Consider the following 52,935-nt stretch of genomic DNA (forward strand, 5'->3'; position numbering starts at 1 on the left):
CAAGCCGTTTGTAAACGTACCGAAACATCTTTAAAAGTCATGAAAATGCAGATTACTATTCATATTTACAATGCCTATATGGATCTAATTGGATATCTTGGAAATTATTTTAAGTTTAATTTTTAGAATATTTTCTATTTTTTCCAAAAAATTAAAAATATTCTAAAAATTAAACTTAATATAATTTCCAAGATATCCAATTAGATCCATATAGGTATTGCAAATATCAAAAGGAATATGGATTTTCAGGACTTTTGAAGTAGTTTCAATACGACTACAAACGATTTTTTTAAAAATCCAAGATGGCGGCCTTGTGGTCCCGTGACCTGGTTTCCATGGTAACATATATGCGGTAATTGCTTGCCTTGAAGAATTACTACTACGAGCCAAATTTGGGAAAGATTCATTGTAAACTGTCAAAGATATGAATAAATAACTGATTTTCCATCACTTCCTCAAAAGAGCCATGCCTTAATGGTGCTGAGTTCGTTCAACTTTTAATTTTTACTACTGTATTCATTGCTGTTCTTGTTTTCTGTTTGTTTTTTTAGTGGTATTTTCTTCCGTTCTAGAAAAGTTCAATTGCAACTGCTGAAATCGTGATGCAGCATAAAGTAGCATAAGTTGTGCAATCTCTTCTGTCTACGGCCATACCACCGAGAAAAAACTGGTTCTCGTTCGATCACCGAAGTGACAAAGGGAAATGGAGAGCCTTAGGTCGCAGTCTAACCATTGATAGGGTGAGTATTAATGAGTATGAGGATTATATCTACATTTACATTTTCATTTAACAAATTACAAGCACGGCCTCTCTTCGAGTCTTAAGTGATCGGGTACAAATATTATACAAATATTATTAAAATACAAATACAGTTAAAAGGACGTTATCTAAATTCCGCGGGATTTTAAAACATTCAGTGGTGTTTTTAAAAAAACTGATACCGTTTTTCATTCAATCGTTTTCCATATGATATCATGTGTACGAACATTTGTTGGGGACGTACTAGTATAGGAATGAGTTGAAAGCAAATCCAAACCGAAAAGTGATTGATGTAATATACCTTTATTCGTGGTGTGACAATGTTTTCCCAATTCAGCGTGACGAACCTCCGGGGGATTAATTTTCTTTTGTTTTTACTCTTCGAAAGATTCATGAGTATCCCAAAGGATACGAAAGGAATAACGATGATATCCCGACGAGTTTCAAAACAATAGCTCTTCATTTCCCTAGAGGTTTGCCACACTGAATTGGGAAAACATTGTCACACCACGAATAAGGTCTATTACGTATTCGTGCACGATATCCATAACTGACCGTGCACGATGTCCAAGCTGATCGTTTACCGCATTACGAATGAAACTCATCTAATCGTGTTGGGTGCGAGATCGTACACGATTTCCCGAGATAGAAACATTGATTCAATGTGTTGTATCATAGCCTGCGAAGAAAATTCCGAAGAAAATTCCGAAGAAAATTCCGGATGTGACGCAGTCTAGTTGTATCACACTCAGAACTTTAAAAATTTAGCGGGAAATTTAGCAAGAATTTATTTTGTTTAAATGATTTACTTTCCCATGAAAATAAAATAAAAGTGTCTTATAATCGTAGTAGTGCGTTTGGGGAAAGATATTTTTGAGTTGTTTGTGGGAAATATTTTATTTTTGCTTCGAAAAATGTTACAAAGTCACTCTGAACCATGAATGAATCCCCTCCCCTCCCCCGTGGCGTTGGTTTGTGTTGACATGTAAACGAGGTAGTCACGTGGTATCAGAGGAGCAGTCGACGAGAAAAGTTGTTGTGTGGATATTTTCTGACTAAAAATCCTTCTTTTTATCCTCAAATATGGATCTTTACGGGCTCATACAGCATCCTAAAGGTAAATTACCTATTATATTAGAAATTTATTATTTAATTAACTTATTTAGAGCGATATTTTAGAGTTGAATTGAGCGTAAAGAGTTCGGTTGCTTGTCGCCATGTTTTGGCGGGATTCATTCTCAACAATTTAGCTTGAATTTGAACGATTTATTGCTTGAAAAAACTTAAATAACCCAAATAAATGATGCTTTAATGCTCCTTTAGGAATTTAGCAATGTTTTGTGGTAAATTATCTATATTTTGTGCGATTTTGTTGGATTTTACGGCCTCATCAAACAGACTATTGAAGTCAGTTTTCGTTCGGCGTGTGATTTTTGTTTGCGCTTGGAATGTTGAATGAACTTCGAGTCAGACTAAAATACGAAATAAATACAAGTCATTATGAGAATAAGAGATATCAGATTTCTCCAGATCTAAAGATTACTGCAAGTCCCTTGCGATCGTAGGGTGAGAACTCGCCTAAAGTTCGTCTTGGAAGAATAGATAAACTTTTGTCGATCAAAGTTAGAAAGAGCTGCTGCCCATGACTCTTCAGCTTCACCTTCAGAGTCTTGGGAGTGAAGGGTTAAATAAATCATTTTTGGAGATAAAAATCCATTTTTTTGCTGAGGATTTGGGCAAGCAAGCAATGAATCTTTACAAAATCCTGGTATTTTTGGTTTCATTGAGGAGATAGTTTCGAGGAGATTTAAGACACTCTAAAAGGGTATATCCTCATAATAAGTAACAAGTTTTCTTGATTTAAGTTCCTCAGGTAAGGACAGTGTTGTTTCTTAAAATAAGGAACCTTCATACTTAATATAAGGTCATTCATAACTCTTCTTAAAACAAGCAATACTCTTGTTTTAAGTGAAAGGGTAAGTTCCTCATAATAAGTGACAGGTTTTCCTATTCTAAAATCCCCAGGTAATGATAGTTGTTACTTAAAATAAGAAACTATTTTAATTACTTTAAATAAAAGGAGGCCTTTTATTTGGTAAATGTGGAAAGTTATGTCCATGCTTAGAGTAAAAGGTAAAATATAACACCTAGCTTTATCAAACAAAATTTATTCAAATATTTTTTAAATGAAACTTGGTAAATAAATCACAGATAAATCAATAATATGTGAGCAAATGCTGTTTATATTAACAGGAATTTTTTTACAAAACTCAACATTTTAAACTTATAGCTGAAGAATGTTAGTCAAAACAATCATTGAAGGCTTCAGATTTACACCATAAAAGCTATGATAAAACCAGTTTAATCCTTGGAAGAATGAAAAATTTTGTTCTCCATTCTTTTTAAAGACATGGTCACCTTTTTTGGTTCAATTCCAAGGACATGTTTTTCCAAAAATTTGAAGAATGTATTGGCTTCCTTGTGGTAAGCTAAATTGAAACTGTAGAATACTGATATTAGCACTAATCACTACTTGTAAGAGTGATTTTAATTTCTTTGTCTATCACAATGAAAAGTTGGGATTCTTCATTTTCTTCGCAGTAGAAAGCTGCCAAAGTAGGTGAGCTACTGATGTTTGCACTTGTAACAAATTCATCTGGATCCTGCACATCTTCCTTCAAATCAAAGAATATTATAATAATATTAATATTAATACGTCAGTAGAGTCGGATAATTCAGAAAAGTTTTTGATTGTTTGTTGAAGGGCAATCTTATGATGTGTGACATTGCAAAATAATGTAGATGAGAAAGCATATTAGGGAATAATCTTAAGTTGGTTATATGATATCCCCTTTTTCCACTTCACAACACACACCACCAAACAAACACACAATAATTTAACAGCATCAACAATGATTTTATGAAGGCTAAAAATTAATATGCTATGATACACATCCAAGACATCAATATTCAGGACAAGCATCCTATGAGCAGTAGATTATGTAGGATTCATTAGGGGTCTATATGCATCTGAGGCAATATCCTGATCAGAAATTTCATCAAAAGCCAGGATACATGAAAATATTTAAAAATATTCAGACACTAACGTACAGACATTAATTCTACTTACTGGAATAAATAACAAGAATGGCTGCTTCAAGTTGAACACAGACTGCATAGTCTCCAACGTTTGCCCAGGATCATCATCATCTTCAAAAAAGGTAACCCAGTTTTAATGTTTTATAATTCTTTTTGTGTGCAAATCAAAAGACAATATGTGGGCACCTAGAACTAGTTAAGGAATGTTTCTTAACCAATCAGAAGCTTTATTCATTTGGTAATCTTTCTGTTAGAAAGTAATTTTTGATTGGCTCAGCGAACAATAGAACATTCCTGAAATATTTCTAGCTGTCCACGGTCGTTTGATTCACACTTTATAATACTACCATGTAAATAAGATAATGACTCGTAGTGTCACAGAGAATTACCTTCATTTTCCTCATCACTGAAGTACGGTGCAATGAGTTTGAAGTTTTGCATAAAATCATTGACTGTTTGTTTTTTCTTTGTAATGTGCTTAACATGTAGCTCCAGTTCATTCAGTAGCTAAGAAAGCGAAAAAAAAAAAAATACACAATTTAAAAAAAATAATGATGACAAGGTACCACCACATAGCATGCACTTGCAAACTTGATCGCACCATTGACAATTTATGTAGGTGTGGTATTTATAGTAAACATGTAATTACCATTTGTCGATCTTTTAGAAATGGAAACTTCTCGAAAACAGTTTTAACAACACTTCGTCCATCTAAAGTGGAGATAAAATCTCTTCTCTGTTTGAAGGAGAGACTCTGGAGCTCTTGAATTGCTTTAAAGTTAGGTTCTTTTTTCTTCAGCTCTTTTATTATTTCTTTAAGGTGCTGTTCATCATCTTTTTCATTATCAGAATGAGGTGAATGTAATTCCTCATCTGTATCATCTTTAACTTTTTTCTTTGATTGGCTAGAAGTATACTTAATGTTGTGGTACCTCTTCCTCAACATAAACATAACTGAGGACTGAAAAAAGCAAAATGATCATGATTAATATTTAATCAATAATAATCCACATGGCCCAGGAGTTGACTCCATGGGTTAAGTATTGGGTAATACTAATGATACATTCAAGATTTATACTAAGAGAAGTCCCTCTATTTCCCTTGGTCACTGTCTGTCTTTTAATTCTTTGTATCCAGGGAAGGGAACTTGGCAAGAAAAATAGAGACTGCCAGCTTAACACTAATGCGTGATCATTTGCTATTTTTCTAGTATTAATTTTAAAACCTGCATTAATTTCTTTAGTATAAATTTAATTAAAACTTTCTTTGTTATAATACTTACCCAATATGGGAAGGGAATACTTTTTTCCCATGATGGAGGCTTTTTGTCTTTCAATGGGGGAACAGCTGTACATATCTTTTGAGAGGCAAGCTGAAATTCCTGTGTTGTTATTTTCCCATCTTTATCATTTGTTGCTACTTGTAAACAAGTTAAACAATCTCTAATAAATTTTTTCCTGACTGTTTCATCAAGTTCTGTTTTAGTCTTCACACAACGCTTTACCTCTGGTCCTAATGGGAAGTCAAATTTGTCAAGGAATTCCTCAGACTTTGCCTCACTGCTGCTGCTTTTATTCCCCATGTTGATAGCATGTGTCCTTTGGAGTTTGGGGACTGTAGGGCCTGTTATTTTTTCTTGTGATTGTTTGGAAGACAAAGAACATGCTGTTATTGTAGAGGTATAGCTACTTGGGGACTTTCTCTTCCGGTTATTACTTTGGCCTGAAAGCTTGCCATGAGAGGATTCATAAGTTGACTCGCTGTTTGATGGTGGTGAGTAGGTAAGGCTAAGGTTTTCATTATCTGTGTCTAGAATGCTTCCTGGCCATTTATGTGGAGGAGTTTCACTTACAGTCGCCTAAAAATCAAATCATTTCAAATCCCTTATGATTAGAAAAACTAATCAGAAAACGAAAGAAAGATGTACATTACCTTATCTTGTGATGAACATTCTTCTCCCTGATGACGCTGAAAAAAGTTTTGAAAATAATAAATGATCTACACTCCTTTTATGATAGAATTAGCATCAAAAAAATGAAATCCAAAACATTTTCAAGGGTAACTTGTCATGAGTATTTTAAAAACAAAATATACATATCACAATCATATTGTATTTAACTGTATCCTCACCAAATCCTCTATAAAGTCCCATACTTGTTTCCTTGTTAAAAATGAATCAGGAAAAATGTCAATTAGATCTGCTCTGGTAAATTTTATGAAGGTATCACCATCAACATTGTTGGCTGTTGATATCAAACAAAATCTTCCATAAATTAACAGTTAGCAGCAAGAAATTTAAACTCTATTTTGCTACAAAATTTGCAGTCATTTGGCTTATATCATGTTTTTAACATGTTAATCCACTAAAGCTTCACAGGGAACCACTACTGAATGTATTGCATGCTGAAAGATACTAAAATTTGCCTTATCAGCCATTTTCCTTGAGACGTGAACAAATCCACTTCACTCATTTCAATCATTTCACAGTATTTCAACCATTCATAATGTATTCTTGGGGTTTCAATGTACTTTTTTCCTCAATCTTGGTTAAATTTTCTTAGGGAGTGCACTTATATTTTATTTTATTTTTTTGAAGCCCCCACCCCTGATTTTCTAGAAAAAATTATTGGTCCCCTCAAGGGCTGTCAATTAACCAAAGTGAAATATCAGAACCCCCTGTAATAGGCCGTATCATTTACTACCACTACCAGAATCCCTAGCCCCCTAATACCTATCAACGTTAAGCCCAAGGGGGGGGGGGGGGGGGGACCCCGATGAGGTGGGACCAGATTGCTCCCGAGGTAGGGCAACTTTGATAGACAAAATCAACTTGAAATCAAAGTCCCCACCTCGTCCTGGGGACCCCCCATTGGGTTTAAGATTGAAAGGTGCAATTGTATGAGGGGAATATAATGGTCCCCTTCTAGCTAAATCATGAAACCTCCCTAACGACATTTTTTATTTCGAATGTCAACAAAGCGTATAATATAATTTTAACGGTATTTCAATTAGGTTTCATCTATACCCTGCGAGCAGAGGTTAGAACATTTTTACCCGTAGCAGGGTGGAAAAGAACCACCTTTCATCATAAAGAAATCAAAATTCAAATACAATAATAAGGGCCCTTAGGGATCTAGGAATTGAAAAGAAAGTCGGGAAATACCACAAAATCGTATAAAAATGGCGGGAATGTTCTTTTGACTTTACCTTGGAGCATGTTCACAACTTGTGTGGAAAAACCGCGTTGCAGCAGCCAGTCACCAAGCTCATTCGGGGAATCAGGGAGGTTAAACATTATAACTTCAACAATGACAGAAACAAAAGCTTTAACACCTACTCAGACACGTTCTCGAACGACTCGAATTCAACGACTTTCAAGAAAGGCGAGGCCTAGGAGCAAGTACGTGCAAGTATGGACAAGTCTGGTATCACGTGATTCTCGGCCTCGTTATCGTTTTCGAGTAATACATTAAAAACATTAAAAAACGCGGGAAACTTACGTCGTGACCTTTTAAAAACAATGTCTTGGAAGTGCTTTCTTTGTGCTGGCTTTTCTGCTTTGTATCTAACGTTGTTGTTGACACATTTAAATTCTGTTCACCATGAGGAAGATGTAGACGTACGATGTGCAATTGGTGGCTCGTGCTTCAAGACTTTTACCAAAGTCAACACACTTACCAAGCATGTACGGACATCTCACTTTCAATATTTATACAGCACTGACGGGGACGGATGTCTTACTGATTTAGGTACGGTGATAACTAAAAGATTCCAAAAAACCCTCAAACGTATATCTTTCAAGAAAAATTAATTCAAATGTCTTTTGTTCAATGTCAGAAATTAGCGGGGGGGGGGGGGGGGGGGGGGGGAGGATAGAAACACGGGAAGGATCTTTATATTAAAATTTTTTTTGAGACCTGAAAAGGGAGGGAAGAAAAACATGGGTTTTAAAATGGGGGGGAAAGGGGGTCATGGAAAATTATACCAGTGGTCATGATATTACCGGTATTGTCCAAGCACAAGGGGAGGGTTAGGAAATTTCACTCCCATTGCTCTGGTAGGTCAGTCCTTATTTCCAACCCCCAATTCAAAATTTCCAACCCCTGCTAAAGTCCCTAAATTAAATATAATTTAATGTTATGTTTTCTTAATTATCCACTTCTAATTTAAGGTAATGCTACTGGACAGGATGATTACTCAATTCCCCAAGAACCTTCAGACTTCGAATTATCATCTGGTTCTTGTGAAGACTCGAGAAATGGAATTGAAGATGAAAATTTGGGACATCAGACAATGAACCTACAAGATTTAACAGCAAAGTACTTGATAAAAATCAAGGAAGGCAACAAACTAACCAATAAAGCTATGCAAAATATTGTTACATCAACATCTAAATTGTTTCATGTTGCTTTCAATCAACTGAAAAGAAAAATAGAGTGTTCCATAGAGGAGGCAGGTTTGGAAGTGGAGGATATTCCAGGAATATCTGATGCTTTTGATGAAGTATGTGATCCTTTTGATCAGCTTCTTACTACCTGGATGCAGTCAAAATATGTTCAAAGCCATTCACAATATGTGGTATGTACAGACTTGCCTATAAATAATTCATATTCTAACTTGTAACATTGTGAGTTATCTTAGCACACTTTATTTTGCTGCATTCAGATTGAAGCAACAGTAAAATAAATTGTTACCTTTACTTATGATGGCAGTATCATGACCAGTGTTGTCTCAATCAGCATGTAGCAGTGAAAACACAGTGCAGGTAATGTGACCAGGCATAATGTCAATAACTAGTACTGATGCAAAAGAGATAGTACCCTGTTTTTACATTTATTTTATATTTTGTTTTTGTCATCAAGGGCCCTGAAAAGAAAATACTTGGCAAGACAAGAAAGATTGTAAAAAGAAACAATAAAAAACAAATACTTGAAATTGAAGATACCTTCTACTATATCCCTATACTGGACACACTTCAAGTTCAAATTCGCTCTCCTTCGTATCTTGAATTTATTCTAAGAGGCCCAGAAAAATCAAATGTCCCTGAAGAACTCAGAGATTTTTGTAATGGAACATTTATATCTGAACATCCAATGTTTGGTTCTGATGATCAAGCTCTGCAAATACTGATGTATTATGATGATGTCAACGTGGTAAATCCTATGAATAATAGAATTCATCAGCTTGGTTTCTTGTACTACCAACTAGCCAATCTACCTCCACAGTATCGTTCCAAATTAAAATCAATTCACCTTTTTTCAATTTGTAAAAAAGAGCACATTAAAAAGTATGGCTTGAATATAATCCTTCAGCCATTTGTAGAAGATCTACGTTCCTTGGGCATTGATGAAGGTTATCCATTTGAAGTTGATGGTGGAGTTATACATCTTAGAGGAGGCTTACTTGCAACACTGGCTGATACACCAGCTAGTCAGGCTGCAGGTGGTTTTAAAGAAAGTGTTGGTGGGGCACGAAGAAAATGCCGTCATTGTATGGCAACATTTGAACAAATACAAGAATTTTTTCTTGAAGAAAATTTTGATCTGCTCTGCAAGGATGAGCATGAGAGACAAGTTAAAAGAATGGAAAATGCACCTTCAAAATATCTTGCTTCCTATTACAGCAAATACTATGGAATCAATACCAAAGCAAAATTAATGGAAGCCCCATACTTCGATGTCTGCCAACAATTACTACAAGACTTAATGCATATTTTTTTAGAAGGGATTTTAGCTTACCATATGAAGCATATGTTAAAGTACTTCATATCTGATTCAGAAACTGATAAAATAACACTTGATCTGCTAAACAAGGAAATAAAACTTTTTCCTTTAGGATATTCACATAAACAAGATAGACCAGTCCATGTGAAAGATTCTGACATTGATATTAAAGCAAGCACAAACTTAGGTCAGAGTGCTAGCCAAATGTATCTCTTGGCATTTATACTTCCATTCATTATGGCAAAGCATATTGACATTCAAGATTCTGTTCACTGGGATTGCTACATGTCTTTGATAGAGATTGTGGTGATATGTTTTTCATCATCAATAACTACTCAGAGTGTGGTATACTTGAAGTCTGCCATCAAAAAATATCTTCAAACCTTTAAGGATCTATATGATGCAAGAATAACTCCTAAAATGCATTATCTAGTTCATCTTCCTTCTATGATATTGAAGTTTGGTCCTCTAATAAGGTCGTGGTGCATGCGATTTGAGGCAAAACACTCATATTTCAAAGATATTGCAAGAATCACAAAAAATTTCAGGAATCTCCCACATTCATTATCAACAAGACATCAATGCATGGAACTGGCTGACAGCTTAACACTGGATGATGAAACTGATCCTTGCCCACTTTTCAGCAATGACTGTGATATGGGAACAATAAAACATCAAATATCATGATTCTACTGCTTATGCTTGGCAATGCATACAAAACTTTTATGATATCCATGGGCAGTGCAATATTCGGATTGCTGAAATATTTTTGGTTGATTCTGTGAGAGTTTATGGCACTCTTTATAAGCCTGGAGCAAACACCTTTTTACTGATAAGCAAAGACTTTCAGAATCCAGAATTTGGAAGGCTTATTAAACTTTGGTATGTGGAGAACCTTGGAGTCTTTTTCGTGCTGCAGAAGGTGGATATGATTTCTTATTCTCGATACATAAATGGTTTTGAAATCGAAGAGCCCAACTTACCCCAAGGCTACATTATAATAGCAGCAAATGATCTACCCAGCCCACGAGTACATCATGCATACAAGTTCAATGATAAGTCCTATATTATTAAAAGAGATGAGTTTTAATTATCTGAACTATTCATAAGGTGACTGGCTACTTTTGAATGTTCCATTTAAGCAGTCTGTCATGATGTTGAGTGTGTGCAGTATCAAAAATAAACTTCAAGAGGGTAAAACCCTTAAATTGTGCAAGGGATTCTATTAATCTATACTTTATTATGCTTTGATAATGTCTAAAACACTACATTATATCAATTTAAAAAAAAGAAAGTTTAATGCTAAAACATTTGAAAATTAAACATTTGTGGCATTTTTTGGAGACTTTTTGAGGTCACCACAAGGCTGAAATTAAAAAAAAAAAAATCAAAAACAGTATTTCTTCAAGTTCCATTTTTTCTTTTCCAATTTGGAATAGAGTTAAATTTTGACACAGAAAAAATAAGTTTTAAAAATAAAGTTTTTTTAAAAAAAAAGTAGCCAGTTTTACCTTGCATTTCTAATTAATCTACATGCTATTTATATATATATACATATGTATATATATATTTTTTGGAAAGCCCTAGTCAAAGGGAACTCAAAAAAATATCAGAGTTGATATCCCATAATTTATGTATCTTTTTGAATACTGAAATGTAAGCTTAAGATTAAAGGGTGTTTCAGAGGTTTTCTTTTTTTCTCATTTATAATATATTGCTTTTTGTTTTGTTGTATATTAGATATTGTTATCTTTAATATATCTTTATTTGAGTTTAAGAAAATGTTTAATATCTTGAACCTTAATTGTCTGCAAGCTAAAAGGGATCACATTTCAAAACATGATTAATTCAGATATCCCATTGAAATTCTGTTTGCACCACACATGCATTCAGCCAACTACAAAGCTACTGTAACAACTAATTTGCTGCATGATTAAAGTCTTTTCACAACAAGCAATAGAATAAAAGCTGTCTATAATTTGAAAATGATCACTGTGTATTATTCTAATGTGTTTTCATATGATTTAAATAAACATCTATTATATTATACTATATATAATATATATATTGTAATGATAAACTATAACTTGTCTCAAGAGCTATGGAGGATAAGATCAAACTCCTGTCGATTACCCCATGCCTTTAATTCTGCTTAATCCCTGGGATAATAATATTGCTAGATTTAGCATTATTAATTAAATATAACCCAGTTCTGACAATATATAATTTAAAGAGATCACTAAATTCTTTAGAAATTAATCTTTCTTATTTTAAGTAAAACAGTTTACTTTACAGATAAGAAAGCAAGGTAAACTTTATCAAAAATAAGAGTATTGCATTCTTATTTTAAGAATCGTATTCTTAAATTAAGAATTATCATTCTTATTATGAGGAAATTGAAAATTTACCCTTTTAGAGTGAGAATCTTGTTGTCACACAACAGTTTTCTTTGCTTCTAAAGCTTTTGACTCATTCGCAATGTTTCTCTTACTAATCTTGTAATCTTACATTTGATCTTACATTTAATTTATCTTACTTCATTTGCTATGAGATTAAAATTTCCTTGAAGGTAAAAAATATGTTTTGTTGAAAAACATGTATATTTTTCGATGCGACTAAACGTCCGGCAGCCGGACACGGTATTCAAATAACTAAACGTCCGGCAGTCCGAAATTTTCACATATTTCTCTTTAAATTCGGCTAATCTTTTTTTTGAAACCGTTTATCTTTATTTGGATTCGCTAAGCGCTTCCAAAAAACCAAAAAATCCGAATTTTCCCTTTTTGTGGTTATGATTTTTATGATAGTTTTCTCTAGGTGCGTGCGAGTCGAGATGCTGTAGCAGCTGCAGTGTACCTTTGCATTATTAGCCAGCCAATCTATCTGGCTATTGACATCTGCGAATTCTTGAAGTTTTGCGTTGTCATCTTCAGTGAAGTGGGAGGACTGATGAAGGCGTTCTAGCAGGGTGTTTGCAATCGCGGCTTGGTTTCTGAACCTTCTCTCCAACTCCAACCAAAGACCTTCTAGTAAACTCGTGGGGTTGTGATGTTGTCGCTTACAAAAATTGTTTACTACTCGTTGGATTTCTGCGCTCGTGAATTTTCGTAAATATTTGATTTCTTGCTCTGGAGCTATCTCCGCCTTGCCCATCATTGCCTTGAAGGCCCTTTACCATGGTTGGAAAAGTGTTGAAAAAGTGCAGAGGTACACTGCAGCTGCTACAGCATCTTGACTCGTGTGCACCTAGAGAAAAATATTATAAAAATAATAACTACAAAAGAGAAAGCTCAGATTTTTTGTTTTTTTGGAAGCGCTAGGGTACTCTAAATAAAGATAAACGGTTTAAAAAAAACCAGCCGATTTCAAAGTGGGTGTTGATATTATAAAGGGACCTATAGTCCTATTGTATTATCACCTGCTCTTGGGCGAATCATGAAATAAATAAATGATATAAATAAATATGGGAAGTTTTTGGACTGTCGGACGTTTAGTTATTTGAAGACCTTGTCCGGCTGCTGGGCGTTTAGTCACTTCGTATTTTATTTGGATACCAACAGACTTCAGTACTTGATAAGTGAAAACACCTAGTGTGTTAAAGTGCATGTCAGGGTTTGCTGGTTTCATTTCTAGAATTAAGATTATGTTTAAGTAAAAGCATTTAAAAGCATCACGTTTATGCTAATCCCATTATTCTGATTTTAGATTTTTTTTATCTGGCCTATCTTGACTGGATACTCAATGCCTTGCATATTAATTTCATCCTCATACCTCGGGTACTGGTGGGTACGGGGTGTAGGATGATCTTTCCTGGCAATGGGGTGTGTAGCTGCTAGGACTGACCAGAGAAAGCACTTTTCATCATGATTCTTTATATTCAGGACCGCCTTCTTATCCTTAATCTTCTTGGGTAGTGGGAGATAAGTGGCCCCTTTCAAAGGGTTGTACTGAACTATTCCCAAGTTTAGGTGCAGTACCTATGCAAAATAATCAAAAGTTATTATTTGTAAACTCATACCCTGGTGCAAATCCAGCTCAGGATCCTGGTAGGATCCTAATAGGATCCTAACAGGATCCTGAGCAGGATCTTGTACAGGATCCTGTGCAAGATCCTGTTTCAAGATTCTATAGGACTTGTACAGAACCCTTTACAAGATCCTATAGGATGCTGGTAGTATCCTGTTTAATATATTGTAGGATCTTGTTCAAGATCCTGCAGGATCCTATAACATCCTACTTAATGTCCTACAGGATACTGTTCAAGATCCTACAGGATCCTATAACATCCTACAGGATCCTATAGCATTCTATTCAAGATCCTATAGCATCCCATTCAAGATCCTATTCAAGATCCTATAGGATCCTATTCAAGATCATATAGGATCCTAATTGAGGTTTTGATAGGACCCTGTACAGGATTTTGTTATTTTCTTGAGAGTACAGTTTTCAGAATAACACTAGTTATGACTTTTTTTTGCAAAGTTTATTATGTTATAACTAAATTCATATAAAAAGTTTAATATTACAACAATCTGCTAAGCTAAAAAAGTTGCTGCTTGTTATAACAACTAAGTTAAGATGAACAATGTTACTTTTATTGTTAATTTTCACAAATCCTGCTTTAAATTTTTACTAAACTTCATTTTTGCTGGAAACTAAATTCACTGAATCTTTGATACGTTATTGTTTAAAAATGTAAGAGCATACACCTTTCTCATAGCTGTAGCGGTCAAACTCGGTTAGTACTAGGAAAAATTGCATGGAAGCGGGGTCAGAAAGGCCTTATTAGTAAGCAAAAAAAGTACACTTACTAGTATGATATTTTTGGCCAAAGCCATTCGCCCTTACTTCAAAAGACAGTTAAGAAAACTCGAATTGGCGAGATGAGTTGTCCCTAGTACCAACCCAAACATCATATTAGATAAGCATTTGACATGGGCTACATAGGGTTTATCTCCCATATTACCCTGCTCATTATGTATTCAAGGGTTTTATCTAGTGCTTAAGTTGGTGTTTACAAAGATATGCAACTATCTTCACAAAATTTTTGCACGACTTTATGCTTTATGTCACCAGCCAGTAGATTTCAGGTTGGCCCATGAATATAAATGAAGGATTGCATCACATCAACTAGCACTGTACCTCCTCATATTAGCCAATCTATTAGACTTAGACTTTGGCACTAGTTTGTGTTTGAAAACCCATTAGCATCAAAATGTGATCTAGTAAATTAGCTAGTTATATCTTAAAATGTGATCTAGTAAATTAGTCAAAGTGCTTATCACCCTTTAATCGATGTCTACTATGAGAATTTGTAATGATAACCTTTCTAGCCCTGAGAAGGAAATGAGGTTTTTTTTAATACCCCAGAACAATTTAATAATGCCTCCTATGACATCATATTCATAGCATATTGGAAGGAAAAAATGGCAAGTGTGATTGAGAATGGTTGTAATAAACCATTCCTGTTAAACTTGACTTTCATCTAATATCGGGTGATCATCAACAGCTTCATACTTCTCCAACTTTCGAAATGCCTTGAGTTTATCAAGGCATTTCTGATTTAAACTGGTCCTGATGTCAGACCAGCTTGTTTCAACCATTTTCTCTCCATACTTCACCTTGATACACTCTACATATTGGAAAAGGAGAAAAATGGCCTCTTTAGAATTTTCAACTATACATATTATAGGTATAATAAACAAATGTCTCTTCACACAAATAAAATAATTTGATTGAGAGGTTTGAGGTGTCTGCCTAATTTTGGACGCTTGATTTGAGCCTATGATGTATGTATGCTCAAGAACCGCTGAAAAATCTACGAGAATAATCTACAACAAGAATTTATTGAAGAACCATACGCTTTTTGAGCTTCAGCAGGGCAAAACGCTCAAAATTTGCACGGGACTATTTTTTAATAGCTCATTGGGAAAAAGCTCCTCAAAATCCAGGTAATATCACTGGGAGCCCGGCTATATATTTTTTGCTTATTTTAGAAAATTAACTTTGCTCTTTGTGGGTTTCCTGTTTTGTGATCATTTTCCTTTTACATAAGCTGTAATCAGATCTGCACTGTAAACTGATAGCCGATTAAATTCGAATCATTAACCGTTGGTAACGCACTCTCTAGTAAACACTCAAAGGAGGAGAAGGGCTGCAAGCAAGCAAGTTTTATCGTATGATCATCACCTCCAGTTGCTCGGACCAGCTATTTTGTACAACCAGCAGGAAGTCTTGATGACTTTCATGTTTTGATTGCGTCATGTTGTTCGAAAATATTAAAGATGTAAAACCCTGTTAACAAGGGAATTCAAATTTTGTGTTTTGGTGAGTATTAGTTATTTCCAATTTTTTTAGAATAATAATATCAGATATGCGGCACACGCTTAGAATTCGCGGGAAATATTGAACGATACCGGAAATGTCCAGAAATTATATGGAAATTTAGATGTCTCTGTGTCAACAAGCTGTCAAATTCTTTTGTTTCAAATCGGACGTACATTAGATACATCCTGTTTCATAAGCTAAGCGGTCCGAGCAACTGGAGGTGAACATATGACTAAAACTTAGCTTTTAAATATCACTTTCTAGGATCGTTACTTTTACGAGTTCGACAAAATAAAACATCCCGACCCAAAGTTTGTTCATTGAGCAAACATTACATGGGTTTTTTATTAATAAATTACCTCCATGAATAATTTGAACAGGGATTTTTAAAATCGGACTCTTGCTTTGTTGCAGCCCTTTTCCTCCTTGAGTGTTTACTAGAAAGTGCTTTACACACCACAGGCAACCCATAAGAAACAAAACACCAACGGTTATTGAATCTGCTATCAGTTTACAGCGCCGATCTAACTTTTACAGCGCGCAGATCTGATTACAGCTTATGTAAAAGGAAACTGATCACAACACGTAAAATCCCACAAAGAGCAAAGTTATTTTTTCTAAAAGAAGCAAAAAAATATATATAGCCGGGTTCCCTGTGGTAATATCAACATTTTAGAAAAAGTTTATAACGCCCAATATTCCTTTCCAGATTTGGAATCAGCATTAAATTTCAGTTTGGAAAATCTATGTTTTTTTAAAAAAATTTAAATTGTTTTCCAAAAGTAGACAGTCTCCTTAAGGTAACTCCCTTGAAAGAAATTTTACCAATAACCTTGTCCTTCATATTTTGATATATAATGACGAGCATCGCATTTATCACAAATCATAAGCTATGTACCACTATTAGAGTGTATGGTTGGTAACACATATTAGCTCATGTCCTTGAAGTTGATCAAGGTGAGAATCTGAATATTAATCAATGTAACTTACTTTTGATGAGATCTATTTTATCCTGGTCAAGGGCCGGTTTTTTCACTCCTCCATCTTTTGGTTCCACACTGCCACTTCTCATCTCTTCATCTGTGAAGAGAAGTGACAGTAGGGCTGTTGCATAAAGCTTTTCCTTTGTCGCCTTTGAGCCGACATGAGTCAACAAGTTAGACCCATTAAAAATCTATAGGAAAACGAAAAAGTATAATTAGTTTAGTATCCGATTTTCGAAATAAACAAATTGTTTAAGGTTAATTAAACACAAATTCTTCATTGTTAACATCTTTTTGTATTGAAGAATTGTAGTTAGAATTAGTTGGACTAAGCAATGTTGATGATTAAACAAATGTTGATGATTAAACAAATCGTTAATTAGGAAAAAAGGAGTAAATATCAAGTCATAACTTGCAATATCATGATTCAGTAAACCAATTGGTCAATCAAAGATATTGTAGTTTATTATGCAAAGCTCTGACTATGTTTGAACTTTGGACTTAATTTTGAATAATTTACCAACTTAAATTAGTAATGTTGACTTCTTTGTTTTAAATTTGTAAGAGAAGTTTGTAAGGGAAATCTTTTTCATTGAAAAATTAAAAGGAAGTCTTTCTTGATGCTCAACTCAAAGGCTTCTTCATATTATATTATCCAATATTCTCAAAACATACCTCATGTATCAAGATATGATTAGCTCTTGGGCTACTCATTTGCTTATTGAATGCAGGAACCGGCATTTTTGCTGCTGTAGTAGCTGTTGATTGCTGCCAAAGTAGTGGAACATAAGAAGTATACAAAATAGCATATGGCATTAATAAATTATAAATTACTTCATCCAACCTGAGCCTACTCTCTAGTATTCCAGAAAGGAAGACTTTATTTTTTCCGTTGTTGTACTGTTTATCAAGTTCTGAAAGGTGGGTGGTGGTTTGGTAGACACTCCTGAAATGTGGACTCCTGTTCCTCTTTATCTGGGCTTGCTTTTACCATGTGAATTTGTGAAGAAAGGTACCATTTTGCATCCCAATGTATTTTCAACTGTTTTTCGAACTCTTGGACCATTTTTCTGGGATGTTATTTAATTATAAATATGATAGAACAAGGTTAGTCTCTTACAAAATAATTAGTCGTTTTCCGCCTGCTAACGTTATTAGAGTAATACTATTTAAAAGAGTACAAGTTACCTCATATTCAATGATTTCCTTGTCACTAAGTTTCTGCTTTTTCGAGGAGCATAGAGAGTTTTCTTCATCCTCCAACCTCCTCTTTGAAGCGCCACCATTACAATTAGTCTTGTGTCTTTCCAAGCTATATGTTCATTATTAGATATAAGATTACATAGAGGTGATAATTATACACTTATTTTATATGAGACTTATGTTCAGGACTATTAAGTGCAAGCAATTATTGTTAATCAAGATCAATGTGAATGAGATTGTTCAAACAAATGAAACTGGAAAATGAATATAATTTATAAATTTTCTGATCGTGTCTGTTAGATTCAAGTAGATAGTGGAACATACCTTTCGGCCTTTGGGGCTCTTCATCCAAATCATCTGATGGTTTTGCTACTGAACAAGAGGGAATAACACACCGATGGCATTCTCCTTGAAAACGGCCTTATTGAAACCCTCTCCTCCATAAAACACTTAATATTTGCTCTATCCATATGTGCACTAATGAAAACTGGTTATTTCAAGTTAAGAATCCTCACAATTTCTTGTTGCATCTTGGTGCTGGCAGTTGCATTAACTGCAACAATCATTGCATCTGTAAATACTGCCCTTAGCTGCTCTATATCTTTGTATTTTGGTCGGAAATGTTAAGACCACTACTGAAGAATGACTCTCATCAACAAAAATGAGTTTTGGACCCAAAATGTATTCATACTTTTCCGACTCTGACATAATGTTATAATTGGTACTTATTTCACTTTGTGAATCATCACTGTCATATAATTGTTTTTCATAAAAACAATCATTAACAATTAAAAATTCTCAACAAATATAAATTAATAATTCATGTTCCTTAAGAAACTTTGCGATTAATGTCATGGACTAATTATATTGGTCCTTATGATTATGTAGGCAAGCACAGCAAGCGCAATATTTACATTATAATGTGTACAAGTACAAATCGAAACTCGAACAGGCAGTTTTCAGAAATGAAAAGAAGTGATCTTTAGCCATTTCTGAAAGTTTGGAAATGAATGAATAATTGAACTTGAATTTTGTCATTTGCTGAATCTGGTGACATGTATGCACTGTGGATCTGATAAGCCTTGTAGTTACCTACAATTAATAACAACTACTTTATACATACACAGCTACTGTATTCACTTACTCCAAGACTCTTCGTGATCCACTCTAAGCAGATGGGCAATAACAAATGCTGTAGCCAACTTGAACGACATTTCATTCACCCCAAAGTCTTCTGAAGCTTGTATAAACCTATAAAGCCCCATCAGGTGTAAAGGAATGAAAATTAGTATAATTGCGAAGTTAAAACTCTTGACGATGAAAACATAAAAATTTCAAAATTTTATATTTCCTTAATAAAAAAATATTTTTCAGATTTGGAATCAGCATTGAATTTCAATTCGAAAAGTCGAAGTTTTGAAAAAAGTTTAAAATTTTTTCCCTGAAAAATAGGCAGTCACCTTACTAGATTCTATACCGATTACCGTAAATTTTATTCACAAACCATGGGAGATGCTCTATACATCCAATTTTTGAGGTGCACCAGAAAAAAAATTGTTGACTGTTGACTGACTAAATCGCCTCTTTGGTGTCTAATGACTTCCGATGTACTAAAGCTTCAAATTACAGTCAAACCAGATCGTGTTCCTATCGTGAGTCGGAAAATCCAGTTAATGATTCTGAATTTGAATTCGAGTTTGAGTGTCGAGTTTGCTTTGAAACGTTGTTTAAAGAGGCGAAAAACTTATTACATCGAGATTTCATCACTTGTTTTCTTAATATTTTGCCTATCAAACCATGAGAAGATAATGACGTCATCTCGAAAAATGCCTCAAGAACAACTGTAATGAACGTGAGCTCATACTCTTTAAACATGAATGCTTGGTTTGGAATTGATTTTTCATCGAACTTATGACTCACCTCCCTCGAGAAGCACCAGTAGTTTTGTGTCTGAAAACCAATTAGTTCAACTGGCTGAAATTCCCTTATAGGCTCTTCACAATAATACTTATCCTTGAAATAAGAGTGGTAGCTGTCAAGGTCGCTTGATGAAACGTCGTTTAAATTAAAATTGCCACCACCAAAGGTGCTCCTAGTCTTCTCAAGCAACTTTGTTTTGGAGTCGAAAGCAGAAACTGGAATAACAATCTTCCTAGAGGTTCAAAAATAAGTTTAGGCGTATGAGTGCATGTCAGAAACGTAGGGCGGCACGCCTGAGCTCACTGCAAGGATTTTCGATTTTCCTGCCTGGTTTTGTGTGTTCGGTTAGTGCCGTACATAAACTGTCTTATAGGACACCATTGGCATAGCAGTTTACTAAATAGAAATAATTACTGATCTTATAGAAATCCATAGTTTTCAGTCTGCATTATCCCAAAGAATGCATAGAGGAAAATCAGACATTATTTATTTCATTCATTATTGGCTTTGTTTCTATGATAAACAAGCTAGAAAGAAAACAATTGGATTTTGAGAAGAACAATAATTATACTAGATAACGGGGCCACAATAGCGGGGGTTTTAACAGTGAATGTGCCTCCGACTACCGGGGAAAATGTCAATAACATGAGGAATGGGGATTTTTTAACCAGAACCTAGAAAAAACAAATGTCTATAATGTAAGTATAATTATAAAATCTAAGTATAAATTGAATGGATGTAAAAGATAAAAAATAAATAAAATTGACCAAATGGGCTTTCCAGGCCACCTTAAGGGGCAACCAAATTTGTTCAAAAGTATCGAACAAATTCAATCTTGCTGGGACAACAAAAAAAGGGTTTGCATGATTCAAAGTACCTTTGGCCCATCTTAATATTTGGGTACTTTTGTTTAAAAGCCTTATTGTTCCCAGGACGCTAACCATAATTATTCAGTCCATTTCAAAACATAAATAGACTGATGAAATGTTGAAGTATTGGTTAAATGTTTCGAGGTGTTAATGTTATTGATAATATGATGTCCAAAAAAAGCTTGCATAATTGAGTTCATTAAAAAAATGAATTTCCCGCCATTACAGGTCGCCTTTGAATTAATTACTTCATCAAAAATCTATATAAAAGTCAATAAATACTATATGAGAAGATATAGAGATAAGAATATGTGGACTGCATAGCACTTAAGAAATACATGAAAATATAGAAATATAGATAAGTTATAGTACTTGGGAACAAGGTTATTCCGGGCGAAAGCCCTTGGAATTAAATTCAGAAACGTTAATTTCGGACCTCGCTGGGAAACGAACCAGCGAGGTCGGAAATTAATTTTTCCGAATTTAATTCCAAGGGCTTTCGCCCGGAATAACCTCGTTCCCAAGCCCTATAACTTATCTATATTTCTATATCTTCACATAAGAAGATATAGACAAGTTTTTGAAATTATCTAATAATCTATATATATCTATATACATCCAGAAATCTAACAGAATGCCCAAATTAAATGGCCAAGTGGTAATCTCGAAAGCAGTGCTCATTGCTTAAAGGAACGACACACTGTTGATATTTTGACTGTGATTCAACAGGATATCCCTTAAGGGTTTTACGGCCAGCTTTCTTGCACTGTACACACTGCTTCTTTCGGCCATCACAGTATTTGATTTTTCCTTTTGTACTATTATCATTATGAATATTAACATCTGTAACATTTTTCATATAATAAACACAACATTAAATGTTTATTTTTATGACTAGAGGATAAAATTCGTATTTACGCGCTGATATTCAGTACCTATATTCTATGCATATTTTCCATGTGGCTGAAAGCTTGAAATGTAGTAAATATCTCAGACCTTATGTCGGCCTGAAACGTTACCACTCGAAAACGGACTTGTCTTATCAGGTTGTGAGACCTCAAGGCAATTCGTAATACACCTCTTGGTAATGCTGATGAGTGTGGAGATGGCAGCACACAGACAATTCTGCTGAATGGCTGTCGTTGGGCACGGGGTGCTTGATCTTCTACTCGGTCTGCTTCTTGTCCTTCTTGGCCCGCTGCCTGACCTGCTGCCTTGTCTGCTGCTGGTGCGGTGGCCAACCACCTTACCATATTTTGGAATTCTCGAAACAAGTCTTCGTTTTGCGTTGCCTCTTTGCATCTTCGCTGTTTCATTTCTTTTTAAGGGAGTTACTCAGAGAGCTCGATAAGCAACCCATGTTTCTTCTCTTCCTGATAGATAGCAGTCTGTCCACCACATTCTTCTTTCCAGAGTGGAGTCTTCCTTTTGAACTTCTCGAACGTCATGATGGACCTTTGGAGGGACAGGATTCCCATAATCGTAAATTTTCCACCAGCAGTTCTGGGTATTCATAATACGGTCAGCATTTATACCATTAGCTAGATCTTTAATATTTACCGAACACCCATGGGACTCCTTGCTATTCAACCTCGTCAAGCCAACTGGAACTTGATGATTGAGCTCTACTTCCCTGGCTAAGCTACCGTAGACTCTTTGTTTGCAGTCAAGAGCCTTTGGTACAACGGTTCACACTCCCTTTCCAGATATCACTGATAATGTTTCCGAGCATAGATTTTGTGAGGGTCAACTCAAACCAAGGCAAACTATCTTTTATGGTTAGAGAGTGCTGCTGGATATCTTCAGCTTTTGTAGTAGAGCCTGGATGGTATCGATAGTTGGAGAAAACCGTATAAAAGCCAACGGTAGTAAGAACATGGGTAATACATGATTCACTTATAAATTGAGTAAAATAATGTTCAGCTGTTTAACTTACCTTGTTAGATCAGTCATTTTAAAAGGCCAGCACCAATGAGAACTGTTCTGCTATTTCCTCTTGGTACTGCGCTGACATCTCGATCCAGCAAAGCTACACTAAAGATGTAGTACTGCTTTCTTTTAGAGGGAAAAGAGTTCTGCACCCTGCCCCTCCCTTTTCTCCTAGTTTGAGAGGCTCCTGTTGTTGGAATCGCAAGTTCCAAGCGCTTAAGAAAAAAACCATTTCTGTGCTCTTTAAAGCCAACTGTCAGAAAAAGTAAAATACAATAAAGAATAAAGCCCAGTATTTTAATTCACTATAATTACCATGTTGGCAGTGCAAATTTACAAGCCCTGGAAGTAAGGTACCATGTGACTTTCAAAGTTTACGTCAGGTGTACCTTGCAGTCGAATTATCAGCCTCATATGCCTCTCTCTTGCAAGGTTTTGAAAGATGGGAAAAAAGCTCAGGTCTTTTTCAAATTGCCACTGTGGCCAAGGGGCAGAACTTCCAGAAGGCGAAGAGAGGATCACATGAGATTTGCAACATCTTTTATAGTAAGCCAAAGAACTCCTGTGGTATGCCACTTCCGGGAAAAAGCTGGAGAAGTTTTCGCTTGATATGCACTGTAGTCTGCAGCTTTGCCAGTTTGTGGGATTCCCTTCTAATTGTGTTTGATTTGATGGCAACAATGACGACCTTGCTTTCTTCATTAGGAGATTTTATTGAGGACACCGCAGATGGGCTTGTCAATTCCGTACGGAATTGCAGGCATCCAAAAATTAAATAGATATATTCATTTTAGAATCAGATATCAATGTTCGACATGTAAACTAATTATGTTTATATATTGAAGTACTAAAGTAACATTCATCATGATTCCCAAATAAGAAGTGTACCTAGATGTGAAGTTTTTACACGCATAATTTATTAATGGAAAAGCTACTGTTACAACAACAAAAATCGTCAAACACGAACATTTCACCAATTAGTCCAGTAGCAGAGTCCGGAAAATAGGGGTTTCGTTCAACTCACAAGTTAGAAAAGGTTTGACACCGGATTTTAATAGCAAAAGACCTCTTGAATAACCCAGAGCAGTTTTTAATGTTGAAATGTGGTATAGGTTCCGAATTAGGGGGTGTTTTTGTCATGCAATATCGGATATCAGCATGAAATCGAGGCTGGTCATATAATCAGCTTTGCCTTCTCTTTTTAATTGCAAAAATTGTTCAAAATAGGAAATAAAGTAAAGCAACGATGAAGTAGAGTCATGAAAGACACTATTTGTGGTAGGGGATGTCACGTGACCAAACACGTGACCTGTCTTGAGACAAAATTTGGCAAGGAAATAGAGAATTTTCAAGTTTTTAAGCATTATTAAAGTTACGGTTTAATTTCAACAGGGTTTTTTTACTGTGTCTGACTCTCTTAGCTAATAAACATCATTTCAGATACTGAAAATACCCCTTTTAATGTAAAACGGTGCCACGGCTTGGCTTTTATGAGAGTAATAGTGCCAACATGAAAACGAGGCTAATTGATTGGTTGGCGCTTTCTCCTCTATTTCTTAGTAAACTTTGACCAAAACAGTCTTTCAAGTTAGTCCTCAAAGACATGAAGTTGTAAAATTTATATCCACTATATTAATAACGATCACGTGGCTGAAGATCACGTGAAGTTAGTCTGAAACATTAAATCCATTGAAATATTACAAACACATTCAAAGTACAGATTGTTGAGGTTCAATCAGATTCATCTGAGGCACTTTCATCTGAGTCACTATCATCTGAATCACTTTCTTCTGAGTCACTATCATCTGAATCACTTTCATCTGAGTCACTTTTATCTGAATCACTTTCATCTGAGTCGCTGCTATATTGGCAAAATAGACCATTAGGATTTTTGCATGCTGACTCATCTGCCATGCAATCGCAGGCCTCTGTGCAAGCAAGACCAGTGTTGTTGCAAGAACAATTGGTGAGACATTCTGATTTTTTGCAGTGACAGGTGGTTAGTGCCAGCAGACATTTTGGTGAGGCTCCTTTGTCATTAAAACTGGTTGTAGGACGCCATCTTCCATTTTCCACCCATGACCCTCTGGCTGAGGGAGACTCTGCATAGCAGTTAGACTGCGTCTCCAGACACATGCCTGATAGTTTGCACGCTGTATGTGTTGTTGCAAACTGTCTGAGGTCGGGGGAAGCTGCTCGTTCTTTTGCTTTTTCTGGCAGAAAATTAAATATCTCCTCTCATCTGCAGTGCTTGGAGCCTTTTTCGAACAAGGGTATAGGTCACAGATAAATGCCTCGCACTTTCCAGCAGTTGTCTCGTCAAGTATTGGGTCTTGTCCTAGTAGACTTAGGCTTTCCTGGTGAGCATTGCTTTGTTTCAGCATTTCAAAAGCCTTCTTTTTCCCAACACCAACAAGAGCACTGTTGGAGTCACAGCCAGTAAGAGCATGAAGGGCTGGAAGTGTTTTACAGATGTCTGAGCCCAATGCTTGGTAGAGATCGTGCACTGGAATGAAACGTGTCTTATCTTTGACACCCGTCCTAAACCACAATTCCTCACAGCTTAGACGTCTGAAATGTGCAACTCCAATGACGAGCACATCAGTGTCGGGTGATTGTATGACAACCCTCCGTTCTGCTTGGGAAACATACTTGGCGTGCAGTAATAACCGCGTGTCTGCCTCCTCGTGGTCTGACCTCAGATCTGTAATTTCTCTACAACAGCCTCTGGTGATCTGCACACACCTCTTTCCATCCTTGAATCCTCCTCCGATTACCATTTTCTTGTTGAAAGGTAACATCTCTTGCCCAAGCTTGCACAAAGAGTGAGTTAAGAAGTCACAGAGATTGATCTTGTTCTGTTGGTTGGTGATGTACTTTCCCCATTGCTTGGGTACGGGAGTGGAAGGGCCGCCTATCTGTACCTCAAGGGCAGTTGATGCTCCTCTCTTTGAGCGTTCTCCGGCTTTTATCGAAACTTCCAAGTATTGGTCAAAAACAATATGGACCTCTGTGCAGTTGCAGCTGTGAAGGTAAAGTGGTGCTGTAAAGATGCTGAAGTACTTTTGTGACAGATCACCAAATGTACTTGCTCCACCAGACTTGGCCATTTGCACTAATGCCATCCCATCAATGATATAAGTGGTCTGTAGGACTGATGGAGGAAGTCTTGGACGGATATTGATTTCTTTTTCCAAGATAGTCATCAGGACACTCTTAGTTGTCTTCCTCAAACTTCCATCATTATATGCAAGTGCGCACGGAATTGGTGAAAGCTCGTAGCAAAGGACCTCTTTCAAATTTATCTTACGGGCATTGGCAGCTATAAGTAGTCTTCCAAGTAGGTCCCTGTCGGCGCTCACTGTGACTAATTTTTCATTAGTAGCTTTGACTTGCACTTTCTTAGATATGGAGCTGAAGGTCCTCACTTTAAGGCTTGGAACAGGGTCCCAAAAACTTATTGTGTTGGTGTTAATTCGTTCCTCAATGAAAGATTCCATTTGTTCTCTCCCTTTTTCAGTGCTACTGACAAGGATTTCTGCTACATCCGTGGGCAAAACAACACCAGTGGCAAAGTTCACAAGAGCATCTGTATCTTCAAACGGGTTAGTCATTAAGCCTGAGTCGAAACAGCTTATCAGTTTCCTGACATCATCCTCATCCCTCTTTACTCGTTTGGGTGTTGCTTCCTTGTGTGTGCCTTGCTCGGTATTTTGGACTCCATACATGTTCTTTAGAGCTGTGGTCACTGACGCACGCTCATGAATAGACAAAAACCACCTTTCAAGTGCCGCTGGACTTTGGGATATTCCAACAATTCCTCCCAAAGACTTTGAATCAGCATTTATGGACTGTTCTAGAGCCATATCAGTCCATACTTGTGAAAATGGTTGACCGGAGCGACTAATAGAATGACCACCTGTAGAAAACTCCTGGTATACGCGTGGATGCTTTGTCTTGAGTTGATGCATGTCAGCAAGGTAAACGGGCAACCAGCGGGCATAGTTCGGTCTGTCCATTGCAAAGAAGTGAGGTGTCAAAGTTGCGACAGTGGAAAGATGTAGCTCCCAGTTCCCAATCCTTTCTGCTTTGATAAATTGTAGAAGTGCGTTAACCGTAGAACCATACTGCTCCCAAAAGGAAAACATCCTGGATTTGGCTTTAGCTTCTGATATGAAGGCTTTAAACAAAGATGTTAGATTGGTCAGATCTGCTTCTAGGTCTTGAATCGTTTGGGATACGTTACCCTTGTTCTTTACGACATTGACTCCCTCAGTAATCTTCTTTAGGGCGTCTTCTTCCTCAATGTGTCTGTCGACATGGGAGTTGTTATACCACTGAACAAATGCTCTCCACATCAGACGGAAGAAAGCCTCCATTAGCAACTTGTGGGCTCTGACTCCACGATTGTAGGACTTGCCCTTCATGATAACAGCAGTTGTTGTTCCAGCAGCATATACCCCAGATTCTATAAGGAGATCGTCAAGTCCTGAGTTAAGGTACTTTTTTCCGATCAATGATAAGAAATTCAGCGCAATGTGAAAACCTCCCATGCGAATAACAACATCAGAAAATTCATCAGGAAACCTCCATTGAATTTGTTTTGCCTTTATGTAGATAAGAAGATCAAAGGTGATGACAGTGTCTTCTTGGCCCAAGCTTGCGCTTATCACCTGGGCATGTTTGAGAACTGTGTATATAGTACTAAATTCAGTTGAGGCACCATCTATCATCGGGCAGTAGCCAATGTTAGTTTCTCCTGGCATGTCTGGGAATAGAATTGAATTAAAACCACTCCATCCTGGAACAGGCTGCTCTTCTGTTACTTCTCCATTTGATGGGTTTAGTCTTAGTAGTTTCCAGATACCTTCGGTGCGACTTGCTTCTCTGAAGGCCGTGTTCTCTCCTTTATACCATTCCTGATCGACCTCATTAATGTACGCTGTAACAGCAGGGCGCTTGCCATGTGCAGAACAATCTTGCAGTTCGTAAACGTTTAAACATGTCTGCAGGGATCTCCTTCTATTGGTGTGATCTACAAGGGGGTTCGGCGGTGGAACTGGACCGAACGTTTTTCGTTGATAAACCACCATGGTGGTAGCGTGTGTAGTTTTCTTGCCATCTAGAGTTTCCTCATTCAGGTCATTGTTGTCAGTGGCGAGTTGTACAAAAGGGCCTGGTGATATATTGGAAGGAATCACTGTACCATGTTCTTCTGCTTTGGCTAGCACTTCTAATGCAATGCTTGTGTCTACTGCTCGGACCTCATCGTAGGAGCAGCAATGGCCCATCCGGTTCAAAAGTGCTATGAGTTGTTTTGATGAGGTTAAGTGGTAAACACACATAGCCAGACTTACGTGCTTTGGCAGCTTTACACGACTGTTTGTGCAGCAATGGATGATGTCTTGTGCAATACTCAAAACTTGTCGTTCTTCTACCATGTTGGTACGCGTGCTTGATCTGCCTTTCCAGTCACCCTTGCCTTCAGACGTAATGAGCAGCCGTATTAGCCAATAAAGACAGTCAGGTATCAAGTGTTTGGTTGACTCTAAACTTATATCTTTCGTGTCAAGAGGCCTTGTGGTAATACCCTTACATTTTTTTATTTCGTATCTGATATAGCTTGCCACACGAAGAATATCTTCTTTCTTAACTTCGCCTGGTTCTTCTTCTTTTGGTTCAGCCTGTTGGAATCGTGCCCAGGCATTCAGTACATCTTGTACCTTTATTTCGCTAGAGTAGACAATTTCTGGTTTATTTCGTTCATTTGGCTGATGGAACACGATGCTATCAGCAAAGTGTTTTTGTAAGTGCACTTTAAGACGTTGCTTGGTGTAGCTGTCTGCGTTTAGACCATTATTCTTAAGGAATCCTTTATACTTATCAAGTAGCGATGCCATGTCATATGCTTTACCTTGATTTATACCTATTCCAATATCTTTCACCATCTCCTGGAATGCAGTTTCATAAAGCGAATCACCTTTACTATCTTGATACTTTAAGGATTTCTTGCTGATATACGAAGCAAAGCAGTTCTTATGGTACTTCGCTTCGGCTGCTATAAGGTCGTAATTAATACTTTGGAGAGTGTGCAGCATGTCCACATCTTCTTTAATTTCTGCTGCTTTCCTTATACTATCACATGCCTCAAATGTGCAGACATTTAGCATTTTTTCTTCTTTTTTATATGTTTTGTTTTTACATATAAAACATTTTGACCAATCTCTAGGGGCTCTTACTGAACGAGTAAATCTATTTTCCTCCTCCTTCTTTACTTGGCTGTTCTCATTGTCAGTTGTGATTGCTGTTACCCTTTGTTTCTTTGGTTCGGGGGGAAGAGGGAGGGGAAATCTATCATCTTGGTTAGCCATCACTGATATAAAATATAAATTCAAAGATTAGTTAACTGAAAAATTCAACAAAGCAGCAAGACATTTGCACACATCGCCAGATATACAAGTACTGAAGCATATCATTTCATGTGAAGCTTGATATGACTTTTAATTATATCTTTCAAAACATTTTATTTAGTCTTTATGATAAATAAGTAGCTTTTAGTAGCATTCCCAAAATACTATCTGTTTACATTATACTATACACAGAACAATAAGGAATCATGAAATCATTGATAAGAAAAGGAATAAAGGTACTTACAGATGGTCACTTACAGACACAACAGAGATCATACCATGGAGTAGGTCGCCATTTTGGATTCTGGTAGCCTCGATCTGGAGAAGCATGAGCACGAGGCTGAACAGCCTCACTTCCATGATTTTAAGGGATTGCATTAAATTCAATAGTCAATTTTTTTCACTTCAAAAATCCAACGATTAATTAATTATAATTTCAGGATGAGGTTCGATTAGTATTCTGACTGACGCACAGAAGTATGTATGCTTGAACTTATTTTATCTTCACTTTTATGAGTCACTTCACGTGATCTTCAGCCACGTGATCGTTATTAATATAGTGGATATAAATTTTACAACTTCATGTCTTTGAGGACTAACTTGAAAGACTGTTTTGGTCAAAGTTTACTAAGAAATAGAGGAGAAAGCGCCAACCAATCAATTAGCCTCGTTTTCATGTTGGCACTATTACTCTCATAAAAGCCAAGCCGTGGCACCGTTTTACATTAAAAGGGGTATTTTCAGTGTCTGAAATGATGTTTATTAGCTGAGAGTCAGACACAGTAAAAAAAACCCTGTTGAAATTAAACTGTAACTTTAATAATGCTTAAAAACTTGAAAATTCTCTATTTCCTTGCCAAATTTTGTCTCAAGACAGGTCACGTGTTTGGTCACGTGACATCCCCTACCACAAATAGTGTCTTTCATGACTCTACTTCATCGTTGCTTTACTTTATTTCCTATTTTGAACAATTTTTGCAATTAAAAAGAGAAGGCAAAGCTGATTATATGACCAGCCTCGATTTCATGCTGATATCCGATATTGCATGACAAAAACACCCCCTAATTCGGAACCTATACCACATTTCAACATTAAAAACTGCTCTGGGTTATTCAAGAGGTCTTTTGCTATTAAAATCCGGTGTCAAACCTTTTCTAACTTGTGAGTTGAACGAAACCCCTATTTTCCGGACTCTGCTACTGGACTAAATATCTTTACATAGAGTATAAAGTGTGACCATGCAAGCACACAGTAGCAATTAAAAATTAGCTCACTAAATGCATAATTGTTATTTTCCTGCTCAAATTTGTATAAATTAATTCCACATGCTTTTGTTTTTGGATCACGCAGGTTACAAGTTGAGGGACAGCTACCAGTATATAGTTTTCGAGGCCTGATGTTTGAACTTTTTAGCACACTTTTTAATCTCTAGGCAAATATCTTTAGATGAGCGTCTTTTGATGAAGGACTTTCCACAGAAAGTTAGGTGTTTGGCAGGGGAACGTAAATTGAAGGCGCTTGTCCTATCACTTTGAGGCTCTTGTCTTTCTTTGCTCTGGCTGTTTTCCTCATGGCCATCCCTCGCATCCCTTTGGATTGGAGATCCAGATGAAACTGACGAGTGATATCGCACCGCCGGTTGACAAAAATGGTAATCATCTTGCGGTCTGTAGAAAGAAATGTGGCTGAGCTATTCACTTCATCGAAGATCACTTGCGGTTGTCTTAAGTACGCGGTTTCTCCCATCTTCGATGAACTCAGTTTCATTTGAATGAGACCATCAAAAGATTTCGAGGCCTTTAAGCGTTCCATGTAGTTTTGTCTCCCGTAAAATAAGGAGTTTATCCTTGTCCTTAAGGACCGTGACTTCTCATCTGCTGCTGCAGAGAATTTCTCTTGTTCTGACTTTTGGACACTTTTCCCGTATACTGCCAGTTGAAGGCGCTTTTGAAGAGATTCACAGAAGCCTTGAATCTTTTTTTTGATGCTCTTGTAAATCGCTAGCAAATTGTTGCGATTTGTAATTTTGCTTTCAATTTCAACTGGGTCCGTTATATCTCTATCTGCAATATGCTGAATGCAACAAGCGATCGTTGTATCTAGCTCCCTCATTGAGGATGTTCCCGACGTCTGGGTGGTACTTGTGGATATAGACGACTGGGTGGTGCTTGTAGATGTAGACGACTGTGCGGTACTTGTAGATGTGGATAACTGGATGGTGCTTGTGGAAGTTGACGATTTGCTAACATCTTAGTAAGCGAGTGACACATTCGCATATTCAGACCCCTACAAATAACTCGTTTCTACGCTTCGCGTATCCACGAGTTAAAAACCAGGGTCAAAATACTTTCTAATTCATTTCTTAGATGACAACATTTTTGCAAGTGGGTGTGGTCAATAGATTCCAAAACTAGAAATTAAAATTACGAAAGTCCTGTCTTACATTCAAATAGGTCAAGTATTATTCGATGACGTGCAGTCTTAAAAAAAGTTCAAGCGTCAGGTCCAATCCCAGCTCATTGAAGGCAAACCCAAGAAAGCCTGTGGAAAAAGAAAAAGTGAAAAAAATTCTGCGTGAATAGATGGATAAATACAACACACTGCATGACTTTACCCCTGTTACTTGTCTGCAATTGGAGTTATAGAGTATCCACAATATAAACAATTAAAGACATAAAATCCATAAGAGCTTAGCTAGCTATTCTTGGTTTTCACCCACGTGACCAACATCTTGACGACGGTTGCTAAGCCGCCATATTGGTGTACCACGCTGGTATCGGCCATGATAGTTTATCGTAATGGTTCTCTGTTTGTTCGTGGATTGCAACGCTAAAAGTGGACGACATAAAGGTATTTCTTTCTTTAGAGTACCGACAGTAATTAAAAACCAAGGAGAAGAAGCCGAGGAGTTATCAATTGAACGCAGAACGAAATGGATTTCCGCTATAAGTCGGGCAGACTTGACCGAAACTGTTGTGCTGAACAACCGTGTTTGTAGTCGCCATTTTGTTTCTGGGAGTCCAGCAGCAAGTTGGGACCGATATAATGTGGATTGGGTGCCTACTCTACACCTTGGAAAGCCTCAAGTCAAAGTGAACGCTAAAGATGATGCTGAAACAGTGCTTGCTCGATCGGAAAGAGCAAGATCTCGCAGGAAGAAACGAATCGAGCTAGCCGAGCAAGAAATGGCCAAGAAAAGGCTTTGTTTACAAGAGAAAGGCGAGACTGTTCGAAGCATTATTTTTACTGGTCCAGAAAGTAAGAATAATGATTTGTCATGTTTTGTAACTGATAATATTACGAGTGAAACCCAGACTGACATGCAAACAAATGACAGTGACTCTCTGGACACTTTTGAATATCAAGAGCCAAAGTCACAAGAGGCGAGCACGCAAACCGAAGTTACAGAAACATTTGAAGCCTCCACGCAAAGCGAAGAGTTTGAATATATGTACACGAAAACTATCCACGGATTTACTGAGAACGACTTCCAAGACGATGATGAGAAAGTAAATTTTTACACCGGACTCCCCTCCTACGAGATCTTGCATTTTGTGTTTGAGCATGTTTCCCCCTTCGTCTCTCGTCGCTCCCAAGTATTATCACGTTTTCAAGAGTTTATCATAGTTCTCATTAAATTAAGACTTGATGTTCCCTTACAAGACTTGGCATACCGTTTTAATGTCTCCCTGCCAACAGTATCAAGAACTTTTAAAGCTTGGCTTGCTGCTATGGATGTTAGACTATCCCCACTTCTTCACTGGCCAGACAGGGAGAGTCTAATAAGAACCATGCCAGAATGTTTTCAGTTATCTTTTGGAACAAGGACAACTGTAATAATTGATTGTTTTGAATTGTTTATTGAGAAACCAACAAATCTATTAGCTCGTGCTCAGACATTCTCATCATACAAGCACCACAACACCATCAAGGTCCTGGTTGGTGTCACACCTCAAGGAACTATTTGTTTTGTATCAGAAGCCTGGGGAGAGCGTACATCTGATAAATTCCTCACTGAAAACTCTGGGATTCTGGAGAAGCTGGTGCTGGGAGACATGGTAATGGCAGATCGTGGGTTTACTATTCATGAAAGTGTTGCTTTCAAAAGAGCAAAACTAGTAATACCTGCTTTCACTAAAGGAAAGAAACAACTCGATCCCTTTGATGTCAAGCATACTAGAGGTATTGCAAATGTTCACATACATGTTGAGAGGGTTATCGGGCTATTACGCAGGAAATTTACCATCCTACAGGGAACACTACCAACAGACTTCTTGATGAGCAATCCTGATAGCATTCCATTAATTGACAACATCTTAAGAGTTTGCTCAGCTCTTGTAAATTTATGTCCTCCCATAGTTCCATTTATTAGATTGTATAACCATATTTAATAATTTTCATTTTCATAGATTTAGAAAAAGTATAAGAATATCAGTTTTGAATGCAAACATGTAACCTGTTAAAGAGTACTAGGTTATCAGTATGATTTTTTCTCATAATGGCCTTATATTAGATACAGTTGGGACTAGGGATATTTGCAGAAAACAAAGAATGCTCAATCTGGGAGATCTTTTGTGTTGAAGTCATTTACCTCACAAAATTTAGCCTATCATTAAGTGCCTCTTTAAGTAAGGTTAAAGATACTGATTATAGCAAAGTAGACTTTGATTAGTGAGGTCTTTATGACTTTGCTAGTCCCAACAGCAATTGAATGGTCATTGCATGTGAGAAAAATGTACTTTCAAAATATATTATGCAAAAAACAAAACAGATACTCTGTGTTTTTTTCCTGTGCCATATAGCATGTCAATGTTTGCATTCCTGGGATTCTAATTTTTTTTTTGCAATTTATAAACTTCAACACTTTAAAAAAATTTTACTAGAACTTTTTTACTAAAAATTATTTACTAGCTATCATTGTCTTATTTTAAGCATGTCAATAAACAGCTTAGTTTGGAAAATTTAAACATGTCTTTACCTCCTTTGTTTAATTTTTGAAGTGAACATTGAATATCAGTTTTTATTGCCTAGAGTTCATTTATATCTCTGGAAATGGACTCATTGCTCCTTGTTGTAGACATTCGAATAGATGCAGACGCATTTTAGGCACATCAAATGTCACTTCCTTGGGATCACGATTATAAACAATGCATGTTGCAAATGCGATAGCGAAAACACCGCAGTCGCTACCATTTCTTTGTTGCTGGACAGGTACATGGTTTATTCCAACAAATCTGTCTGCCATCAAATCTTTGACTTGTTCTTCTACTTCGTCTTCGATAATATCATGAAATAAACTGTCAAACAAATTTACTTCCCCTGGTAAGCATCCAACAGAACTTATACATACCCAATGTGCATTTCCGGTGTGTAAAATTTGGACAAACTCGACATTACATCAAAGTTTCTAACTGGCCCAAGGGTTGTTCTCTGAAATCCTTCTATTAAAGGATTGACTTGCTTTAAGCAGATGTGAGCCACTTGTATTATGCTACAGGTTAACCACCCTACAGGTGATTTGATAGTGTCAAGGTCAGCCTGTGTCAGATTCCCGAGGGGAGCAGTTTTGTCTGCATTGCCTTGTATTACATTTACAATTTCAATTTCATCATCACTCTCTTGGTCACTTGAAGAAGTACATGTGGTAGAAGCACTATCAGCTACAGTGTTGGTACTTGATAGGTCTACGGAACTGTCTTTATTTGATTTAGTACAGCCACCTGTCACAGAAGGGGGTTTACTAATTGTAGAAGGTTTGTGAATAGGATTCTTACATCTGTTGCAAATCCATGTTGTTTTAGCATTGTTTAGCATTCTCTTATATCCCATGCAATCTAAATGGAAAAATTTTCCATGCAGACAGTCTAAGTTGTGACACTCGAGGAGCCTTTCATTTGACTTTGGTTCAGAATTGCAAATACATATATGATCTAAGGCAAGGGCTTTGTTTACATCTGTCTCGGTCTTAGTGGAAGACTTTGATTTCTTGAATTGGGGCAATAAGCGGCAGTTGGGACAGTACCATACTGCTGGAATGGGACTTCTAATTATTAGGCATGAACAGTGGAACTTCAGAAAAGGGCACTGGAGGTTATGACAGGTGATAGTATCTTCTTGTGTACTCTTTCGGCAATAGCAGACTCCTCCATCATTCTTCATTTGAGGTAGGGCTGCCATGTGACATTTCCTTGTGTACCATCTTGCTGTAATTTCTGGTAATATGCATAACTTCCATGCTCTAGTAAGCTTTGGCAGAAGAGATGACCACAAAGAGGAATCAGGGGAGATTCTCTCAAGGAAAAAAGTTGCTTTGTTGTCTTTGTCAAAAGCACATACAACAAAGTCACAGTATTTCTTCTTTGTGATGTTAAGTTGTTGCTGAACTTGATAATAATATGGATGATCTCTCTTAAGCTGAACTTTGCCATTTTTCTCCTCAAGACAGGAATTTTTCTGAGACATGTAAGACTTAAAATCACAATTATTGATTCCATAGGGGCACTTCACTTCGCCACAACCATCTCCACAGCAAGAACAAGATTGCAAAAAATCTGGGGTAGCATGAAGCCAGGGGTGCTCCTTGTCAATGATCATACCACAGAGTTCAACTTTGAAATCTTTGTGGGTCTGCTTCATTGCCATAGTGTAAGCTTCAATTGCAGGACTCTCTTGTTTAATTCCATGGGCAGTTGCTTTTGATGTAAATTTAAACAAGTGGGGATAACAAATTGACTTTATCAATGACTGAGATGGCTGAGCTGGGTTAGTATGGGCCACAGACCAGCTCATGGAAGCCCCGATGCGCCCAGCTCTGTGCTTGAAGAAAGCATTTCCCTTGGCTTGATTTCTTGTTTCTTCTTCAATTATCTCAATTTCACTGTCAGAGATGGTAAAGTTGATCTCTTGACACTTTTTTAGAAGTTCTGGATAAGTTAGCTTTAGATTGATAGTGTCATATAGGTCAGAGATAGTAAGGATTGAACGGCTTTTAGACACAAACTTATCTGAATAAGGTTGAAATAAGCTCAATATGACAGGCTTTGTTTTGAAACCATTCAGTATTTCAAACATATTTACTGTTTCATCTTCAGTCGGTGGTTTTAAATCCTTTGATGATCCTTTGGGTTGTGCTGCACTCACTGACGGTGGGGACTCAGGATTTTCTGTGCATGCATCAATTTTAAGGTCCAACTCGGCTTTGATCTTTTGAGCGGACTTGAAATTAATATCGCGTGCTCTTGCGTATGGCACTTCATTAACATAAGTGGGGAGTAGCCACGTGCATTTTACTTGGGTACGAGATAGTTTACCTCTAATTCTTGTCCACGCTTCAATGTAGAACAACACACTGGCAATGTGCGAACATGATTCAGCTAGTCCAGCTTTGCATCCCATACAATGAGCTGAAAACACCGTCCCTTCTTCGCTAGCAATAATCCAAATAGGGATCGGTGGCTCATTCATATGTTGGGAATGTCTCACCTTCGACAAAACCACGTATTTTCCTGAAATTTTCTTCCCTTGAACACTGGTGATGAATCCAGAGACCATCTGATTATAAGCCTCTAGACTTTTGAAAGCCTTAAACTGCTGAGAAGTATAATAACTTGTTTCCAGTACTAAATAACATAGGAGATCAGTAGCTTCGATCGGAGGTAAACATTCGGTATCTAACTTCGCGTCTAGTAGCGTGACCGGGTCAACTCCAACAAGGGATATTTTTTCCAAATATCGACGCTTCACATGGTTTTCCAGCTTTGTAGCGTAGTCTGATAGCAGAGGAACAGGGCTGCTGTATTTATCAAGGCATAAATCGTTTTTTTTATCGAGATTTTCACTAGACATCGCACTGTTATTACTCGCATTTTTCCGGTCATAACACTGCATTTGACATATGCTAATTAGCTCGTGGTACACCAATATGGCCGCCGACCTCATGCAGTGAGCCCATGACGTCATGTGAAAACGAAGAATACTTACTCTGAAATCTTTCTTGGGCTTTTGCAAAGGTATTCTGAGTGACTGGCGGTTTTTGTCTTTTCAGGTTGACTGGCTTTGTGAAATAGGATTTGAGTTCTTTAAAAAAAACTTTCATGATTGTTGGCAGCTCCACGAAGCTGAAAGTGTATTTCCTGCTCCAGTGGGTAGAGGTGGGAGAGGCTGCTTGGTCATCACAGCTGGAAAGAGAACTTTCTGATTCTGTGGTGTGACGAGGCTGCTGGCTAGCTGGCTCCAAGAGTGCTGTGTGTGCAGGCCATTGAAAGGTCTGTGGTATTGGAGTGGTAGAGGCTATTTGCTCATTATCGCTGGAAAAAGCACTTTTCTGATTCTGTGGCGTGACGAGGGTGCTGGCTGGCTGGTTTGGACTAGAGGGAGATGTTGGACCAGAGAGGTTAAGCGGATGAGATGTTAGCCCAAGGAAGTCGTCTCCGTCAGACTACTTTTCATTATCACCACTGCCACTGTTACTGTCGCAGAGCCATAAGGGCAAATAAGAATGAGAACTTGGTCTTCGTCGCAGCTTGGAGAAGCACATGTTGAGCTGTTGTGAAGCAGACAGGAATATCAGACTCACATTTATGCTAGTATAGCTATTTTCTAGAAGTTGATTGCAAAATGATTTACGTAGATGTGACGTGAGTTTCTCAGCGAATATTTCTACAACCATTTCTATCGCAACGAAGCATTGTGTATTGTACTCCTGACGTTCTAAGGTAAATTTCTTTGATATTTTTCTTGAAAGTTTTGCTCACATGGAGAACATAAGCTACAGTAATTCCTCAATACTTAAGCCATCTTGAGTTAAATACATCACCCTCCATCGAACGGAAGATGGATAAGAAGAAACCATAATACTTGTAAACAATCGACAAGTTTTGACGCCTTTTGAACACACGCGTGTAATTGACGTCAACGTGTTTGATTGACGGCAGTCTATTGCAACAACGGTAATTCATAACGGTTCAAGTAATTGTGGACTTGAATAGCGACTGATTTTTCAATTACTTTAGAGAAAAATGGAATATTTGCTAAAGGTCTGTAATTAACAAACAGAACAGGCTCGAGATCAGGTTTCTTCAGCTTCGGACGAACTTGTGAAGTTTTCAGTAATGTTGGGAAAACCCCAGTTGCCCCAGTAATAAATAGCCTTGAAGCAAGATGACGTCACACTACGAACGCATTGCATTTTGGGATTGAAACGGGGGTAAATTCCGCCATCTTGATTCACTGCTTTGCTACAAACAAAAAATGAAAACAAATTGCTGTGTTGCAGGCTGTGTAGTGGATAGCAAGAGACATTTCCGTTTGAAGTTTTATTCTTTACCTAAAAAAGCAGCTTTAAAGCGGAAATGGGTCAAGTTAATACGTGACAAAGCTCTGAAAATGGACTGTAAAAACACAAGTGTGTGCAGTCTTCATTTTCAATCTAGAAGAAAGTCATATGATACGAAAATGCGAACAATATTCCCATGGCATCGCGAATGGGCGGATATATTTGGAAAGTTTAACGATGAGACTGAAAAGTGGTTTGAAAAACAGCAAGCCCATGATCACGATTATGCCAAGAAACCACCAGTGCTGAGTCTAACTTCCATATCTAACATAACAACTTCACATCGTGAAAGTCATCGCAAAACACAAGAGGTAATTTATATTAAATACAGCATTATAATTTTACAGAAAATTGTTTTATAATTCTTACTACCATCCAACATCAACTATTTTGAAATTTGATTGATGAAACCAATAGTAAGAAAGATATTTTACTAGCATACGATGAACTATTAATTAATACACCAATAAACCTATGTTGTTAGGTTTGCACTATAATTGATGTATTGGTTTATTGTATATATTTGTACTCTTATGAATCCTTTGTGTGATTGAGTTTACACAAAAGTAACACAGCATGACTGCCAAGGGCCATTCATTGGTGATATTTGGATTAGTCTCTGCTAATTTTATTCAAGTGTGGTTCAATAATGCTGTGAAATTTATGTGTGATTTGATATCTTATTTAATTGCAGCTCATTGATCTGGAAAGTGCATCCACAGTAGTAAAACATGCTTCAGAGCAAGTGCAACCTAAATTACTTGAAAATAGAGACTTTGAGCTGTCTGTTGATACAACCATTGCTGAAAGTGCATCCACAGTAGTAAAAAAATGCTTCAGAGCAAGTGCAACCCAAATTACTTGGAAATAGAGACTTTGAGCTGTCTGCAGATACAACCATTGCTGAAGATAGAAATGAAAATGAAAATGACTCTGCTCAAACACAGACTGACGTTTCCAACAAAGAAGCATTTGAAGGGTTGGCCATGATTGCCAAGCCATATTTTGAGCCCACCCATCTACTTATGGTGGACGACCTTCAACAACTACTTGCTAGTATTGAACGCTGGTTGTCAAAGACACAGGCAAGTGATTTTGACAAAGTCAAGCACATGTTTGGTGTCGTTATCAAGTTGTTAAAAACTTTAAAAAAGATCCATGATCGATATTGGTACCAACGTGGGTTATCACTCTGTCCCCTAATTTCTTTCTCTATTTGCAAAATACGTAAATATTAATAAGTAAAATACAAAATTTTTTAAGGAAACCGTGCACTTTTTAATGCTCACGAGGTCAAAAACTCAAATTTTGGATGAGAATTTTTCTCCGAAACAACAGAAGATGAATAATACTTTGACAAATTTTGAAAGACAAGGCAAAATACGTGCTTTGGTTGCCATCGACGAGCAAGGTTCAGCGGTAAATAAACAATGTTATTGTTTAGCTTATCCTCCAAAGGTTTTTTTTCCAATTCGCTCATACCCATAATCGAAAACTATATTATATGATCTGAAGAAAACATTTCCTTTTTTTATGATTTCAAATCTTTATTTTTTTTGTTCAAGGCTTGAATTTCACCGTAATTCTTTTAAAAAAACGTTTTAAGTTGGTTGTATCGAAAATTGGATGAATAGGAATACTCCATTTTTTAAAAAAGTAATGGCCCGTTCGCACTAGGCTAAATTTATGTTTGTTTTACAAAGAAATCTGTCAACATCGGCCGTTTCCTAGTACAAACGCAATTTATTTATCTAACCAAAATTTGTCTCGCTCTACCAAACTTCAAAGACCCCGTCGGCCTGCTTCGAAGCAGGACAAAATTTTGTTAAACGTCGAAACTGTTAGATTTTTTTGATCCCTAACAGAATCATATGCATTTGGCGCTACTACGGATCGCAAATGGATCCATCTCTACTCGTTAATAGCCAACTAAACATTAAGTCAGATAGAAATGGCGCGCAAACTACCGGCGTCCAAGATAACTACAACTATTCAAAGGCAAAGGAAAAGAAACCTAGGTGAAAAGCCAAAGGCCCAGCTAATGCTCAAGTCGATAGCCTAGGTAGTATCTAATACGGCTGAAATCTCCCTCGCCATATTCCATTATTTATTCGGAGCACAATTTTATTTTGAAGTTGCTGGACTCTCAAAAGACAAAGCAGCATCATAAGTTGTTGCTGCATGTAAATCAGATCTTTCAAATTAACAGGGCAATTTTTGTCGGTCTAGTGTGAACGGGCCCTAAGTCTTGAAGTCACTTTGTATCATTCCATTACTTACTCTTTATTACATCCATTTTGAAATCACAAGCAAATCCAGCAATCTGATTGGTTCCCTGCAGCAGTGATTTCAGCATAAATCGCACGATCTTGAGCTCTAAATTGCACGATTTTGCACATCAACTGATATGAACCAATCACAAGAGAGACATGTCATTTTCTAGCCAATTATATCAAGGAATCCATCTGAGTGTTGAGCTCACCGCTTCTTGCGAAAAAAAAGAGCCACGGCTCAAAAAAAAATTTCTGAAGAACAATTTTACCGTCAAAAGTCGTAAAAAAGACTTTAAAAGCCGTAAAAAGGGCTTAAAAAGACCAACTGATCACTTAAAATTGTCAAAAGCATCTTTGTAATGTAACTGCTTAAGTAAGTTGAAGATATTACAGCGAAAAGCAGTGGGGGAAAGTGCAATCGGCAGCTTTTGAATGTGACTTCTTTGCGATTGATCGTGGAAAGTGGTTTCCTTTTCAATCTGTAAAGCATAACAACACATCGAAAATACAGTCATCAAAAGAAGTTTTTCTTAAGAAGAAGATTTTTGCTGAGCTACGTGACTTCTTAAGGACAACCGAAGAACTAAACAACCTTGGATTTTTGATGTTTTCTCGGCACAAGTGTGATCTTAACATGTTGAACAGAAATCTTAAAAATACAAGCAGTGAGCATTGGCTGTATGGACAACAGCCAGTTCATTGCAACCCTTTTGGGCAGGATTGTCTTGCTATTTAACGTAAGTAAATGATTCTTAATACATGTAATGCCTTTTGGTCCTGTATAAATTAATTTTAGTTTTGGATTGAAAGTGTTGGTTTTCAAGATGAGAATCATTGCTCGATCAGTATAAACAAGTTCTCTTGACAGCATGTTTGAATCGACTGCTTTTAGATTGTAAGTCATGTCGGTTTAACTGGAAAAAACGTCTTTTTCAAAAAAGATTTCAAAATGGATATAATAAAGTGGTAATTAAACTGAGTGGAGTGCAATTTTGGTCTGAAATCAAACTTGCAATTACAAATCGCACTCCCGCTACGCGGTCGTGCGATTTTGTAATCGCGCGTTTGATTTCAGACCAAATTGCACTCCACTCAGTTTAATTACCATTATAAACCATCCTCTTCCACCGCCCCGTTGTTTAGATTCATGTAGAATCCCCTTTTTTCAGGTGGAAGATGTTTTTCTGCCAACTTCTTCAGATCTTTCACTTTGGCATCTTTCACTCTTATCGGTCCATCGTATAATCGTCTCAGATTTTCAAGCTGGTCGCCTTTCCAACCCTTGACATTCTTCCAGGGCTCTTCTCTCGAATATCAATATCTATAAAGAACAAAAGAGTGTAAAAATATATAGTGAAATGAAATTAAGTTTGGACTTCTTAGGAAAAGGTAAATCTTTCAGGAGCATGGAATGCCCCATCCTTTGTACAATATTTTGTGCATCTGTTTGCTCCAGTCTCTATCGTCAAAAAGTGGAATTTTATTTAAAAAACTTTTCCCAATTGGATGGATGCTACTGAATATGCTCTCGGTGATTTCACCTCTTTTTCGTAACTGGATAAAAGGCTTATAGGAAAATTGTCATTTATTTAGTAGATTTGCTTAATCACACTTACCTCATCCACACCTCTTCTGGATGATGAACCATCGTGTGGTTGCCCGCCTGGTCTACTTCATCACCCCAACCAAAATCCAACCAATGGACCTAAAATTAATTAAAAGAAAATTTTGAAAATCAGGTGCCTAAAAGAGTCATTCCCGACTAACCCCACAATTATATTGAACAATTTAAATTTGCATGCCATTTTTATTCTTTTGTACAAAAACATTGAATGATTATATATTCGCGACTGCAAAGGAATGTAGAAAAAAATGACAAACTGTGTAAACTGGTGTGGCAGTTTTTATAAGATTACCCGCTTTAAGTTGATCTTTTCTTTAGTGTCGGTGGTCTTTTTCTTGTGAGTGTAGTGTGTTTTGTAACATTGCTTGAAATTTATAAAATCCTCTTGCTGCACCACTCATACCTTAAAGGGTTTGAGCCTGTTGGCTTCTTCCACTACCTTTGGTCATATTTCTGGAAGATGGACCATGGCACTTCGCTTTCTCTTCTCTATTTGTGCAAAGTCTGTATCATTAGGGAGGAAGGTGTGTCCACCCATGAGAAACTTGAGAAACACTCTGTACACAGCTTCCTCACTAATTCGCAAAAAAGTGCCATTATTATGATGTTTTTGTTCTGACCACCACAGCCGTCTGAGTAACTCACTAAAGACTTTGCTCCTGTTAAAAAGATAAGGTCATTATAAGTTGAAATTATATGATAAATCATAATCTCGATACTTAAGAGCTGCAATAATTATTAGCTATTAGATAAGTTAGTTACTCTTTTCTAGTAATCTAGTAGTGAAAGCCACTGACCAGCAAAATAGATTCAGCTGTCACACGTGGATCACAGTAAGCCCATTCTTTGTTTATCTATTTTTATCTGGAAGCCAGAACTGCCCAATACCATGTCTATGTTTTGGACAGATCCACCAACCAGTGACATCATTGTCATTAACTTAAAATTTTCCTGACCTGGCCAAGATAAGTTAATACTCTGTCTAGTCTTCCCATGAAAGATGGTACTTTAGGAGATGACTTTGAATATCATCTGTACAATCCCGTAGTTTTACAAGATTTACCTTCAGTCTAGACTCTCCACAATTCTTATCAGCATAAAAACAAACGCTCGCCATATTAAAACTTTTACTATTCCGTACTGGTTTGACAGCTGAATCTGTTTTGCTGTTTTATAGAGCACAGGTCACTCGCGGACCACAGGAAGCCCATTGTTTGATTATTTTTATCTCGAAGCCAGAACTGTCCAATACTATATTTATGTTTTGGACAGATCTACCAACCAGAGACATCATTGGCATTAACTTAAAATTTTCCAGACCTGGCCAAGATAAGTTGACACTATGTCAAGTCTTCTCGTGAAAGATGGTACTTTAGAATATGACTTTGAATATCATCTGTACATTCCAGTAGTTCTACAAGATTTACCTTCCCTCTAGACTCTCAAAATTTTTATCCACATGAAAACCAACACTCAACATCTTCAAACTTTTACTCTTCCGCACTGGTTTGACCGCTGAATCTATTTTGCTGGTCAGCGGCTTTCACTACTAGATTACTATAAAAGAGTAACTACAAGATGAACTCAGGAAAATAACGAGGCAGTTTTTTAAAACTAATATCCTCGATAAAGTTACTATATAGTATGTTTTGGTATGTTACTATATTCAAAGACTTCATTGAGGACGAAATTGAAGACTAAAAGTGGATACTTCTGGGCCTAAATGTTATCAACATGACAGATGTATCGAACTGCAGATGATTACTCGTTTTGAAAGGCAACCTAATCACATTAATGCATCAATTAATGTATTCAATGTGTACAAAGCTATTTCGGCCAAATGCTGTAGATAATATATTAATCAATGATCTGGCCACAATAGCTTTTTACGCATTCACTCATTCACCATGGTCTCAAAGGACAACTACCGCCGATCAATTAGCCTATCTAAGAGAAAAGGCTGGGGCATCAATTGGAGCCAATCTCTTAGAAGGAGGTCCCACCCTTCTCTCTAAACACATGTTTAGACTTTTTTGAGACTTCCTCCTCTTTGACTTTTTGTCTAAAACTTTCATCAGTTTAGTGACTTCCTTGCTTCTCCATGGGAGAGGTTTCAAAACAAAAGAAGTCCCTTTGGACTATTTGAATTTCTTTTTGGTTGTAGGCAAAATATGAACAAATAATCTTGTGATTTGTTCATCGATTGATGTTTGGGCATCGTGCAAATAATTTACAATTATTTATTTCGAGTGAATTTATCGTTGTATTTTATGACAGTATACAGCATTTTACCTTACAGTTAAGGCATGTTGTGATATCAGTCTTTCGATTCCAATACTGTTTTCTAAAACCGTTTTTTACAATTTGTGTGGTTAAAATGTTTTTAAAATATATTAGACCAGTTTAAACAGTGAATTTATATACATTTAAAGATAAATCGCATTCAAAACTATTTGCACCTTTTTGACGTAATACATTAAATCTTAAAAATACTGAAAGTTTGTCGACCTGTTCACTTCTCAAAACCTGCTGGCCGCAAAATATTTTTTAAATTTCTGTAAGAATTACCTTTTATCTCTGCAGTACTCAAATATTATAGTCCTACGAAGTCTAACTTTTGAGTTTTGATTTTTTTTCCTAAGCCAGATTTTAGCCAACTGGACAAAGTCGATTATCGATGGTCGGTAAAATTAAAATATTTAGATATAAATAAGTTCATATTTAACTTTAAGGCTACTCATCTTTGCATAAGATATATTTCCACTATTATATGGAAGGATTTAGTGTTGTGATGATTTGTTATGGAATTACGAATTTTTAAACATCGCCCAAATTTTATGAATGAGAAGTAATCAAAATCACTAATTTGGCCCCCAAGGGAACCCCCCTGAAACTTTGCAAAAAAGCGCCGAGACACAAAACAAAATGTGTTTTGGAAATAACCTTGGAATGGCACACTCACACACAAAGTTTGAAAGAAATCTGTTTTTTTTTCACCCAAATTGGTTATGAGGTTCTTACAGAGACAGCCTCTTAATTAGGCCTTTTACAGTATTCCATAAACAAAGCTCACATGCATTAAACTTGACAAGAACAACTGAGACAAGATAGAAAATAATGCAAAAGGCAATACAAAATTGGATTTTGTAAATGTTTTTGAATATTTTTTAGCTCTTCATAGTGAAAGTCTAGGTCGTTATACAATAACATCTCTCAACAACACAAATTTAAGTTCAATTTCATAATCATACTTGCTCGAAAAGCTTAATAACATCTCTCAACAACACAAATTTAAGTTCGTTTTTATAATCATATTTGCTCGAACAGCTTAATAAACAGATGAATATTTGGTAAAAATAAATATTTTATTCGATAATTAAATAAATTATCTGCAGAAAGATATAAAATTATTGAATGAAAGTCTTCTTTGTTTTGCCGATGAGACCGCGTGATAGGAGGCAAACAAAGCTGCATTTTTCTTGAACGAAAGACATACGATAGCTGGTTAAAAACAACCGAATTGTTAAAGATTTACAAAGCTAAATAAAGGACGAATATTTGTTGTAATATGCTCTTCGTGTTATATTTCCTCCAGCATTAAAATAAATTAAGCTTATCTATAGAAATATAAAAAGTTTTGAGAGAAAGTCTTTGATTTGTCCGATTCGTCGAGAAAAATGCTTGTCCAAAAAAAAATTAATAATATACGATTGTTTGCTAAAAAACACACACCTGAATTGCCCTATTTCACTATGACGTCACTGCTTGTTTATGTGGGGGATAGAATCGCCAAATCCAATAGAAAATTCAACAAAATTTGCTCCTAGCGAAACAGTTTAATCTAAAATGGCCTGGTTTTCAGATATAATATGTGTTAATATGTATTAGAAATAATCTGAGCGTTTGCAGGCTATTCTACTTCTCTTCGTGGATTAATACGGGTTTTAGAACAATTTTTGGTGAATTTGCGTTGACGACCATGATCCTTTGCGTATAAACAATAGATTGTTTTGATGTGACGTCATAGTGAAATAAGGCAATTCTTGAAGAACACTTCTTGATCCATCTTTGGCTACATGAAAGTTTTTTTTTAACTGTTTTTGGTCTATTGGAACTTTTTTCCAATTACATAGAAACACCCTAAACTTACGCCTGAAGAATCTGGAAAATGTTGATGGCTATCTGACAGTAGAGGAATGTTTAGCAGCCCTGCAAAAATGGGTAATTCAAAGAGTCCAGGAAGCGATGGCTTGACCAAAGAGTTTTATTGTATATTTTGGAACAAACTAGAAAAGTTAATGGTCAATAGCTTCAACAGTGGTTTTGATAAAGGCTCTCTCTCGAATACCCAGCGACAAGCTGTTATCACTTTGATAGAAAAGCAAGGAAAAGATTGTAGCCTCTTAAAGAAGTGACGACCAATAAGTCTTATAAATGTCGATGTTAAAGTTTGTAGTAAAGCTCGAAATATCGAATGCGTGACTATTGCAAGTTGCAAGAGAAACATACAAATGCATCTCCAAATGTATAATGATGTATATGTAGTGGTGTGCCTCAGAGCTCAATTCTCGGTCCTCTCCTTTTTGTTATCCATATCAATGATTTGCCAGTCATCGCTAGGCAATGCAGCATACTTATGTATGCATATGATACTGTTTTATTTTGTCCAGGTTCAACTGTATCTATAATTGAAGGAAAGCTTAAGAGGGCGTCTCTGTAACAGCGTGCCACTCGATCTAGTCTCGAAAAATAGATTTCTTTTATATTCCTATCATCGAAAGTACTATCTATCCTCACTACAAAATTGCAGTTAGAATTGTTCTAAATTCTTTTTTCCACCCGCCATGCGAATTTTTGTCCATCGACCCCAAATCAGCGAAAGACGCCGATTTTCGAGGTCGGCCGAGGGCTATTTTCAAAGTCTGTTTTCTCGGTTTTCTCTGCACATAAAAGCTAATTTTTCTATCCAGAACTTTCGTCTAGTGTAACTTCTGCATAAAAACAGTAATAGTTTTTTTTGGAATGCGCGAATTCTGAAAAATAATCCTAACTGATCGAGACTACTGAAAGCGTGACATGGAAAGCTAAGATTGTGAGACCTCGAATATTGCATATTTCTCATTTGTGGCACCTAATCCAGCCCTAAAATATCATTCAACCTTGAGATAAGAAGCTCTTTTATAGATGTGTGCAATAAAATTTGCGGCACTTTGCGTTTCTACGAAATAAGCTAAGTTTCAAATTGTTCTATTTTCAGTTATTTCCTTGCGTGACACGACAGACCGTTGGGTCTGTGATGGCTACTTCTTTGCTCATTATCCTCAATACCAATACCTAAAATATAATATGATGAATTAAAAACCTTAACTTTACAATATTTGTTCCATTATAAAAGATTTCAATGATCTACGGCTTCATTTAATAGTGTTTCAATAAGCTGTTTTGAAATTTCACCGCACAGTAATTGTTTTAATTTGCATATCTCGAGGTCGGGAGGTCAATCGTTATTTGTTTATTTAATCATAGCAAATTTAGTAAAGAAATCCTCGCTTAGTAATATCTCGAAACACCCTAAAAAGATCCAAAACTGAGAACTGTTCTTGTTTGTAGAGCTGAATATTTCTAGTTTTTTTTAAGTTGTAGTAAGTATATCATTGATATCTTTGTCACTAGTCATTTAACATTCTCAACGTTTATTTCCTTTATAAATTATCCATCATTTTCTATTGTGAAAAGGTATTTCGTCCTTACGATATTTTCGAACTCCATATACTATCATTTTTTCGAAAAATACTTTGCAGTCTTGACTGTTCTTCGGCTGAGATGACGATTTTTGCAACAGGTGCAATCAAACGTATGAAGTCATTCATAACTACAGAACTAGTGATTGTGAAAATTATGATCATACAGGGGCGGCAGTTCGGAAGTGGGGGTTGCGGGTACTGGCTCCTCCAATAATTTTGAAGACATAGAGCTACTCTGTAGATATATGCTTCAAATAAACCATTATTATTATTATCATTATTCAATCAATGAATCAATGTATTGCTCATTTCTCTTAGAGAAACATTCAGCTCTCACTCTACTCGATTAAGTTCAACTACTTTGAAGCCAAGCTATTATGGTTGCGTCTAAAGCATTCTTTCAAAATCTGTGATGGTTGATATTCCTGAAATCTTTGGTAGGTTGTTCTTATTGATGTTTTTATTGGACGGCCTTTTCTTTTGTTGTTGTTTTGTTGTGATTATTATTATTATTATTATCATTATTATTATCATAAATATCATTAATGTTATTTTTATTATAATTTAATAAATCATTATTATCATTATCATTGTCATTGTCATTGTCATTGTCATCATCATCATCATCATCATCATCATCATCATCTTCATTACAAAAGCAAATTCTTTGGTTATCTACATGAATTCGGAACTAACATTATTTTCAAGGCGATTTTAAAACAGTCAATCAGTACAGGCTGTTTTGACGTGCTCCTTCAAGTCCTCCAATGGATAATGTTCAGCTTCCGCCGCCCCTGTCGCGTACTCACTGAACTAAGATTAAATGCTTACAATGATCTTATGAATTTATATATAGCGCCTTTTCTATATGAATATAATCAAAGGCGCTTTACATTGAGTTGTTAATGACAGATTGCTTTTTGTGCAATTTACAAGCATGAGAGATGGTTAGTATGAAGTGTAGGCACTGAGGGTGGTCACTGCCAGGGTTTCTTTACGTCCTCAGTGGTTCTTTTACGTCCCTCCGATGTTGGTTAGTAATGATGATTGTGAAGGGACGAGACCGCCATTTAAAGTGGTCATCCGAGCCACTTGAAAGCCATTTGCAGATGTAATTACAGAGGCAGCACTTTCTTCTCAGTTATTTTAAGACCCTGAGTGTTGGTCCGGCTGGGACTCGAGGCACGACCTCCCTCACGAAAGTCCCGATGCTCAACCAACTAGCTGAGCCAACCGGTTTGCGGTATAGCTAGCTAGCACTACTGATTCTACTGCGGAGAACACTTGCATTCCTTAATGACCTCGCCAACCAAACGCACGAGCTCTGCCTTAAGGAGCAGCAGTAAGGGGGACTCGCGGTCACCATTCGGAATCGCCCGGGAATTACCCGTGTTTACGCACTAGCGTCCCCCGCGGGAATTACCCGTGTTCTGTTATATGTTGCGCGAAAGTTGGGAATATTTGTCTTATATATCCATGAATGTAAAAAGTTCACCAATGACTTCTGTATAATTTGCCTAAGATCCAAAGTTAACATACCTAAGCCCAAGGGTTTCTGGTGTTGTGGTAAAAAAATGCAAATAGAAGACGACACGTCAGCACAGTGTTACGAATGTGGTAAGAATATTCGTAATGCCGTACCAAATGCTACCAGAGAGCAATATTACGCCAATGGAGGTCGTAAGAAAACGCCATATAAGAGAATAAAATACTTCAGGGACTGGATGAGTCATATCCAAGGTTTACATCCGGTATATTTAAGCGACGAAGTAAAGAAGAAAATCATAGACCATTTAGAAGAGCCAACCCCACAAAGCCTACGGAAAGCGTTGAAAAAATTAAAGCTAGGGAAATATTACAAAGCTATTCCCTATCTTTTGTCTGAAATTACCGGTAAGTCTATTCCTGAGGTTTCTGATATGACAAAAGCCGAGTGGATGTTTTGTCGGCTGGATAAGGATATTCCTTATTATCCTGACGTAATTTATGAAATATTTTACAAAATAGACCCCAACCACCCCCTGTTAGGATGGATTCCGAGAAAATAAAAATGCAAAACTGGCGTTTATTTTGCCAGAAACCCCACTGGGGAATGCATCGCGCAGAACACCAAGCTATCCCCAGTGGGGTTTTTTGCATTTTGGGCTTACGGGGCTTATTTCATCCCGCGCCAGAGGCCCTCTAGTACATACACATATATCTTTCTTACGACCCACCAGAGGGTGAACTCCGGACAGCGTCCCGAGACACCCCCTGACTTTTCCAATCGCGAAACCCCCCATCGCGGGGTTGAATCGCACTTTCCACCCCTCCCCCCACGGTTGCTGTGAGTGGGGGAGGCTTTTTTTTCACTCACAGCAACCGGTCCAAATGCGTCTACAGCGAGGCTTGAACTCGGGACTTTAGGCCTCCCCAGCTCCAAAGTCCACGATCACGAGCGAACGCCAGACACATCTGGACGCTTATGTATGTGAAAAATATTATATTTAATCTGCATAATTTCTAGACTGACGTTCGATATGTAAATAGAATCCCGTCACGCTCTTTTCGAAGCAGATGTTTACTGAGCAAGCTTTCTTTGAAGCTCTTCTTTCGCTTCTTGATAGATCTTTTTGCGAGATTCCTCGGAAAGATCTTTTACGACTGTTTTTTTATTCCTTATGTCCGTCTTTAATTTCTCGTATTTGTCTTCTTCGGCCAGAATAAGCGAGAATTCTACGTCGTCTATCTTTCTGTCACGCAAAGCCTTTGAGACAAGATCGGTAATAGTATTTACTTTAGCCCTAGATAGAGCTATTGTCGTGTCATGCTTGGATATTTTCGTGGATAGCTTTTTCATAATGCCCGTAGCAACAGCCGAAATGATACCACAAGCTGCCCCAACGCCGGCCAAAGGAACTCCAACGATTATTCCCGGCCCAGTAAGCGAAGTAGCAACGCCAGAGCCCGTTAACACGACAGATATGGATCCTGAAGTTATCGCAATCTTATGTAGCGTACTCCGGGCTCTAACATACTTTTTTCTAACTTTTTCATAGTGTTTGGCCTGCCCTTCCAAGTAAGCCAGGATTAAGTTCGCTTTATTCAGACGAAAGTTTTCGGCGTTTAGTTCGTTAGGTGTAGTATAGGGAACATCTGGGTACAACTGAGGTGCTGATGGTATAACATCCATTATATATACTAATGTACGACGCTTTTGGGAATGATATTGAGGAGCAGCCACATCACGACAACCGGGATTACTGGAACTGGAGGGCCTTTAGGAAGATGTTTCCGCATGCAGACCCTAGTAAGTTCGAAGGAAGGCCCGATGGGATTTACTATAACGGCTCTAGGATGTACAGCAACGAGGATTTGAAACCTACGCTGGTCGATCAGATAGACAATCAACTGAAGCATCTTAAGCCTAAACCCGTGCAAGGTTGGTCAAAGGAATTATTGCTTGGTACCAGTACTTATCCGATACCCGCAGTTACGTTTAATGAACATCCAAGCTTGGACCTAACGCTGAATATGCGGATCTCAAACAACCATTCCTTTCCGTTAAAGGTGCGAGATATCTTCAAAAACGTGCCCATTGTTCATACCACCGCTAAGGAATCTCATGAATGGTTAAGCACTCCTAACATGCGTTATTGGCCGCAGCAGCTGAACTTTGCGGTTTGGTGTGCCACTAGCAGCTGCGGTGTAAGTGCAAACTTGATGAAGAATTCAATATTCATGTTTAATAATAATAATAATAATAATAATTACATGTTTTACCAGGGTAAGCTCGTCAGCAAACAGCTGTTATCAAGGAGCGCCCTGGGGGCAACAAAAAGTATCAACAAAATAATAAGATAATTAAATATATATATACTGTAAAATACTAAAATGTTAGTAAAAATCAATACAATTCATTAAAACATTTAAAAAATATCTTTGAGATTAGACTTAAATAATAATAAAGAATTAATCTCTTTGAGAGAGCTAGGTAGACTATTGTAAATGATAGCTCCAGAATAATAAAACGTTTTCTTGGCTGATTCAGTCCTAACTTTTGGTATGATAATATTTAAACCATTTTGTCTAGTATTATAGCCATGTGAGACATAATTAAAGTAACCATTAAAAATCTCAGGTGCAATGCCATTTAAGCACTTAAAAATAAAAATAAGCTTATGAATTGAACATCTATTTCGAAGACTCTTCCAGCCCAATTTATCTATCACCTTATCATGGTCTAAGCTACAATCCTTTAAAATTATTCGGCCAGCTTTCGTTTGTAAATGATCTAAAGAGACATTAATAGAAGCAGCCAAATTGATATTCCATGTAAAATCACAATAATCTAATTTTGGTAAAACCATAGTGGTATAGATTTTGTTAGCTGCATACGTAGTGAGACTATTTCTCAATCTACTCAGTAAGCCAAGCTGACTTGAAACTTTCTTTATAAGTCTGTGGACATGTTCTTTAAAGAATAGCGATTGGTCTAGGTATACTCCTAAATACTTATAAAAGCTCTTACGTTCAAGAATATCGTTATCTAAATAAACATCAAAGTTTAAATTAGAGTCAATTTGATTAAGTTTCATATGAGTTCCAAATACCACATATTTGGTTTTCTTGGGGTGGATGTAGAGATCATTTAACTTTGACCAATCAGCAAGGTTTTTAAGCTCGTTGTTTAGCTTTTGAGTTAACTGAGCCATGTTTGGGGCAGAGCAGTAAATAACGGTATCATCAGCATACAT

General features: G+C 36.9%; 2 protein-coding genes and 1 pseudogene across 2 annotated transcripts; 1 reads left to right on the forward strand and 2 right to left on the reverse strand.

Moving 5' to 3' along the window:
* Window positions 1-6,665: 6,665 nt before the first annotated feature.
* On the forward strand, window positions 6,666-9,610 carry LOC116295029 (uncharacterized). The gene is made up of 4 exons (XM_089034928.1): window positions 6,666-7,608; window positions 8,031-8,437; window positions 8,525-8,624; window positions 8,722-9,610. The coding sequence occupies exons 1-3, from the start codon at window positions 7,380-7,382 to the stop codon at window positions 8,543-8,545; spliced, it is 657 nt and encodes a 218-aa protein (XP_088891054.1). The 5' UTR covers window positions 6,666-7,379; the 3' UTR covers window positions 8,546-8,624; window positions 8,722-9,610.
* A 14,661-nt stretch (window positions 9,611-24,271) lies between these two features.
* Window positions 24,272-28,983, reverse strand: LOC116304827 (uncharacterized). Its single transcript, XM_089035222.1, is given in 3 exon segments — window positions 24,272-24,837; window positions 24,840-27,029; window positions 27,060-28,983. Coding segments are annotated over 3 exon segments (4,407 nt in total). The 3' UTR covers window positions 24,272-24,544.
* Window positions 28,984-34,262: 5,279 nt separating this feature from the next.
* LOC148908552 (uncharacterized) lies at window positions 34,263-37,069 on the reverse strand (annotated as a pseudogene).
* Window positions 37,070-52,935: the final 15,866 nt, after the last annotated feature.

Source organism: Actinia tenebrosa, unplaced genomic scaffold (genome assembly GCF_029948245.1).
Source record: "Actinia tenebrosa isolate PJP-AT-01 unplaced genomic scaffold, QUT_ActTen_1.0 PGA_scaffold3__52_contigs__length_22856419, whole genome shotgun sequence".
In the NCBI taxonomy this organism is placed as follows: domain Eukaryota; kingdom Metazoa; phylum Cnidaria; class Anthozoa; order Actiniaria; family Actiniidae; genus Actinia; species Actinia tenebrosa.

Coding starts and splice junctions, on each gene's coding strand:
- LOC116295029 (XM_089034928.1), top strand. CDS start 7,380: ATGTCTTGGAAGTGCTTTCTTTGTGCTGGCTTTTCTGCTTTGTATCTA. Junction 7,609..8,030: donor CGGATGTCTTACTGATTTAG/GTACGGTGATAA, acceptor TTCTAATTTAAG/GTAATGCTACTGGACAGGAT. Junction 8,438..8,524: donor AAAGCCATTCACAATATGTG/GTATGTACAGAC, acceptor TGCTGCATTCAG/ATTGAAGCAACAGTAAAATA.